At 41.4% G+C, this 72,089-nt stretch overlaps 2 protein-coding genes across 2 annotated transcripts; both read right to left on the reverse strand.

Moving 5' to 3' along the window:
• Positions 1–23,661: 23,661 nt before the first annotated feature.
• LOC101946741 (taste receptor type 2 member 7-like) lies at positions 23,662–24,537 on the reverse strand. The gene has a single exon (XM_005289710.1). The coding sequence runs from the start codon at positions 24,535–24,537 to the stop codon at positions 23,662–23,664; it is 876 nt and encodes a 291-aa protein (XP_005289767.1).
• Positions 24,538–27,467: 2,930 nt separating this feature from the next.
• Positions 27,468–51,728, reverse strand: LOC101947002 (taste receptor type 2 member 16-like). The gene is made up of 5 exons (XM_005289711.2): positions 51,627–51,728; positions 50,683–50,798; positions 44,738–45,320; positions 30,865–30,960; positions 27,468–27,599 (listed from the first exon to the last, which is right to left on the reverse strand). Exons 1-5 carry the CDS (start codon positions 51,726–51,728, stop codon positions 27,468–27,470), a joined length of 1,029 nt encoding a protein of 342 aa, XP_005289768.2.
• Between the last annotated feature and the right edge of the window lie 20,361 nt (positions 51,729–72,089).

The raw sequence follows: 72,089 nt of genomic DNA on the forward strand, positions 1-72,089 counted from the left end.
AATAAGAGCCACATGTACATTGTACATATAGAAGAACAGAGGTGAAATATTATGGGAAGGTTTGGTTTTTTTTATGTAAGTTTGATATGAACAGAAAAATTATTTTAACTGGCCAACTACTGCCCCTAGGAGCATACAATCTCAGTTTAGGACTAGATGGATGAAGAGGTAGACAAAAGAAACGGAAGAGGTGATTTCTAAAGTGTACTAATATCTGCATCTTAATTGGTCCATGGTGCACACTAAAAGTTCCCTAGTGTGCTTTAATGTAGTGCTATATTAAAGTGTACTAGGGAACATTTAGTGCTCTCCAGCAGGGTCTACATGACCCAGTTAATGCACACCACATTTGTGCACTTTAACAATTCAATCCCAATACATGCATTACACCAACATGTAGACAATGCCTGTGTCTTGCTGATTCTTTCTGCATTACATTTTTACAATATGTTCTTTCTTGTCCATCCAAACAGGTAAAACTCTCATCCAAGCTATCATCATCTCACATCTCAAATGGTGCACACCCTTTTCTCTGGCCTTGGCAAATGAAATCTTGCCCTGCTCATGTCCATTCAGAATGCTGCTGCAGGATCATTTTCCTAGCCTGCCATTTTCACTATGTAACATCTTTCTTTGTGTCTGTTTACTGGCTATCTCCTCTTCTTGACATCAGGCTGATTGTCTTCATTTTCAAGACTCTTCACACGTATCCCCACCCTACATATGATCTCATTCACTATTGAAATGTCCATTCCTGCCTACATTGGGCTAATTATGCCAGCCTCAATCACCCACTTGTTAAATTTTCAAATAGTTTTGTGTTCTCTCTTGCATATTGACCCCAATCTTGGGAGGAACTCCCAGTAAACATTCATAAAGCTATGCCATTGTCCTCCTTCAAATCCTCCTCAAAACTTTTCTTTGTTGTAATGCAATAAACTTGGCAATGGTTAGGCCACCAGTACTCTTTCACGCTGACCAGTATTTGGTCTCATTGTTTGTTTGTACTCCCCTATCCATCTGTTGCCTCTTGACTTATACTTAGATTGCCATCTGTTTATAGACTCATAGACTTTAATGCCAGGAGGGACCATTATGATTATCTAGTCTGACCTCATAAACATTGCAGGCCACAGAACTCATCAACCCTTTCGTGCAGTAGACCCAAAACCTCTAGCTGAGTTACTGAAGTCCTCAAATCATGATTTAAAGACTTCAAGTTACAGAGAATCCGTCATTTACTCTATTTTAAACCAGCAACTGAAACTGTGCCATGCTGCAGTGGAAGGTAAAAATCTGAGCTGGGGTTTCCTGAATCTAAATATGCCAGGCAGTTGGACCCTGAGCATGTCATCAAGACAGACCAGCCAGACACCTGGGAAAGAATTCTCTGTAGTAACTCACAGCCTTCTGCATCTAGTGCCCATCTGCAGCCACTGGAGATATTTCCTACTAGCACTCACAGATGGGGCACTTGCCCTTGTAGGCAATCTCATCATACCATCCCCTTCATAAATACATTGAGCTCACTCTTGAAGCCAGTTAGAATTTTTGCCCCACTAATCCCCTTGGGAGGCTGTTCCAGAATTTCACTTCTCTGATGGTTAGAAACCCTCATCTAATCTCAAGCCTTAACTTGTTGATGGCCAGTTTATATACATTTATTTTTGCATCAACATTGGTGGTTAAATTAAATAACTCTCCTCCCTGGTATTTATCACACTGATGTTTTTATAGAGAGCAATCCTATCTGCTCTCAGCCTTCATTTAGTTAGGCTAAACAAGCCAATCTCCTTGAGTCAAGGTAGGTTTTCCATTCCTCTGATCATCCTCGTAGCCCTTCTCTGCTCTTGTTCATGTCTGAATTAATCTTTCTTAAACATGGAAGACCAGAATTGCACACAGTATTCCAGATGAAGTCTCATTAGTGCCATGTGCAATAACACTTCCCTATCTTTACTGGAAATACCTTGTCCAATGCATCTTGGGATTGCATTAGCCTTTTTCACAGCTGCATCACATTGGCAGCTCAGTCATCCTATGATTCACCAATATGCCAGGTGTCTCTCCTCCTCAGTTGCTTTCAATTGATACATCCCCAACTTATAACAAAAATTCTTGTTGTTAGCTCCCAAATGCATGACCTTGCACTTTACACTATTACATTTCATCCCATTTCTATTACTCCAGTTTTCAAGGTCCTCCAGATCTTCTTGTATGATATTCTGGTCCTCCTTCATATTGGCAATACTGCCCAACTTTGTGTCATCTGCAACTTTTATTAGCACTCTCCCACTTTTTGTGCCAAGGTCATGAACGAAAATGTTAAATAAGATTGGTCCCAAGACCGATACCTAAGGAACACCTTCTCTTTCACCATTTGTTCCAAGGCCTTGCATATAATTGAGGTCAAACTAATGGGTCTGTTGTTTCCTGGATATGTTTTTCCCCCTTTTTTAAAAATAGGAACTATATTAGCAATTCTCCAGTCATAGTGTATAGTCCCCGAGTTTACGGAGTCATTAAAAGTCCTTGCTATTGGGCTTGCAATTTCATGTGCCAGTTCCTTTACTATTTTAGGATGGAGTTTATTTGAAACCCTCCCCCTCCCCCAAGTTGGTCCCATTAAGCTGTTTGAATTTGGTAATTTCTACTTCCATATCCTCATTTCTATTAGCCACCCAGCCATTACCCCAAGCTCCTCATTACTCTTATTAGAAACCAAGGCGAAGTATTTGTTTAGGTGTTGGGCCATGCCTAGTTTATCTTTAATTTCCACTCTGTCATCTGTACTTAGTGATCCCACTTCTTCTTTCCTTTTTTGTTTTTATTTTTATGGCTACAAATGTTTTACTATTGGTTATACTTTCCTTTGCAAGGTCCAAATGTGCTTGGTTTTTGGCAGTTTTCACCTTTCCCCTATACTTTCTGACCTCTAACAGGTAGATTTACTTGCTGAACCTTCCCATCCTTCCTTCCTTTTTGGCCTTCTGCTTTCTCTTAAACTATTTGAGATGTTTGTTTATCTGGTTTGGTCTGCGACCCTTACTACAATTTTTTTCCCCTTGCTTGGAATGCAGTATTCAGACAACTTCTGCAACTTTGACCTAAAGTAATACCAAGCCTACTCCACATTCAGATCCTTGAGTTCTTTGGTCCAGTTCAATTCCCTCATTCCCTTTTTATTTTTTTAAAGTTTGCCCTTTTGAAATAAAGGACCTTAGTTGCAGATCTATTTTTGTTTATCCTTCCATTTAGTTTAAATTGACCTAGCTCATGATCACTCAAACAAGTCTGTCCTCTACAACCCATTCTTCTATGTCCTCACTACTTATACTAAATCTAATATGGCATCATTTCTTGTTGGTTCAGTGACTATTTAGTGAAGAAATCTATCAGTTATCACATCCAGGATAATGTGGGCCCTACCATTATTAGTTGCACTTTTCCTCCAGTATATATCTGGGAAGTTAAAATTCCCAATAATCTCACAAATCCCTGTAGTATTTATGTCAATAAAATACTAAAGAGGTCTCTATCCATATCTAAATTGGATCATGAAGGTCTATAGGGGACCCCAAGCACTATCTCAGTGGAGTCTCTGTTACCTTTCTTCTCCAAAATGATTTTGACCAAAACAGAGCCTGTTTTTCCATTCCATCACTTCTAATTTATTTGCAATCTACCTCATCATTAATATACAATGCTACTCCATCACCATCACCTATACCTTTATGCCTGTCTTTTCCTAAATTCCTAATTTAAAGTTATTTGGTGCAGGAACTGTCTCCCCCAAATTCCTACTTTAAAATTCTTTGGTGCAGGAACTATCTTTTTGTCTACAGCAACTAGCACAATGGTGTCCTGGTCCTTGACTAGAGGCTCCCAGGGACTATGGTAATATAAATAAATAATAGTAATAATAAAGGTTCAAAAACATTCTGACAGAATATGTCTACATCAGAAAATACCATTGCATCTAAATCAACACTTTGTGGGGAAATGTAAATTTTGACAAATTTCATTTGAAAAAACGCAGAATGTTTCAATTTTTCATTTCAAAACAACTTTCACTTCATTTTTTATTTTATATTAAAGAATATAATAAAATTTAAATAGTCAAAATCAAAATGAGATTTATATTTTAGTGAAAAAAAATCAGTTGATTGAACGGAAATGTTTTTTACCTAAATTTTTCTTTTCCAGGAAATTCTGAAATTCCTTTATATTTGTTGTTTAGCTTCAAAATCACAGAATTTCCCAGGAAATGGGAATTGTGGTTCCTGCACTGCTATAATAAACAGTAAAAGATAGAATCATTAATGCAGTGAAATAATGGACAATCTCACAATGAGCTAATAATGCAGCTAGGTATGGCGAGGCTAAACTGAGAAAAGTCTTAAAGGCAAAGAGAATTGTCAAAGGCGCAGATGGCAGTTAGGCACCCAAGTCCCATAGATTTTCAATGGGAATTGAATGGCAAACCACTTGTGCCAAAGTTCTGGAACCCTTCTCCCGGGTTCCTGGACCCTTCCCCCTTGCAGGGTTCCAGAGTTCAGGCTCCATCCTGAGCCCAAACATGTACACGGCCATTTTAAAGCCCTGCAGCCCAAGCCCTGTGAACTCAAGTCAGCTGACATGGAACAGCCATGGGTGTTTTATTGCAGTGTAGACATATCCTCTATGCCTAAGTCTGGATACTAAAATTTGAATATTATGATGGGCCCAATAAAAACTAACCAATAATTAATATTTTGAAGCATGAATACAGAATATTCAGTATGAATTATTGACAAACTACAGATTGAGTCACTGAAATTATTCAGAAAATAATTCTAAATAACTGAAAAACAGAGAGGTATAATGTGCTGGCCAATGATTCATCAATCAACAATCAACATCTTGAAGTTAATCAAATAAATTTGTTATGAATTATTCACCCATGCTGTACAAATTACATGGCCTAATAAATGAAATTACATCCAATTGTGACACTGCAAGGAATGAAAATACTAGCAGCAGGAGATTAATTTTAATGTTAATTCATATTAATGCAGGAAATTTTCCTTTTAGAAGATTTATAGCATGACAAAACTGTGGGAGAAAAGGAGTAGCAAAAACAGAGCAGACAAAGACTTGGAGCCAACAGGGAAAATTACCAAGAAAAGAAGCAGTGGGGAATGCAGCATTCTTCATCCATAATGTATATTTTGTATATTGTCTAGATTCTCAAGTAGTCAAGAAACGCTAGTCTACTGGAGTGGGCTATTGCCTTGTTGGGAGAGAAATGGCTGGACAAAGACTTAGAATAAACAGTGCATTTATATATTTATAATATGAACATTGTTCCACTTACAAGGATGGGGGAGCAGGAGATGGGGGAGGGGGTCATCAAAGCTAAAATAGACATACTGTAATGCTACATTCAGAACTGCACAAAACAGGCCAGTACTCATATTCTCCAAGCAGACTACCTTCCACTGCTCTGTGTGGTTGGAGTCTGAAGGAATAATTTATTTAAAAAATTATATGAATTGTACATTTGTGGAATACCTACTAAGGGCTTGTCTATACAAGGAGATATTCCAGAATAGCTATGCCTAACTAACTATTCCTAATTAACTCCATGTGTGGATATTCTTATTTCAGAAGAAAAGTGCTGTTGTGATAATTGTACCTACAAATTTACCCTAATTGTGATCTCAATTGAAAAAGTTCATAAGATGTCACAATAACCTATAAAAAAATGTTGAAGAGAAAAGTTACATGTGATGCTGGCAGACAAAGTGCTAGCTCTTGCCAAGGCTGCAGACATTAGCTAAGAACTTACAAACTCATAGCTGAACTGGTCTGATCTGCAGCTGTATTTTAGCAGTGTTCAAAATAAGTATTAGTCTTATAAGAATGTCTTTAATTTTTAGACTCTATGAAATGCTTATAAATTGCTTCATGGATTAATCTCACTTGTCTGTATTCCATGCTATAAAGAAATATGTATGTTTTGATTTATAACTTTGAAAATGTTTGCTCTAAACTTGTGAACTCAAATGGAAAGAGTGTTTCCCCCCACCTGTCCAGAAGAACTAAAAAAATCAGATGGGCCGTCAAGGAACATTGAAAGACAAAGGATTGGTTACTTACCCTATCTCACCTTGGAAATGCTATGTTCAAGGAAGCTTGTCCTATGGACTTGGCAGCTGAATGAAGAAACTAAGACAAAGACACTGTAAAATGTTCCATCTCTTTGCTGTTTGAACTCTCACAGGGCCAGAGACACCAAATTGAAGCCTCAGATCCCTACGGGGTGCCTCTTGGTCCACCCTGAAAGATACTTTGAAGTAACAGATTACTACAACTCTGTCACTCTTAGGATTTGGATTGCAACTCATTTATGTGTGTGTTTGCTTGCTTTAACCTGTAAATAACTATGTTATTTCTCTTTCCTAGTTAATAAATCTTTCAGTAGTTTCTTAGAGGATGGGCTACGGCGTTGTCTTTGGTGTAAGATCAAGGGAAACAATTGATCTGGGGTATGTGACCGGTCTCTTGGGACTGTAAGCAACCTGAATATTGTTTGATTTTTGGTGTAAGTGACCATTTATCACTAAGTCCAGTTTGTCTGGGAGTGGCAACATAAACTGGAGAGTCTAACGGGACAGTCTGTGACTTGATGGTAATATGATTCAGGAGTTCATATTTGTTACTGACTTAGTAAAATCTAATTATAGAACATACCATCAGTTTGAAGTGTCTGTCTGTTTATGACAGTCTGCCCTGAAGTAGGCACTCACAGTCATGAGTCATTCCAGTCACTATGTATGGATACTGTTATTTCAGAAGAAGAGAGTTGTGATAATTGAGCTTACAAATTTACCCCAATTGTGAGCTCAACTGTAAAAAGAATGTGAAAGTTCATAAGATGTCACAATAATCTATAATAACAAATGCTGATGGGGGGAAAAGGTACAAAAGGAAGACACAAAGGCAGAATTAGTCCAAACAAAAAAGCCTAGTGATATGACTCAAGGACTATGTTAAAATCACGTTTGGTAACAAGACATGTGAGAAACCAGAAATCAGTGAACCAAAATGGGTGTGTTGGAAACTAGGCCTCACTGGTGGACAAAATAATGAGGGCTGAGCTATTCCACTTATCAATCCGCTTGTGGGTCCTCAAAGAGACTTCTTCATCCTGATTATCAAAGATGCCCTGACCAGACTGGGCCAGAGAAAGGGAGACAGATGGCATTGTCTCCTGCATCAGCTGAAGCCCAAAAACCACCTGGGATGCAGACATGCCAAACCCATGGAAAAAAAATACAAAAATTGGGCTTGCTTTTGGCTTAATTCACTTGTGAGTTGCTTGTTGGCTAGTTTTTGGCTTGTAGCTTGTTTGGCTTGTAGCTTGTTGCTTCTTTTTTTTGATCGGCTCCTGGCAAGCAGAGGCAAAGGGAGGCAAGCAGAGGCAAAGGGAGGCAAGCAGGGGCAAGAGGCAAGCAGGGGCAAGGTGGGGAGAGAGTTAGCAGTGCAGAGCGGGCCCACCACAGTCCCAGGATGCATGCCCGGGGGATCTAGTCACATAGAGTGTTGGGGTTCTTAGGGAATGGCTTGTTTTGGCCTTGTTTTGAAATGGGATTAGCTTGATTTTCGGTTTATTGTGAAAGTCGGGGTGCTTATTTACAACTGTGCTGGGATGTGAGACTTAGTCTCTCTCTCTCTCTCCCCTGCTCCTCCCACCCCCACCCCACCCCACCCACTATGTGTCCTTTTCTTTTCCCACCTTATATCTTCTCTTTTCTATCCCATTCCTTTTTCTTTCCATCTAATAAGATTCTGGCTTAGCTGGCCAAGACTGGATATTTTGCAACACTGCTGTAAGCCTGTGACCAGGAAGAAACAACTAAAAGCAATGCCCTAAACAGTGTGGTGCTGGTACAACAGAGCCTTGTTCTAAATTCGCTTAATCTACATTACAATATTCTTTACCGTATTCCTTATTTAATGCAATTTTTCTCTTGCCACTTACTTTTTGACATTCTATTAGATATTCATGCTGAATTGTTTACTGTGTTTGGTGATAGTAATAGTACTGGTTCTGTTCCCTTGTTGGATGGCCATCATGTATCTAAATAGTCAGGAAACAGACATAAGTAGTTGTGATCTGATGAAAAATCATATTTAGTTTATGGACAATTCACAAACACAAAAATGTACCAAATCTGAAAATTAGATTGTTTCTAAATAATACAGTACTTAACGCTGCTCTAATATACGGGACATGTCAATGAGAGAGACACATTTGGTTATTGGAAGGATAACTGTGAGTTACCACATCAATACTCTGCTATAACCCTGGCTGAGCTCCCACTTGTGGCTGGGCAGCAGGCTATTGTACAGGTTTCAACCTTTGGATCCCTCTCGTTTTTAAACTTGCTGGATCTGAGTTACGTCCAGATCATGCTCCTGGGGTACAGACCTCTGCCACATACCCTCCCTGCCCCTGCCATTCAGTTCTTCCTTCTTAGGAGGTGGGGCCCTGCGGTTCAGCTGCACTGTGCCCTAAGATCAGTGCTGACCCTCTCCCACCACAAGTCCTCCCAATAGACTAAGCACACCATCCTCAGATCTCCACCCTAATGCACAATTGTAAGAGTGACTCATTGGCAAGTGCACCCCCCTTGTAGCTGGCTGTGGTTTAGTAAGATCTCTTGGACCCCTGCTGAAAGCTACTCTGGCCCTGCAGTGATCAGTTTCTTGCATCTTGGACTTCCTGCCAGGTCAAATATAGCCCCATCCCTTGTGGGGTAAACCAAGAGTCCAATAAGCAATAGTCCACTGACATCACTGTAATGATTTTGAGGTTCATTAAACAACAGACCAGTGAATGAGAAAGGAATACAATTTTTAATAAAACAAACTAGAGAGCTTATGTGGTGAACTGCTGTGCACAGCTATCCCGTTTTGTCCACCCCAGATTCCAGGGCACATCTTGAGACTTCTATGTCCCTTAGAAGGGAACGTCTCTAAATTATAATCTTTCACAAACATTTTCCCTCTTAAGAAAAAAACAATTAGCTGTTAGCTTCTTTTTATATATGTATATAACAACTAACTAATGACACATACATTCAAATTCTCAACCCATCTAATACATTGATTTCTGGAAATGTATCAACTACCTAGAGAGGAGAGGTTACTAGCACATCACTCCTGAGTCAGACTTTACCACTCACATTCCTCAAATACCCCTTCTCCAGGCAGGTTAGCAAGTCTTTGAGTCTTTCATGATGTTTAATCTCCATCTCTGATCTTCTCAGTATCAGTCTTTCTTTAGAGTCTGAGTTGTTCTCTTGTTCCTTGGCAGTTTCTCCTTTGTCTTTTGATGATGAAGGACCAGTCAGATTGGAAATACCAGAGTCCACATCCACTGTCAGTGTTTTGGAACTTTCTGGGATTACTTTTAGATCCCTTTGATTACATCAAATGCAATCCCCCTGGTCTGTCTGGATTACATAAAACCTCGGATGCAGCTGTTCTTTAATGGTCCCAAGTATTAGAGGTGTGATTCCTTAGGCATACTCTGACACCTGGGTTAAGAGATGGGAGATCATGGGCCCTTTTGTCAAAATAATATTTCTGTTTCCACTTCTGATTTTCTATCATCTTTCATATGGTTTCATTGTTCTGAGATTTCAGCAAGTTATCAGTGATTGGAAAATTAGATCTGATCCTTCTTCCCGTTAACAGCTGAGTTAGAGAAAAGCCATTTTCCAGAGGTGTACATCGGTAAACCAATAAAGCTTTATACAAATCAACCTGTACTGTCAAAAGTCTTTTTCATAAGTGATGTTGTGATTGATCCATTGCCAATACAGCACCTCTCGTGCTCATTGATTGCATTTCTCAATTCCTAAGTGACCCTCGTGGAGCTTCTGTAGCATTTCTTTTTGGAGGATCATTGGAATTACAACCTTACTGCCCTTGAAAATTATCCCATCTAGCACAGTAAATTAATGTCTGCAGTTCCAATAGCCTTTTATACTTGGACAGCAACTACTTATTTCTTTAGGCCAAACTTTAATTATCACTTCTTAAAGGATCCCCAATGATTCATCTTTCTTTTCCCCCCTCTTATTTGTTGCAGTTTCCTGTTAGCTACTAGAATTGACTTTACAATCAGATCTACATAGCTTTCATCTCTCTCTCTAAAGTCTTCTCTGGTTTCATAGTGGGAGTCACTGCTTTGGAAAGTGCATCTGCAGTGCATATTATTTACCAGGTGTGTAGATCACAACCAAATAATACTGTTGCAGTTTTATCATCATTCTTTGAATCCTCAAGGTACTGTCATTTAGCTGTTTGCTAAATAACACTATCAGGGACTTGTGGTCCATTTCAACTTCCACTGTCTGGCTATAAAAATACTGATTGAATCTATCACAGGCAAACAATATTCCTAAAAGCTACTTCTCAATCTGAGTGTATCTGATTTCTGCCTCAGTCAGTGATTTGGATGCATACGCCAGTAATTGCCAACAATCCTCATTCTTCTATAAAATCACTGCACCTAACCTAGACTGTGAAGCATCTGCTGAAATTTTAATAGGTCTTCCTGGTCCATAGAACTTCAACACTGGCTCTTATATCAATTGTTGCTTTATGAAAACTTCCCATGATTCATCCTGTTCTGCACCCCAATACCATTCATTTGTATTCTCTAGGAGTTTTCTCAAAGCCACTGCTTTGAAAGATAGATTAGGTATGATTTTTTCAAGACAATTAAGTATCAGAGTGGTAGCTGTGTTAGTCTGGATCTATAAAAAGCAACAAAGAGTCCTGTGGCACCTTATAGACTAACAGATGTATTGGAGCATAAGCTTTCGTAGGTGAATACCCACTTCATCAGACACAAGTGGGTATTCACCAACAAGATGATTAAGAATCCCCAAGAATCACTGAACATCTTGCTTTGATGAGGAATGTAGCATCATTTCAATAACTGAAATCTTCTTCTTATCAAGTTTTGCACCTTCATTGGAAATAATGTCCCCAACAAAAGTCAGTTCTGTAACCCCTAAAGCACATTTCTCCCTATTTAGTTTGAGGTTTGCAGCTCTAGTTGCATCCAGAATTTCCCAAAGTCTACAATCATGCTCCTCTTTCTTGACTCTCAGATGATGATGTCATCCATTCATATATCATATATATGGTTTTGTGGTACACTTCTGGTGTTGAAGTTATTCTGAAGATTAAGCATAAGAATCAGTATCTCCAAATGGAGCATAATTTTGTGCTTTCGTCACTTAATTTTAGCTGCCACAAATCTGAGAATGCATCCAATTTACTGAAATATTGTGTATTTGCAAATTGAACCATAACTTCTTCTATGATTGGTAGTTTGAAATGTTCTCTTTTAATAGCCTTGTTGAGGTCTCTTGAACCTAAGTGTATGCATAACGGCTGTTACTTTTCTCCACAATGATGAGGGAGCTCACCCATTCTTTTGGCTTCTCAATATTTTGCATTACTTTGCTCTGCTTCCATTCTTGCAAGCTCAGCCTTGAGTTTATCACGGAGTGCAAATGGCACCTCTCTACATGGATGGATAACTGGAGAGACGTGCTTGTTTATCTGGATTGTGTGTTTCACCCTGCAAGCAACCCTGAAACAGATATTGATATTCCCGAAAGGGTGCCTCATAGCAAGGTTCAGTATGATCTTGTAGTGAGAGCACCCATTTTACCAGACTAAGTTTCTCACATGCAGCCAGGCCTAAAATTGGAGTCACCTCCTTTGGCACTACAATGAATGGGAGACTGTACATGGTGTTTTTATGGTTGATTGTAGCAATGCACCTCCCCTTCACTGATATATTTGTTCTAGAATAACTTTTATTTTTGTTGCTCCCTTTTTGGGGGGTTGTTTTCAATCTCTCATAATCTTGTTCAGACAAAATATTAATCTGAATATTTGGAATCTGCAGCATTTTGCAAAATGATAATTTTCCCCACATTTTATGACAGAATTTGTCAAAGACAACACACTGTTTGGGGGCATGCTATGATCCATATGCATGAATCATATGATTGTCTGTACCCAGTTTTCCTCCTAGCTGTGGTTTTCATAGTGAGTGGTTCCACTCTTTGATTTGACCTATTCTGGCTATACTCTTTTGTATTTAGTACATGGATAACCCCTTCTAGTGAATTCAGCTCTTTGGCTTGTACTTTCACAGTTTCTGCTGCCCGGCATATTTGGAGAGCTTTTTCCAAAGTTAAGTCTCCTTCACAGAGTAATCTTTCTTAACATCATGTTCAATTACTTTTTGGATATGGCTGTAAATATTTTATACAGCTCTTGGAAAACATTATTTACAAATTTCATTTTGTTAAATCCAATCAAAATTTTCACCCCCCCTCAAAAAAGTGTTTTTTTTTACCAACTATAAAATAAAATGGGACAGATCCCTAAATTGTATTTTCTGGCACTGGAAGACTGTCTTTCTATATGTGTGAACAGTACGGACTGAGTGTATTTTTAGCAGGTGCAGAGATACTCATTTACATTTCTGGAGGTTTGGGATTTTATCAAGATTTTGGTGGCTGCTTGAGGCAGCTGTTATACTTCTGAATTGTTTTTGTTATACTTAGTGGATATCTAGTGTATTCATCTGAGAAATAACTCTTGTACAACCCTGGTACTGAATTATCTTACATCATTAAACCCTTAGATCATTAACCGCTGTACTTATGTCACAGTTTAGGAACACAAACACATCCTATGGGCCAAGACCTGAGATGTGCTGAGCTTTAACTTCAAAGGGAGTTGAAAATGTTCCACAGCTCATTGGATATGGCTTTAAATATTTTATACGGCCCTCAGAAAACTTTGTTACAACTTTTATTTTGTTAAATACAATCAATATTATCACAGAAAAAAATCAAGATTTTTCACCAACTATAAAATAAAACTGAACAGCTGCCTAGATTGCATTTTCTGGCACTGGAAGACCATGTCTTTCTATATATATGGACAGTACCCAGTACGACTGAGGCCCCAAGGCACTAGCACAATACAGATAACACTTGTATGAATACATCTGACAAATCCTTTCTCTCTTGCATTCATCAGCCTTGTTAATAATCCAGGTGCTTTCTAATTAGTCTGGTACTGGTAGGGCTAACAAAATTTCTCTGGATTTTCATCTATATAAAAATAATCTCTAAACAGGACCCAAATCAGATCTCATTACAGCTACACTTACAAATTACCAAATTTGCCAGATTGATTACAGGTTGCTTCAGTGGCTTTCACCAATCTGAAAAAAATATTTAACAGGTCAGTGAGGGGGACTCAATAAAGTTTCCCCAAATGGTAGCAGGTTTGCTTAATTTTTATACTTGTGCTGGATAAAACCTAACAGATTGGCATTAGATGCTTGTGTTTTGTAGCAACTTTACCCCAAGAACATTGCAGACACATACTAAATACCTCCTCTGCTGCATTCCTTTGCCATGTCAGCTTGGGCCCCTAGCTGTCAGTAACAGAATCCCTCTGAAATTTCTAAGGCAACAACTTGTCCTCTGTGGACACAGAGGTATCTCTTCTCTTTTTCTTCCATTGTCTTCTACTTTCTGAGCCAGAAGATAATTTTAAAAATAGTCAGATTATATACTTGTTAACCCAGTAATGCTGATATAAAACCAATTTCCCACATGACAGGAATTCCAAAATAAACCCCAAATCTACTTTCATGTAGGGAAACCAAATTGAACTACTATAGGAAAGTCTTCCACATGTAAGTGTGATATCAACAGAAGAAATAGTGCAACCAGGAAAATACTAAAATGTTTATGATGTTCCTCTCATATTTTAATCCAATGTGTTTTATCCAGATTTGCTCTTCATCTGTGTTTGGTTTAGCTTTACTGAATGAGTGAACTGACAAAAATAGTAAGGAAAAATGAAAATTGGAGAATAATTGTAGAAAACAAAAGTTAAATTAATAAATGCCAGCATTTACATCCAAAACCAGAGTTTATGTTCATCCAATCAGGCATCAGAAATGTATCTTGTGTCCTATGTATAAAATTTTAAAATATGGGTGCCCAAACATAGACACCTAATCCATATTTCTTTAGGCACCTAAATATGCACCTGAGCACTCACAGCTTCCAATCATAACATGTTGTAATATGATCAGCATGAATACTAGTCCATTGCTACAAACTTTTTCATTCCTTACAGTTCTAGAGTTAACTAGCCTTTTCATTAGTGTTTAGTAGTGTTACCCAGAAGGCTCTGTGTGTGACACATTCCCCTCCATGCCTGATAATCCAGAAGGATGCGGACATCCAATGCTCAAGATGGACTCCCTCTGTCCAGAGATGCATGTAATCCAGGTGAACATGTGTTATGGGTTCCCCTCTGTGCCCTACCCACAGAGGACGCAAGTCTCTTACAGCCCATAAGAGGCTCATGTATTTAGTTCTGGAGGTCCCAGTGTGTTGGACAAGATGGCAGCGGGCATATTAGCACCTGGAAGCCCAAGTCAGGGACTTGTACCGGAAGAATTTCAAAAATGAAGTAAAAACAGTCTGTGCCCCAAATCCAATTTTAATTTATTTGTTGGACAGTGCTAGTGGGCAGAATAAGTAAATCAATGTATTCCTCCAGGGAGCTTGGCCTATGAGATGGACCAGAGGCCAGAACTACAAGTCCCACACGGCAATGTGCTACAATAGGAAAATGCAGTTTAATATTTCTTGAACTGATTTGAAATGAAATGTTACATGTCCATTCAACAAAATAAAATATTCCAGTTTGGGTGGAATTTACCCAAAACTAATCCCAAAAGAAAAAAAATGGGCTTGAGGGAGTACAACCACTATTTGTTACTAGATGTGTAACTCAGAGATAGTTTAGACCTCCAGCTGCTGTTTGACAATTATGTTATAGCAGTAACCCAGTCAGCTGGCTGGAGGTTGTGGCCTTGTCTTTCACATGTGGACATTATCACTGTTGTCCACCATGCTTCTGTTACCTCAAGATTACACTGCCACAATGTGCTTTATATGAGACTACACCTTAAAACCAATTGCAGACTGAACCTGGTGCAGAATGTAGCAGTTCACTTACTGAGTGGGGCATCTCGCTTGGAACGCACAACCTGAATGGCCAAGGTCTGGCCTACTTGAAGGTTGGCCTCTGTCCATGTGCTTAACTGACAGAGCTACAGGCAGCAGAAGTGCCCAAGCTGGGTCTCCCTCCAGTTGACTTGGCATTCTTTGTGAGAGCTCCAGGACATTGGAATTTGCTAATCTCTCCCTTTCATGTCTTGGTCTGAAATAGCCCCAGTTTGGTGATATTCTGACCATGCTGCAAAAGACATATAGTTAATAGCAATTTTGGAGAAGGCTGAGGTTATACTGCCATCAAGAAGGAAAGGTGGAAAGGATTTTTTTTTTGAGTAAGTAGGTTGGCAGACTTCCTTTATATTAATTATTTTAATGCTGCTGAGGTTTTGTTGGCCAGGCTCCTAAAGCCTTGTAGACATGGCTTTTTAGATTTAAATTGGAATAAATAAAAACACTTTTAAAAATAATTTTGAATAACCAAAACATTGAAAAAATTGTAATCTGCTGGCAGACAATTCTGGAACAGAATAAAGTGAAATTTGTTGAACAAATTCTTTGCTGCAAATTATTCACCCAGCCCTACCAATTATAAACCTAATAAATGAAATCACAGCCATCAGTATTATTAAAAGAAATGTAAATATAGCAGCAGGAGATTAGTTTTCAAGCTAATTCATAGTGATGCAACAGATTCTGGTTTGGGAACAGAGAGAGAATTGGAGAAGCAAAGCCAGAGCTGACAGAGACCTGGAGATACCAGGGGAAATGACCAAGAAGAAGAGCAATGCATTGTTGGGAATGCAGTATCCCTTATCCACAGTGTGCACACTATGTATTCTGGTCTTTCAAGCCATTAAGAAAGATTGGGGTTGTGGAGTGGGTTATTGTCTTTGTAGCCCTAAGGATTAATCTGCTTGCTTTTATAACTATATCTTTTCTTATAAAATTGAGTATTTGATGTAATAGGCTTATAGATTTATATTAAAAATAAGTTTGGCTGTAATGCAAGAGACCTACAGACCAAAACCATGTATGTTAAGCTAAGGCAAAGTTAGCACATTTTGGGACCCTTACCCAGAAAAGTAAAAATAGATAAAACACCCATGCAGATGTCTAGAGACCTTTTGCATGAACCAATAAAGAATGAAGAATGGCATAGGGGATTTTTCAAAGTTGTACCCACAGCATTAACAAGTACACCACAAGTGCGTACATACCTGTCAGCCATATGCACATATATACTAGCCTATGGGGTAAGTGTACCCTAACATTTCTGTGGGGGAAGGATGAAATTTGGACATAAGAGGAAGGATTTCCAACCAATGCCCTATAAAAAGGCTATTCATCTCGCCATTTGGGAGGCAATCTACCCACTTATCTACTCTTCATTGTCTCCACCTTCAACAACGTATCGATGCTACCTATCTACGATGGCTATTAACTATGAATAGGCCATACTTTATTTCTTTTCAAACTTTAAATTTTAAGGGGACTAGGCTAAGCTTGGTTTCTCTATGCTTTATTTCAGTTTAAGGCTTATTAAGTTAAGTTAAAGAGTAAACTGCTTTAACAGCTCTGCATTAGCTTCCTCTGCTAAGAGGTGTGAAAACGGAACCGCCAGAGGCGTGGTCCCTTATCTTCCAACACCGGATTATTAAAACAGAGTGTGAGTATTAATCAAAGTTTGCAGCAAATAATATTGTATTATCATATGTATCTCTTGAATAACAATAATACAATTGTAACTCTGTAATTCTAACTGTTTTACCATTTGCTTCATATTTCATTGATTTTAATAAAAGGTCTTTATGACTATATCTGTTTCAGTGTGAGCTTTCTGTCATACCCCCGAAGGTCCTTTTATAAACTCTGTGAAGCCTGAGTCAGGACGAACTTTATCTTCTGATCAAACAAATTGGCGAGCCTAAACCCATACTAATTAATATCCATAACAATTAAAATTAAATGAAATGGATAAATTAAATCAACATTACTAACACCCCAAATCAGGCTACATCTTGTTGGGGGAGAAATGAATCAACAATGATATAGGATATTAGGATTAAGTACATGTATATTTATTTTTACATTATGCACATTATTCCTGTAATTACCTTGAACAAGTATGAATAAGAACAGCAGAAGAGGGAACATACTGATATTATAGTGCCAGTTTAAGAATGTTACTCAAGACAGGCCAGTGTTGTTCTTCTTTAGCCAGACTACCTCTTACTGTTCTGTGTGACCAGGCCCAGAGGGAGTAACTCGTCCTAATAAATTATATGAATTACAGCTTTTTCTTTCCATGGCATACCCACGCACCGATTATACGTATTTCTTGATTGTTTCATTATTTGGTGGAATTTTTCACCTGTCGGGGATGGTCTAGGTAATACTTAGTTCTGCCACGAGTGTCGGGGACCGAACTAGATGACCTCTCAAGGTCCCGTCCAGTCCTATGATTCTATGATTCGTGTATTTGCTCAATGGCTTGCTATTAGAAATGTGGGATGTGTTGGTTTGGTATTGTTATGCCTTGGGTGAAACTTTGTGGACTGAGTTAAAGCCTGATTCAGAATAATGTGTGAACATTCCCTTCACTTAAGATAGTTGCAAGAAACACTTAAGGGGTCTCACAGGAAAAATGAAGCCTAATAGAATCTGCCCAGAAATTAGCAGCATGTTCATGTGAGAGTTCCACTGGGTATTATGACCAGGTTTGTGCTCATGGGCAAAGGGACTGGGGAGAGAAGACACAGAAACTGACAACCGACAAAAGCAGAGAAACAAACAGACAGAGGCAAAAAAGAAAGAAAGACAAGTAGTAGCCTGTGAACACCGTGTGATCCAGGAAAAAGCTAGCGAGAAAGCTTTTGGGTTGGCTAAAGAGATTTAGGGTTGAAAGCTAAGAAACTATTCTTTTTGGTTTTGGTTCCTCCTGAATTTGGAGAAGAACGTTGTTCATTCCTTGTAAATAAACAAGACTGCGTTTAAAAAAATAATAATACCAGACTCCATCAATTTCTACTGCCAACTGAAACAACCTAGGGCTCCAAAATTGGACTAGCTGCTCAAAAAGGGTTAACAGTACAATCGTTGGGACGTGTTATGCACATGAATGAAGGGGTTGGGGGAAAAGAACAGCAAAGAGAGAAAATGCAGCTTGTAGCTCTCATGCTGAATCTCACTTGCAACCTCAGTGCTGCAGGGGGGAAGGGATAGCTCAGTGGTTTGAGCATTGGCCTGCTAAACCCAGTGTTGTGAGTTCAATCCTTAAGGGGGCCACTTAAGGATCTGAGGCAAAGTCAGTGAGATAGGTAAAAACACAGTCACAGAACATGGCCTTATCACCCACTCCAAGACCTGGCAAATCTGTATTAACATTAGACTGTTTAGAGCATTGCTTTTAGCTGTCTCTTTCCAGTCACAGTTTTACATCAGTGTTGCAAAATATATAGTCTTGGCCAGCTATGCCAGACTCTTATGAAACAGAAGGCGAAAGGAGAGAGATAGGAAAGAGAAGAAATAAGATGTAGAAGGAAAAGGACACATGCTGGCGGGAGATGGAGGAAGGTATGAAGTGGCACTTCCCAGGTGATATCCAGAATTTAGCTGGAAGCTGATGGAGGTAACAATGTCATCTGTGTCCTCTCTCTGGCCCAGTCTGGTCAGGATATCTCTCAGGATTAGGATGAAGAAGGTGCAATGTCCCATGGGAAGGTAGGGGTGGAAGCCATAATGATAAAGCTCGCTGCAATGGTTGTTGTCAGACAACTGCTTCTTCTACTAATCTTTCCCAGAAGTCTTTTCTTTTTAAGAAGACAAAAGGAAGTTTGGGGCAGAATAGTCCATCCTTTCATTATTTTATCCACCAATAGAGCAAATTTCCAATAGACAAATTTTGTTTCACTGATTTCAAGTCCTCTACTACTCTTGTTTACTGCTCATAACCTTAACATAGTCCTTTCTGTTTAAATTAATTCATTCCATGTCCTCCTTATGCCTTTTTTAAAACAATTGTATATAAAAGGTCATTGTGACATTTATGAACTTTCACTCACAATTTACAGCTGAGCTTACACTTAGGGATAAATTTGTAGGACCAATTATAACAGCAGCTATATAAAAGAATTCTCACTCCTATGTTTCTGCAGTGTTTGACTCACAAGCTTGTTCTTAGCGGAAAGCATATTGATACAACAGATGGTTTGAGGTCATAGCTTAATTCTCTCTCTCTCTCTGTCTCTCTCTCTCTCAATTGTCAATGCTTCAGGCTGGCATAGTCAAATGGTCATAGTCTTTCACCTCCTCTTCCTCTGGATGGCCTATCCAAGGAAGAGTGGAGTACTTTGCTTCAGATGTCATTGATGTAACGAGACAGTGTGAACTGTTCTCTTCCACATGGTTTCAACTTTTAAAGGGGTCAGTGTTTCCTTTACTCTGCCACAGGGGCCACCTTTGTATTTTTCACAGTCTACTTACAGACCATGAACATGTTGAATGTAGTTCAACGTGGTCCAATCATTTGACAGTGGGCAATGTCTCTCTTAGATCATTGTCAAAAGTTCTAGTAAGGAATGATCATTTTCTTGACAAATCCACTGAGGTCAATAAAGACAGATATTGTCTTATAAACAGGAAACTTGAAAGACTCACATTGGATAACTTGGTGTAGCGGGGTGGTTACCCCACTCCTGCCTGGAAGGGCTTAAAACAGCTCTGGCAGAGGGCTGCAGCTCTAAAAGCTGGGCTGATTGGAGCATGGCCCAGCTGTGGCTACTTTCCCAATCAGGCCACAGCTGGCCTGTATAAAAAGGCTGGGAGCCAGGAGCTCAGCAGTCTCTCTCTCTGCACTTAGAGAGAGAAGGGCCTGGCTGCAGGGAGCAGAGGTAGAGTACCTGAATGGAGCAGGGCTGGGGAAAGGCTGAGGAGCTGGGGAGCTCCAGCCTGGATAGCTCCAGGCTGTGGCCTAGTAGGAGGCCAAGGGGTACTGGGGGTTGTAGAGGGCAGCCCATAGGTAGGCCAAGGCAGCAGGTCTAAACCCAACCTTGCCTGTGATGAGTGGCCTATACTGCAGTCTGCCCCAGGGAGTGGGGGCTAGTTGGTGCCTGGCAGTGGCCTTAGTCTGAGGCAATGTAGGGATAGTGGGTGGGGGTTCCCCAGGAAGGGGAGACCCTAGTAGTGAGGGGTACTGCCAGGGGGCAGCACCTCAGATACAAGGGCACTTGGGTCTGGGAGGGACATGGGGGCCACAGGACAAGTGGATTACTGGCCTGCAGGGGGTGCTCCAGGATGCTGGAAGAGCTAATTCCCAGAAGAGACCAGCAGGAGGTGCTGCAGGGGTGAGTCCGCTTATCTACACTTGGTAACAGACTTCTGTCTAAGGCCAATGGACATGAAGCCCACATTCGTTTTGCCAAATATAATTAAGGACTGTAACCTGTTCATTCACACTTTTGCCCAGTTACACTTATTAAACCCATGACAATTATTTAGGAAATACATTAGGGAAGTGACTCTGAGGTTCTCAGCCTAGATACAAGATTAGAACTAATCCCAGTGCCCATTTACCTGAAGATATAAAACTGCTTTATAATTTCTTCATTCAGCACTGAACAATTACATGTTTCCAGGCCTGACATGAAATATGGCCCATGTTCCTTACACCAGTCTGTGTTGTATTGTACCCAACTTTTGGATCCCATGTGCTTCCACGCAGATGGGTCTGTGAAGGGTCCAGATATGATCTCTAGTTATGGCCTCTTAGGCACAATCCTAGGTGCAGACTCTCTGTTTGGCCTCTTTTCATGGGAGGTAGACTCCACAGTCCAATTGCCCTATCCTCTGAAACCAATGCTGACACTCCTAAGACTTCCCTGCTGTTTATGTACATTCCTTCTTCTCCCCACCTACCAAGTCCCACTTGGCTGTGGTCCATAGTTCTAAGTATTCAGGGACATATGGATCTATGCAAAACTAAGTCCTGAATACAATGCCCCCTCAGAGTCCTCATTGCACCTCAGAGTCCTTTGGGTTTGGTTAGTGTCCTTCAAAAAGTACACTGCCTCCTTCTTGCCTCCATTACTTCATCTGGGACTTCCATTCCTGGTGTCTCCTCTTGGCTTACAGAAGCCCACCTTTTAAAATCCATCTCTCTCCCTCTTTAGTTAGGTTGTCCACTGGATAAACTACAGCTCTTCCAATAATGTGCTCAGTCTATGGAGAATTCCATTCTCCCCAAATAGGTTTCTGTGAAGAGACAGTCTTTTCAAAGAACCAGCTGTCAGAAAATCTATTCTTCAAGAAGTTGAGAGTTATTCAGTGCTAATGACCCCTGCATTGCTTTGCTGCACATTTCCAGTTATAACTCTTCACGGTGTGCCAGGGTCTTGCTACCATATGAAGATTCTAATCCACTGAAAGTTACAATAGTGTTATTCATTAAACAGAAAGGAATTCATAAGTTGACACAGACATATTATCCAAACTGTCACATGTGTTCCAATTTACCCTGATCCGAACCTAAGAAAAGACCATATTTAGTAGGCTGGTATCTTTGTTTATTTAAATTTTAACTAACTATTGCAAAAAGTTCTCTCAAACTGTGTCACCATTTTTCAAACATCTCTAATGTTCATTGCCTCAGATCATTCCAGGGTTAGATGCCAATGCTGGATCTCTTTCAAAAAGGGGTTCTCCTTTTCCAGTTGGACCCAGGATTACTGTCTACCCTACAAACTCCTCCAATTACAATCTTAAGTCTTAACCACAGAATTGACAATAATTCATTTTTATTTAAATCCTCTATAGAAATCATTTTTCCAGGCAATGATCATGGCCAATTCTTCCCCGCACCATAAATGTACATTCCCTTAACTATATTATATCACAGTATTATCAACCCTAACTATTCATGCTTTATGTTCAAGAGTCTTAATAAATTCCCAAGCAATCCACCAATTAGATGCAACTAACAGGCGATTCATATAACTAACTGTATGCTTATTTTAATTTGAAAAAAAATATTGATCAAGCATAGAGTTTTTAGTATGACAGAGTGAATTTCAAAGGGTCGAAACTGAGTTTCCTTCTTTGAGTGAAGTTTGCTCCTGAAAAATTGCCACCTGTATCATCGGGTAGGAAAAGATGCAAGTACTCAGATTGTGCACTCAGTTGAATTGTGTGCACAAACAGTCTCTCAAAAAAAGCAGGGTATCCTTTTGAAAATGTGGCCCCTACAACTGTTATTTCAGTGATTCAAGTAGTTTTCTCTATATCCGACACTCTAACAATTTCATGCTTGTTATTCCATTGCAGCCTTTCACTGCAGGTCAGATGATGACACAGTTACTTCTTAAAAGAAAAAAGCTATGGTCATTTTGGGCCAGATTCTAACTAAGCGTTATCACCCAGGTAACTGTTCTAGATGCTTGAGGACAGCAAGCTGTAACTGACTGTCTTTTCTCTCTCAAATCCATACACAGTCAAGCTTCTTGCCTTTCTAGCAATGGTTGGTTTATTTTTCAAACTTAGTCATTAGATCTTACCATGCCAACTTTTTGTTTCCAGATGTTTCAAAATGTTTAGGCAATTATCAGCCAATCAGAAAATCTGCTTGGAGTACCACAGGTCAGAGCAATCCTCTGCTGTTATTAATTCCAGCACAACAATTACACTCACTATAGGGCTGAAATATTCACTGTAGGGTTGGGGGTAAAGATGCCTCCTCTGTTTTCCTCCCATGCATCTGTCCAGTGCTTGCCTTGGCTACTCAGGCTCAGGCTTGGCTTAAGAATTTTCACTGAGGTGATTATGATAACATATTATTTACAATCTAATGGTCTGTGGTGAATATCAACTTTAAAATACACCACATGATTTAACTCATGACTGAATAGCCACATTTTGTAGGTCTCATTCTCACATCTGTTTATGTTGTGTTTTATGAATTAGCTCTTGCAATGTCTGTGTTTTGGTGTCTTTGTATCAGCAACATGAAAGGATCTTCCATTTGCATTTTCACTAGCTCCCCTGTGCCTTTCCTCTGTCATTAGTCTTTTGTATGGAAGATGGAGTAAGACTTAGTCAAATGCTTTCATTTTCTATTCTTTATATTCAGAAGCTTATACGCAGAAACTTCTGTCAACAGTGAAGACCAGAGTTCATTCCTGGCTGAACATATCATGTGAAAGTGAGTTTGGTGGTCTCATCCTGTTTTTTTTTTTTTTTAATGATATATCCACATCAAACATCTCATACAATGAGCAGTCTCTCCTCAAAAGGATGGCAATGCTGCTGCAGGGAAGGACTGATGTGCATTGGAAGAGCTTGATGCAGAGCGTGCACATAATCTTCATGGAAATCATCAGTGCTTTGCATACTGTAGCAGTACAGGTGAGATTTCAAATGGAGAACACATGGGAAAATAGAATAATTTCATTTTTTTCACTACCGTGCTTTACAAGGGAAGTGAACATTCTTATCTGAAGGATAGGAATAGATACTATGAATTAACCACTCTGAATCAGCAATTGGCAGAATGCAGAATCCTTGCTGAGGCCAGTTTTAATTTGGGGTTGCCCAGAATCAAGACAATGGAGTGTAGAGAAGGATAGGCAGCAATTATAATTGTACACACTGTAATTCTCAATTCATCACTGACATAGGCTAGGCTTCCAATTGACAATGTTGAAGCCATATAATAAATATTGTAGAGGATGAAAAAGAACACCACAGATTTAAGTGCACGCACATGGGCATCCATAGTTGAGTTCCTGAAACTTGGATTAAGGTCTGAATTAAGGTTCATTTTCCTGATGTGTCTCCAAAGGGATATGATTAACAAAGCAGATGAAGCAATAAATAGAATAATGGGGGAAATAGATCCTATGCCGTGTATCAGAAAAGTGAACACTGCACGGTTCTTGTTGTTGTCTGAAATCGTGACATTTCTTGATAGACAATCTGTGGAGTTGTGGGAAGAATATGTGAACACTGCAAAAGCAACTGTAGTAACCAAGCAGTACAGCACAGAGCCCAAAAGCAGCCATGGCACCAGTTTGGAGAGTTTCAGTTTTAACCAGTTGAAGAGGGCTTGGTTGAAAGAGGCAATCTTCACACAGTAGAACACAGAAAGGCAGCTTGCAAAACAGAGACTCACTTGATTTATAAACATCCAAATAACTGCATAAGGGCTTGACGTTTCAGTCATATAAAAGAAATCTGGATATAACTTATATAAGAAATTGTCTGATGACACGAAGACTTGTAGGCAAAATCTGGAGAAGGCCAGACTGGTTATTATCTTATCATAGGAAGTCAGTTTTCTGCTTTTGACCCAGTTGATACAATTTAAGGCAACAATATATCCATTTGCAACAACTCCTGCTAATAATTCCATTGCTGAGATGATCAGATAAAAAATAACAGCAGGAGCTAAAGATTTTTTCATCATTAATTCTTAGTTTGTAGCTCACTACTCCTGACTTTTCAGAAGATTTGGTTTAGAAGACATCAGTTCAGAAGACTTGGTTTAGAAGACTGTTCATGTCTGGCTCATGGATATACAAAATTAGTCCTTTTAGTTAGTACAGGTTCAAAAGCAGGATGAAAATTGAGTTTCACCTGTTGTTCATATATAGCCAGGCCATTTCATGAAGATTCAGATCTGGCATCTATCCTATTACTACATGTCTAGTTCATGGAAAAGATATTTGCATGTCCCTTCCCAGAATGCCGTGTTAGTGACTAATCAAATTATTATTTAAATTCATTTAAAACATAACCCTTTATTTGAATATGCAATATGTTTTCCAAAATAAGGATTAAGTAGAACCTTAGTGGTACATAGTGAGCTGTGGCAATGCATTAGCTAATATTATATACATATAATAGTTATAGCAATGGTCAATTGAAATCATAGATATTTTTAGATAATTTTCACAAGATATTCAGGCAAATGTGCAGAAAGGGGCCTGATTTTATTAACATCTTCAGAATTCCTGCACTGATTTTTTTTGTGAGCTTTCAAGCCCATTTGTCACCATTCTTGTAATAAAATAATGACAGATCCCTCAAAATATTTTTTTCCAGAAGTACTGATGAGATCCCACTTGGTGTGTTTGCTGTGTGCAGATTTAGTAAAAAGGAGATCAATACAACAAAAAGCATGAAAAGAACAGTGGCAAAGAGGGAGAATGCAACCTGCCTTGAAACTTGGAGTTCTAATCTCTGCCCATTTGCTGAAGTAGCAATGGGGATTGGTCTCCCTTCTGTCTTGGCATGGTTTCCTTTTCCACACATCTAGTACATTCATTGCTCCTGAGGGAAGACCTCAGAGTACAGCCACAATTCGTGACCTGTTTTTTTTTTTTTGTTTGTTTTTTTGGTTTTTTTAAGAAAGGCTAAAGCCCTTGCAAGCAAAAAAATAGATTAGGTGGATCCTCTACTTTAAAAGGAAACAAAGAACTCTCAGACAGCCTATATGAAAAAGCAAACATAACTTTTGATTCCTGTCCTGCATCAGAAGGTGGAAAAACAAAGTGCATTGATCCTTGTCTGGCTCCAGAAAGAACGTACTTAGTATCTTGGAACAGTGGTCAAAATAGACTGAGCAGATTCACTGTACTAGTCAAAGAGGAGTATCGACTTATCCAAACCAAGGGGAGCTAAACTATATCCTTCTCTCCCTTACTTTAACTCCTATTTTAAATCAGTCCTTGAGTCTCTTATGCTCCAGAAGGACAACATAATATTTAAATTCCTTTTTGTTCCATAAGCAACAACAAAACAACACAAATTATGGGCAAAGCCTTTCCACTCAGAGCAGAACTTGGCTGTTGATCTACTCCCAGCTGTTGTCTTCCTCTCTCTTAAACTGCTTCAGGTTTTATTTTAAGGAAATTAAGGAGTCCTGGCTGGTTTTGAACTATTTCTTACCCCTTGCCTTCCCAGACACCCAGATACTCCAGGCATTAGCAAACTCTCACCCTTCACCTCCAACTGATTATTGGGGAACAGTTCCTGTCAACGTGCTCACAGTCAGAAATACCTCAGCATGCATTATGGCTCTTCTTTATTTAGTGTAATTTTAAAAATTAAGATATGGCCACTTGCTGTTTTAATCCCAAATAAGTTTTGGAATTCATCTAATTGAAAGGTATCCCAGGAGAGATTAACAAATCTACTTAGTTGCAGGGCGGTGAAAGACACATAAACAAACTCTTAAAACTTACAAAGATTTGGCTTTTAGTCAAGATTTGGGTGGCTGCTTGAGCCAGTTCTCCTTCTCCTGGACTAGTTGATTTGTCCATCACTAATAATAACTAATATATTTGGTTGGAAAGAATTCTAGTATGGTATTGGCTTTAAAATAAATTGCATCAGCCAAAGAAAGACATTCAATCATCAAGCATTTCTTGTAGCTAAGTGTTAGTTAAAAATAAAAGCTATGTGTCAAGGCCTGGACTATATTGAACACTGAATTCAAGGGGAAGGCTATTCACGTCTAATGGGCAGGATTCATTTCATTATAAGACCCTGTTACCAGTTGCATATAACTTTACCAAATTCTAACTTTTCAGGATGAAATGTTCCATTGCTGGTGTCTACCCATAGAAAGGTCCAGTCATTTCCAAGAACAAGGGAATGCAAATAGAAATTGCTGTGCCCATATTAAAAAAAAATGTGGCAACCTTTTCTTTGAAAACTCTAGTACCACCTTGCTTTAAAGCAGGGACTTGAAATTTGACAGGGATCTGAACTGTCATGGAGATGGCAAGGACCATGAATTGAGATTCTATGGGAAACCATCATAGAGAACAGAAGACAGGACTGATGTGCTCCTAGCAGTTTGTGTTGCTGAGCAGACATTCTACAGTTGCAGGTATTCAACACCTTTTGGGATTTAGCTAGGATTGAACAGATCTCATAAGGAAACTTCATAGAAATGATACTCATAGATTTTAAGGCCAGAAGAGACCATCGTGATCATCTAGTTTGATATCCTGCACATTGTCACCCACAGAACCTCAACCACACACTTCTGAAAAAGACCCATAACCTCCTTGCTGAGTTACTGATGTCCTCTAACCTTGTTTTAAATACTTCAAGTTACAGAGAATCCACCATTCATTCTGTGCCTTATGATTCAGAGAAGGGAAAAAAATCCAGAAAAACAGGATCCTTGCCAATCTGACTGGGAGAAAATACCTTCCCAACCCCAAACATAGTGATCAGTTAGACCCTGATTATGTGGGTGAGAGAGAATTCTCGGTAGTAACTCAGAGCCCTCTCCATCTAATGCCTAGCACCAGCTGTTGGAGATATCTGCTAATAGCAGTTGTGGATGTCATTGTAGGAAACATCATCAATAACCATCTTCTCTATAACTTTATCAAGCTCAGTCTTGAAACAAGTTAGCTTTTTTTCACCCACTACTCTTCCTGGAACTTTGTTCCAGAACTTCAAACAACAAGACAAAAACAACAAAAATATAATTCCTCTCAAGAGGAAACTCTTGCTTGAGGGAGGGCAGGAAGTGAGTGGGTGAGGAATCTAAACCTCTCCTAACCCGTCCCCTCCCCTGCCAAAAAAAACTGTTTGCAAGTTTCCCCAAATTATTAAAATAAATTTATAGAAATAACAGATACTCCTATCTAAATATTTACAGGGAAAAATAACCTAAGATCTTAGAGGCAGATGCCACAGGAGCTCTGCCTCAGGCTATGGCACTTGAGAAGAGACTGGTGTGGCGGCTGGTCTGCACTGCCTTATATACACTAGGTACAGAGAACAAGGTTGGTGAGGGTGCATGTGCTACCAAAAATCTCTGCTCAGAGGTGTAAGGATGTCCGTAAGGACAATTTCATGAAGAAGTATACATTTGACAATCCATCCTCTCCTGCATTCAGTGTCCTTGTCATCAATCCAGGTACATTCTGATTTTAATCTTCTTAACAAAACTCTGTGATTTGCATCCATCCATATAAAGAGAACCTGTGACAGATCCATGCCAGATCTGGTTACAGCTGTACTCTTATTGCTGATCAATAGTTATATCAGAGTAGTGCCCCAGTCAGGATCAGTGTTGAACAGTGTTTGGTGATGTAGACACAAAGAGAATTTCTTCGTCCTAAGTGCTTACAGTAATATAATAGGCAAGGCAGAGAAAGAGATGGACAAAAACTAATTGTTAATGGTTTCAGTAAAGCATGATGGGTCCCTTCCAGACCTATAATTTTATTATTCTATATATGTCAAAAGTATAGAACTTGCTAGTCACAAGTCCCTGTAACCTCTGCACCCATTTTTAAGTTCCCCAAACTAATTTATCCCTCATCCAAGAATCACAGCCAGCCCAAAGTGGAGTCCTTTCATTTCTCTCTTTTAAGTTTACAAGACTGATTTTAGGCTCCTGTCATGAGTTCTGCAAATCTGATTAATATTAAATAGGTAATCAAGGAGGACCAAACAAGATGTCAAAAAAACAGCACCAAGTTTTGCATTTGTGTTGTATAAAATAATAAATGGTTGGCTGAGATAAGTATGTCTTGTAGCAACTTTACCCTCAGAACACAGCAGAATCCTACTGAATATCTTTTTTTCATTTTTTTCATATTCATTTTTCATGTCTTTCATCCAGGTGCAGCTCTGTTACTTGTTGTAACAGAATCCACGTGAAATTTGCAACTGTCCTAAAGAAACAATTTTTACTCTGTGAGCACCAAAAGTATCTCTGGGTTTTCTCCTTCTGTGTACCCTTTTATTCAAACCAGAAAACCCCACCCTAATTACAAATAGTGTAATCATTCATTTGTTAACTCAGTAATGTTGCAATAAAGTCTATTTCCTGAATGACAGGAAACAACAAAATAAAACCCAAATATCTTACATTGCCCCAGGAGAATCAAGATAGCTACAAAAGGAAATCCATTTGCATGTAAGTTGACATGTAGGAAACAAAAAGACTTGAATATGACTAGGATGTGTGAGCTAAGAAGAAAAAGTTTGGAATTCATTGCTTCCTTATGATGGGTCAGAGAAGTGGTACTGCTTCTGTTCTCTGAATGGATCAGAGTGATTCTTATAATAATATTTCCATTGAAAATTATCATAGAAAGTAAAGTTGAAATTCTGACTACCCAGAAACAGATGCCCTTTGGGATCACGTGTGAACATGAATCTTGAAGATAATGTTCTGTGTCCTTGTGGTTCACTGTCAAAAGACAAATCCCCTGAACAACAGGCAATAATATGATCCTCAGTAAAGGTAAGATTTGCATCTCCTTGCAGACTGACCAAATCAATGGTCTTTGCACAGGAACTAAGCAGTGGCTGCAACAGCAGTGATTGTCCTTCAACAATGTTTGTGGACCATTGTGCCACTTGATCCAGATTTCAATGGCCCTGTTATGAGGTGTCCATCCCACACCAACCCTATAGGGGTGAAGGTGGTCAAGAAGAGGCCAACTAAGCTTCACAGTTGCATCTGAAGGGAGGGACAGGAATTTATAAACACTAATTGCTGATAAAGCCCAGCTGGGGGAGAAGCCATGTAAGGAATATAAAGGGGGAAAGTTGGTGGTAGCAGAGGGTTGCAGGGGGAGAGAGTGTGTAGTTACTTGCTGGGAGCAGAGAAGTGGAAGGAGGAAACCCAGGAGGCAGAATGAGTTCTGGAATCCTAGATCTGGAAGAAAGGTCAACCCCAGAGGAGTTGTGAAGGAAGAAAGCCTGAGAAGGCAAGGTAGGAAGAAGCCCGGGGGGAAGCAAAGAGGGATCATAGGATCTCTGGGTTGGAACCCATTATCAAGGGATGGCCTGGGTTCCCCTACCAGCCACTGGGATATGGCACAGGTCTGTTGAAGGTGTCATCTGGACAGCTGATCTGGTAAGACTTTGACACTCTGGAAGGCGTGACCTACTGGCCCTAACCAGATGACTGAGTTGCGAAGAGGGAGCACTGTGAATTATAGGAAGAGAAACCACCACAGCAATGGAGTGACCATCGGCAAGTGGTGTCATAGGGGAAGAGAGCTGCTAGGCCATGACTGGCCAGGAGGAAATGCTCTTGAGTTGAGTGACCCCCATTACAAGCCTCCTCATCCAACCTGCATTTGGTCTGCTCTTGGTGGAGCCTTCCAAGACAGCTAATTTGAAGTTAGCAGCCTCTGCAGCCACATTGCTTTTCCTGCCTCTTCCCTGTGCAGCCTCCCTCCAGGATTTAGGTGCTGCAGAGGATCTTGCTTGGTCCCTCTGCACCTGGGAAAATGACACCCCAAAGGCAGACTTAAGTGAACTGATCACCAAAGAGGGCACCTCTAAATGTGGACACAAGTTCTGTATTCTATTAATTTATTTGCATACATTTAATAAGTAATTGACTCATAGAAAGAAAATTTCATGAGTAAAACAAAGTAACATTCTAAGTAGTACAGATGCCACATGATTTATTTACAGTTATAGATGATTTAAGCATTTCAAATGCTTACATAACACTATCCAAACTGACTTTTAAAAAACACATTTGCAAAAGAAAAAATTACATGTCATGCAAAAAATCAGCTGAAATGACTATTTTAATTAGGTCTAGTTCCAGTAGTTCTAGCTCCTCCATTTTGTTACCCAGGCTCCTTGCATTGGTGTACAGACATCTCAGTTGTTTCTGCTCCTTTTCGCCCAGATACCTCATTAGATTACGTACAGTCATTCTACTGTCAATATCACCTACCTGACTTTTACTGTCTTTCCTCTTGATGTCCAGTTTCCTGCCCTCTGTTTTTCCTTTCTCTATTGCCGTATCCTTCTTTACTTGATATTCCTCCCACTGAATGTGAACATCAGGCATGGAGATTACATGAGCCAATTCCAACTCCCCCAGATTCCTTATTTGAAGTTCTTTGGTGCAGGGACTGAGCACCTAGCACAATGGTGTCATGGTCTTTGGCTAGAGGCTCCCAGGCATGATGGTAATAGAAAGAAATCATAGTAATAATAAAGAAGATCAAAAAAATTCTAACAGAATATCTCTCTATCAGAAAATACCATTGCATCTAATTCAAAACTTTGTGGGAATATTTAAATGTTGACAAAAATTAATTTGAATAAAAATGTTTCAATTTTTCATTTCTAACAACTTTCATTTTTTAATTTTATATTACAGAATATAATAAAATTTCAAGTCAAAATCAAAATGAGATATTTATATTTTAGTGAAACAAAATGTTTTGCTTCAACCTAAATGTTTTTCAGCTTAATTTTTCTTCTCCAAGATATTCTGAAATTCCTTTATTTTTGATCTTTAGTTTCAAAATCAAAGAATTTCCCAGGAAATGGAAATTCCATTTCCTGCACTGCCATAATGAAAAGGTGGAAGCATTATTGCAGTGAAGGTAAAGGTCAATATCACAATGAGCTAATAATGAAGCTTGGTATGGTGAGCTAAACAGAAAAAAGTCATAAAAGCAAAAGGGAATGTTCAAAGGCACATATGGCAGTTAGGCACCCAAGTCCCATCGATTTTCTATGAGAATTGAATAGTAAAATACTTGTGCCAAAGTTCTGGATCCCTCCCCTTGGGCTCCTGGACCCTCCCTCTTACAGGATCAAAGAGCACAAGCTCCATCCTGAGCCCAAAAGATGTACACTGCAATTTCATAGTCCTGCAGCCCAAGACCTGTTAGCTCAAGTCAACCATGAGTATTTTATTGCCCTGTAGACATACCCTCTTTGCCAAACTTAGGTTCCAAAATTTGAATATAATGGCTTACACGGATGGGGGAGCAGGTGTTCAGGGGAAAATGAGCAAAGCTAAAATAGAGATACTGTATTGCCACATTAAGAACTCCACAAATCAGGCCAGTACTCTTATTCTCTAAGCAGACTTCCTTCCACTGCTCTCTGTTCTGGGAATCTGAAGGAACAATTTATTTTTCCTACAGGAGCTACTGGAACGAACTCCACTATCATAATTGCCATCCTCATTGTGCTTCTGGGACCCCACCCCACCCACTATGTGCCCTTTTCTTTTCCTTTCTAATATCTTCTCTTTTCTATCCCATTCCTTTTTCCTTCCATCTAATAAGATTCTGACTTAGCTGGCCAAGACTAGATATTTTGCAACACTGCTGTAAGACTGTGGCCAGAAAGAAACAACTAAAAGCAATGCCCTAAACAGCCTGATGCTAATACAAGTTTGCCAGGTCTCAGAGTGTGCTGGGCCTATGTTTTTCCAGCAGGGAGGCTGCAAGTGAAAGTCAATGCCAGAGATGGACACTGCATTTTTTATCTTTGCAGTTCTTTTCTCTCCCCTTTTGCGTGCCTGTCTTGTTTTGCCTTCTTAGAAATGGGATCAGACTTTAACAGCAGCAGTGTGGGCTCCAACCAAGTTCAACTAATTTCTTTTTTCCCAAAAGGACAGTTATTACCATTGAAGAGGTTGTCAGCCAAGGGGCCAGCAGATTCTTCTAAAAACTCTCTCCAGCTAAAGGCAACGGAAAAAAAATGTTGTTAAAATGAAAGTCGTATTTAACACTTTACATTTCAAATGTTTTAACTCTGTTTCCTTCTTTTCTGTATCTTTAATAAAAGGTTAAAAGTCTTTTTAATGATGTGTTTGCCATGGTACTAAGCAGGCTGAGGTCTCTGTACCAAACCCTGAATTTTGTTCAACACTTCTTAATGTTGGACAGTGACTGAGGTATGTTAACACCTTTGGCCCATGGATACCATCTACAGGGCTTTATTCTAAATTAGCTTAATCTACATCACAATTTTCCTTACTGTAGTCATTATTTAAGGCAATTTTTCTCTTGTCACTTACTCTATGACACTCTATTAGAAATTCAGGTTGAGTTGTCTCATTGTGGTTGGTCACAGGAACAGTACTGGTTCTGTTCCCTGGTAGGAGGTGCATAATGTATCCAAATAGTCAGGAAAGAGACAGGAGTAGTTGTGATCTGATGAAAAATCATGTTTAGTTTATGGACAATTCATAAACACAAAAATGTACCAAATCTGAAAAGTCAATTGTTTCTAATTAATACAATACTTCGTCCTGCTCTAATATACAGGGCATGTCAGTGAGAGAGACACAGTTATCCATCCAGAAACCAAATATGACTTACCACATCAATACTCTGGTTCAGCCCTGGCTGAGCTCCTGCTTATCGCTGGGCACCAGGCTATTGTACAGGATCCAACCTTTGGATCCCACTTGCTTTTAAACCCGCTGGGTCTGAGCAATGTCCAGACCCCATCTTTAAATCTGGCCTTTCTGACATGCTCCTGAGATGCAGCCCTCTGCCACGCCCACCATCTAGTTCTCCCTTCTTAGGGGGCAGGACCCCATGGTTCAGCTGCCCTCTGCCCTCTGATCAGTTCCGACCCCCTCCCTCCACAAGTCTTCCCAATAGACTAAACACAACCTCTGCAGATCTCCACTTTAATGGGCAGTTATAAGAGTGACTCATTGTTCAGTGCACTTTGTGGTGGCTGGTTGTGGTTTAGCAGGATCTCTTCCTGTGGCACCTCTGCTGACAGCTACTCCGGCTCTGCAGTTGTCTGCTTTTTGCATCTTGGCCTTACAATCAGGTTAAATATAGCCCCATCTCTATTGGGGTAAAATAAAAGTCCAATAAGCAATAGTCTGTCAATGTCATGGTGCGTCTTCAGCCCAACACAGGTCTCACCCCTTTGTGTCAGGGGTATTTCCATATCACCTTCCTGGGTGGTCCAGTAAGGGCACTCAGGCCCTCCTTCTACTCTGGTTTCTGCTCCAGGGATCCTTTATTAAGCAGCCAAGGCCTGTCAGTGCAGACGCCTTGCTGCTTCCCTGGACCTCTTCCTACCTTGACCTATGTTAGGTCTTTCCCAGAGGCAGGACCGTTCCTAGGGAGGTGCGGGGCCCACGGTGGAAGTGACAAATCTGTCACTTCTGGGACTGACCTGTCACTTCCGGGTCCAACCGCGACAGCCAGTAGCACCGGCCCATAGGGCCACCCAAAACACAGGCCTGGAGTGGTCACCCTCATCACGGTACCTAAGGGATGGTTCTGCCCACAGGCTCTTCCCAGGCTCATTGTGTACTGGCATCTCTCTCAGCCTCTTACCCAGGATCACTGCAGACCTTCTTAGCACTTTCTGTCACCCCAGTGGTTCTGCTTCAGAAGAGTTTTCTCTACTCCCTCGGCAGGACATTCCCTGGCTCACTAGGAGGCTTTCTCCTCCCTGCAGGCTTCTCTATTAGTACAGAGAATCCTGGCAGTTTCACTTCCTCCAGCTTTCGTACACAACTGCCTTGCACTCCTGGTTGTAAACAGGGAGTCTCTGTCTGCCATCCATCTAACTCTGCTTCCTGGATCCAACCAGACTTCTCTCTTCAAGTGGGGGCTAGATATCTGCTTTTCTTACCAACCAGCCCCAAACTGAGCCATGCCCAGGCCTTTTAGCTCCTCCCTCGAGGCTTGACACTACTTCAGGTATATCATAGGAGGACTGACTGAGGCCACAGAGTCTTATTAAATCCTTCTTGCCCAGTCTTGTTTGCATACGCCATTTCAGAAATCTAGTTTGCAGTACATCATCTCCTAAGTAAACGCCTGGCAATTCAAGCAAATAACACACAAACTTTGCAAAGGAAATTTTAAACTGATTGGTTAAATCCACACTCTTACCCCCATCTAAATTTTGAAAAGGGAATTCCTGGAACTGCATCCAGCCTGCTATTCTAGGGTGGACCCATCTGAATGGAGGACTATTGGGTTTGATGACTCTTGATAGCTTTCCCATTGTTTACCCTTCTTCTGGGTATAAGGATTTCTCCTGACACCTCCAGGGTATCCCAGCTCAAGATGGAGACTATAGTGCAAGATACAGTAGGGGAGGCCTTGGCTGGATATTAGGAAACACTATTTCACTAGGACGGTGGTGAAGCACTTGAATGGGTTACCTAGGGAGGTGGTAGAATCTCCATCCTTAGAGGTTTTTAAGGCCTGGCTTGATAAAGCCTTGGCTGGGATGATTTAGTTGGTGTTGGTCCTGCTTTGAGCAGGGGATTGGACTAGATGACCTCCCGAGGTCCCTTCCATCCCTAATATTCTATGATTCAAAAACAAAAAGAGTTTTCAGCCTGATATAGATAAATAAAAACCTGTGCTAATCCATTACACTCTTCATGTTGAGAATTCACGATTCTCATTTTATCAAAGGCAGACATAATATATGGAACTTTATCCATCCCCCAAATACCTGATTTCTGTTGAACTACTCCAATGGAATTCCTTGGTGAAAATGTTCTTCTAACACAGCTGCTCTGTGTAAATGCAGTTAGAAGGCACAGATCCTTATCCTGTTTTGACTGAGAACCAAATATACCTAGTCTGAAATTGTGGCTTGAATTTTGCCATTATCTTGAATGGATCCATGATTTCACCCTTGGAATTGGCATTCAAAAGACCAAGTTGTAGCTCCATCTTCTGCTTTTGTATGGCTTGTGTAGAGCAGCAACTACAATTTTACCTGAACTTGATCAAGCCAGATAGCTACATCAGGACTATCAGAATTTATAGCAGTGAAGCCTCCTTCATATTTATAAATTGGGCAGTAGGTGGTGATATGTTTGATGTTTTGTTATGGGAGTCACACTCGCAAGGTAGGGAGTCCTTGATTTTCCATTGTGCATTAGATGTCCGCATCTATCATGACTGGCTTGAATTTGGTTCAGAATTGACCAAGATGTCTGTGGAAGGCCAAACCCAAGAGCCTTCTGAGTGGGATGCATCACAAGGTGCTGATTTTTAAAGTCTCGTTTAGCCCACTCTGCTTTCCAAGTGTCCTTCTGATCATAGCCTGATTGCATGAGGCTAAGCAAATGTTCCTAGAAAGGCTTGTCTGATGTAAAAAATTGAGTGGGGGGCATTGTCAATATCTTAGTGGATAAGAAGATTCATTGAGCTTTGCAGAGTATCGCAGCAGGTTAGCGTATCATCAGGGGAGCGATGTTAGAACAGCTAGCTATGGTCTTCGAGTTAACTTAAGGGATCCAATGATGAACCTCATCACTGTATTCACCAGGGTGTCAACAAGTTGCTTATGGCTGTATCTGCTCCATGCAGGTGCACAATATTCCGTTACCGAATATACAAGTGCCATTACAGATGTTCGCAGCATTGATGCCGATGCACCCTAGGTTGTCCCTGCTATTTTCTGAATTATGTTCACTCTGATTTTTATCTTTGCAGCTACTTTCTCAACGTAATCATGGAAAGTAAGGGTGTGGTCGAATTTCATTGACAGGCATGCTGGAGTGTAATCATGTTGCACATTTTTACCACAGAAAGCTACTTTCAATGTGTTTTTGGCACTCCTATTATCAAGATGAATTGTATTTACTATTGTTTTTCCACGGGGTTTTTTGAGCCTTCATTTCCGGAAGTATTGTTCCATAATTTGGAGGCCCTCATTTAATGCTTTCTCAGTGTCATGGAGGTTTGGTGCTTTGATTGTCATGGCAAGATCTTTTGCATATCCAAATTTTTTTTAAATGGAATGTTCATCAGAGATTTTCATCACTTTCACTCAGTCACTTAGCTCAGACATATACATTTAAATGTGCCTAACGTACAGCTGTATTACATATCAAAGGTCATCTACAATGTGATATATTCACATTGCAGAGGGAAAAAAATATAATCCCATATATAAGCAGGATGCTTCAAACACACAAATGCTCTAAATTATGCAAGGAGTCCCACTGACCCATACCTCACATGTGTAAAGTTAAGAATATGTGTAAGTATTTACAGGATTGTGGTCTATTTTTGAACATACTACATACATGCAATCCCAGATATTTCTCTATATACCAAATACTGAGGAGCTCTCTTGACCCTTTATGTATGGTATTCAATAAGTCTTGGAACACGGGAAGTTCCAGAAGACTGAGAGAAAGCTAATGTTGTGCTAATATTTAAAATGGGTAAACTGGATGATCCACGTAATCATAGTCCCGTCGGCCTCACATACTTCCCGGGCAATATAATGGAATGGCTGACAAAATCAATACCTGAGTAAAAAAGAACTCCACTTTATTTGTTCTGGCCGTAGTCTCTAATGACTTCTTCCTAGTTAAAGGTCAGAACCGGTAGTCTATCCTCATCCTCCTTGACTTGTCAGCCTCCTTTGACACACTTGACTATGCTCTTCTTTTTGAAATCTTGTTCTCCCTCAGATTCCATGACTATCCTCTCCTGGTTATTCTCCTATCTCTGTAATTTCTCCTTCAGTGTGTCCTTTGGGGGATCTGCCTTATCACTCTTCCAGTTTTATGTCCTTGGGTCCCTTCTCTTCTTTGCCATATCTTATCTATGAGTAATCTCATCTCCAAATATAAATGGAACTACCATCTCTATGCTGATAATTCACAGATGTACTTTTCTACTCCAGATCTCCCGCCATCTGTTCAAACTATAATCTTCACCTGTCTCTTTGACATCTCCTTATGGATCTCTAGCTATCAGCTAAAGCTCAACATAGCTAAAACAGAGTTTCTAATCTATGAATCTACACTTCCCCTCTTCAAATGCCTCCTCAAAATGTATGTCTGCGATCATGCTACAAAACAAATCAGGTCAGCTTACCAATTAAGGGATAGGTGCAATTATTTACTTTTTGTAATTTTTTTCTGATGGTTGGGAACCACAAGAGGTAGCAGCAAACTGATATAACCTATGCATCACTGAAGTCCAATTTATGCCCTATTTTCACAGTTTAAGTGGGAGTTAAGTGATGCAGAGATCCGAGAGCCTTGTAGACATGCCTTTTTGTGATTTAAATAAAAACACTTTTAACAATAATTTTGAATAACCATAACATAGAGTAAATGGTAATCTGCTGGCAGACAATTCTAGAACAGAAAAAAGTGAAATTCGTTGAACAAATTCTTTTCTACAAATTATTCACCCAGTCCTACCCATTATACATCTAACGAATGAAATCACAGCCATCTGTATTATTACAAGAAATGTAAATGTAGCAGCAGGGGATTAATTTTCAAGCTAATTCGTAGTGATGCAGCAGATTCTGGCTTGGGAAGTAGAGGGAGAATTGGGGAAGCAAAGCCAGAGCTGACAGAGATCTGGAGATACCAGGAGAAATGACCAAGAAGAAGAGCAATGCAGTGTTGGGAATGCAGTATCCCTTATCCATAGTGTGCACACTGTATATAGACTAGTCTTTCAAACCTTTAAAACAAGATTGAGGTTGTGAAGTGGGACATTGTCTTGTTGGGGGAGAAATGAATCAAAAATGATTTAGGACCTTAGGATTAAGTACATTTATATTTACATTTACAATATGCACATTATTCCTATAATTACCTTGAACGAGTAGGAATAGGAACAGCAGAATAGCGAATATATTGATATTACAGGCAGCCTTTCTCAAATGCAGCCACCGTGGCTGAATGTGGTCACCAGGGACTTTTCTTGTGGCCATGGTCTCATGGGTGGTGATGGGGAGTGGGGGGGAAAACAGCAGACCCTCCCTCGGGCCCCCAGCCAGGGTTGGTTCCTTCCCCCTTCTGGAGTCACAAACATTTTAGGAACAGGTGACCAGTGTGTGTTCTCCTCTTTTCTGAGGGTGGTGGGGCTTGGGATTTGGGCTTCAGCCCTGGGGCAGTGGGCAGCAGCTCTGGCTGACTCTGTCCCCCAGCCACAGAGCTCTGGGCTCCGGCTCCAGGCTCCCAACCTCCCCACGTCGCCCCTGACCCCTGCTGCCTCCTCCAGCCCCCAGCCATGCAGCAGGACCCCAGGCTCCAGCCCCTGACTCATGCCCATCACCTCGACCTTACAACCAGATGACTTTTTTCGTAAAACTATTTAAGTATTTTAGGAAAAACTATCAGAGCGGCCACCAGCAAGAGTTCATGGTTGCGTCTGAGGCCACCAAAAAATTTGTTGTGAGGACCCCCATAGTGCCACTTTCAGAATGTTACTGAACACAGGCCAGTGTTTTTCTTCTTTAACTAGACTACCTCTTACTGCTCTGTGTGACTAGGCCTGGAGGGAATAACTCATCATGATAAATTATATGAATTACAGCTTTTTCTTTCCATGGCATACCCATACACCGATTACACATGTTTCTTGATTGTTTCATTATTTGGTCAAATTTTTCATGGATTTGCCCCTCCCTCGGGCCCCCAGCCAGGGTTGGTCCCTGCCCCCTCCTGGAGTTACAAACGCTATAGGAGCAGGCGACCAGTGTGAGTTCCCCTCCTTCCCGGAGGCGGTGTGGCTTAGGATTTGGGCTTCAGCCCTGGGGCAGTGGGCAGCAGGCTCTGGCCATGTGGTGGCGGGCTATATCGCCCAGCCTGAGGGTTTCGGGCTCCAGCCCCAGGCTTTCCCCCCCCCCACATCACCCCTGACCCCTGCTGCCTCCTCCAGCTGCCAGTCGTGCAGCAGGACCTTAGCTCCAGCCCATGACTCATGCCCATCACCCCTGGCCCTTCTGCCTCCTTACCGACCTTCCCATCCAGGGTTTAACTTGTCCCCCAGCTTGCCAGGGATGAGTAAATCTACTGTGAAAAGTGATATTAACAAATATACAAATATCAGTTTTCACAGTAGCAGACTTACTAGCTGGCAAATCTAAAACAAAAAATCAACTAAAAAAAGCAAAACATGCAGAGTAACTTATTTGTATTTCTATTCTGTTTAAGTTCAGTAAAGAATAGTGACATCTGTATATTATTTTTATTATTGAGTCTGCAAAAAAAACATACATAAATAAATTACAATGATTTGGACATGTATATGTGCATATTTATTTGTTTTTCATAAAACTATTTAAGTATTTTAGGAAAAATTTTAAGAGTGGCCACCAGCAAGAGTTGGTGGTTGCAGTCTGAGGCCACCAAAACTTTTGTTGTGAGGACCCCCATAGTGCTACTTTCAGAATGTTACTGAACACAAGTCAGTGTTTTTTTTTCTTGAACCAGACTACTTTTTACTGCTGTGTGTGACCAGGCCTGGAGGGAATAATTCATCATGATAAATTATATGTATTACAGCTTTTTCTTTCCATGGCATACCCACATACCGATTATACATATTTCTTGATTGTTTCATTATTTGGTCAAATTTTTCATGGATTTCCTCCATGGTTTTCTATTAGAAATTCAGGATGTGTTGATTTGGTATTGTTATGAGTTGGGTGAAACCTTGTGTTGAACTGAGCGAAAACCTGATTCAGACCCAAGTAATATTTTATAATGCATCTTAGACCACACAACTGTTTTCCATTCACTAATGTATCTCCTCAGGACTACATCAAGCATTCCACACTTCAGAAATGCTTCAAAGAGACAACATTTATTTGTAAATTAAAAATATCAACCTACCAGAATAATATGTCCTCTTCTTCCTTTGAAATGTGAAATTCTCACATACACCCCACACAAACATGTACACATTGTTATAGCCCTGGCTGAGTCCGCTCATGTGGACAGTGACGAGTGTAAGGGTAATAGGGTATTAACCTGGGAACAGTATCCAATGGCTCAGCAAAGAGAGAAAATGCAGCATCTGTCTCGGATGCTGACTCTCTCTTAGAACCTCATTGCTACAAAAACAGAGGCAGAGTACATGGTCTTATCAGTCAACCCAAGATCTGGCAAATTTGTACTAGCATTGGGCTGTTTAGGGCATTGCTTTTAGCTTCCTTTTTTCCAGTCACAGGAGAGAGATAGGAAAGAAAAGAAATAAGGTGTAGAAGGAAAAGGACACATGGGGTTGGGAGATATCCAGAATTTAGCTGGAAGTTGATGGAGGTAGCAATGTCATCTGTGTCCTCTCCCTGGCCCGGTCTGGTCAGGATATTTGTTAGGACCAGGATGAAGAAGTTCCAGTATCCCAGGGGATAGTAGGGATGGAAGCCAAGATGATAAAGCTCACTGCAATGGTTGTTGTCAGACAACTGCTTCTTTTACTAAGAACTCTTTTCTTTTTCAGAAGCCCAAAATGGAGTTTGGGGCAGAATAGATGATCCTCTCATTATTTTGTCCACCAATAGACCTAATTTCCAATACACCAATTTTGTTTAATTGATTTCTCCTCTTGTTTACCCATCATAATCTTAACATAATCGTTGAGTGGGATCAGTAAAACCTTTTCTGTTTAAATTAATTCAGTCTGTCTCTTTCTTTCATCTGTTCTTACAAAATTTAACATAACAAATCACTTGGCAATTTGTGAACTTTCACTCACAATTTACAGCTGAGTTTACACTTAGGTTAAATTTGTGGACCCAATTATCATAGCAGCCATATAAAAGAATTCTCACTATTTTCTTTCTGGAATCTTTCACTTACATGATTGTTCTTATCTGGCACAAGATTGATGGGGAAAAATTTTGAGCTCATATCTTAAAACCTGTGAGATCTCTCTCTCTCTCTCTCTCTACCAGCTTAGGATGTTTCAGGCTGTCATAGTCAATTGGTCAGAGTCTTTCACCTCTTTTTCCTCCAGATGGCCTGTCCAGACAAGAGAGGGGTACTTTGCTTCAGATGTCATTTAAACATGAGAGAGAGCATAAGGTTCTCTTCCGCTTGCTTTCAACATTTATATGGGTCAGTGTTCCCTTTACTCTGCCTCAGGGGTCACCTTTGTATTTTCACAGTCTAATTACAGACCCCCAGGATGTTGGATGTAGTTCAACGTGGTCCAGTGATTTGGCAGTGGGCAATGTCTGTATTAGGTGATTGTCAAAAGTTCTAGTAAGGAATGATCATTTTCTTGACAAATCTGCTGGGCTCAACAGAGACAGGTACTGTTTCATACATATGTTGTAGAACTCAGTAACAGACTTTTGTCTAAGGCCAATGGACACGAGGCCCGCATTTGTTTTGTGAAATATAATTAAAGACTGTAAGCTAGTTATTCACACTCTCCCCCATTTACACTCATTAAACCCATGACAGTTACTTAGGAAAGACATTAGGGAAATGACTCTGAGGGTCCCAGCCTAGATACAGGATTTTAGCTAACCCCTGTGCCCTTTAACCTGAAGACATAAAACTGCTTTAGCATTTCTTGTTAAACTGACTTCATTCAGCACTGAAAAATTCAATGTTTCCAGGCCTGACATGAATTGTGGCTCATGTTCCTTACACCAGTCTGTTGTATTGTACCCAAGTTTTGGATCCCATGTGCTTCCAGCTAGATGGGTCCAGATACTGTCTCTAGTAATGGCCTCTTAGGTACAATTACAGGTGAAGACTCACTGTTTGGCCTCTTTCTGCGGGGAGACCTCACAGTCCAATTGCCCTATCATCGGAAACCAATGCTGACACTCCAAAGACTTCCCAGCAGTTTATGCATATTCCTTCCTCTCCCCACCTGCCAAGTCCCACTTGGCTGTAGTTGCTGTGTAATTGAAGACTCAGGGACACATAGCAACTACAGTAAGGAACAGCACAGGAGATTTACACTCTTAGCACAGGAGATTTACAGAGCTATGCAAAGCGAAGTCCTGAATACAATCCCCTCCGAGTCCTCATTGCACCTCAGAATCCTTTGGGTTTGGTCAGTGTCCTTCGAGAAGTACACCACCTCCCTCTTGCCTCCATTCATTCAGTTGGGATTTCCATTCCTGGTGGCTCCTTTTGGCTTATAGAAGCCCACCTTTTAAAATCCATCTCTCTCTCTCTCTCTCTTTAATAAGGTGGGTCACTGAAGAAACTACAGCTCTTCCACTCAAGTGTTCAGTCCAAGGGGAATTCCACATCTCCCCAAACAGGTTTTTGTGAAGAGAGAATTTATTCAAAGACCTTGCTCTCAAAGAAACTATTCTTCAACTATTCAATGGCAGAGGCCAGGATTACTTTGCTGCACATTTCTAAGCATGTGTTCCAGGGTCTTGCTACCATATGGCATCTCTAATCCACTGAAAGTTACAATAATGGTATCCATAAAACAGAAAGGAATTCATAAGTTGACACAGACATATTCTCCAAACTGTCCCACATGTCCCAAATTACCCTGGTCCGAAGCCCACAAAAGACTATATTTAGTAGACTGGTCTCTTTGTTTTTTAAATTTTAACTCACTATTTCAAAAATGTTCATAACAGTGTCACCATATTTCAACCATCGCTAATGTTCATTGCCTCAGGTTATTCCAGGGCTAGATGCCAATGCTGGGTCCCTTTCAAAAGGGGATTCTCCTATTCCAGTGGGACTCCATATTACTGTCCACCCTGTAAACTCCTCTGAATACAATCTTAAATGTCTTAACCACAGTATTGATAATAATTTATGTTTTATTATTTAAATCCTCTATAAAAATCTTTTTTCCAGGCAATGGTCATGAACAATCCTTTCCCCTCTCATAAACGTACATGTACATTCCCTTAACTATATTATATCACAGTACTGAATTATCAACCTTAACTATTCATGCTTTTTGTTCAAGCTTCTTACTAAATTACCAAACAATTCACTAGTTAGATGTAGCTAATAGATGATTTGTATAATTAACTGTATGGTTATGTTACTTTGAAAAAATATATGAATCAAGCATAAACTTTTTAGTATAACAGGGTGAATTTCAAAGGGCTGAGACTAAGATTCCTTCTTTGAGTGAAGTTTAATCCTGAAAAATTGCCAGTTTTATCCTCAGGTAGGTAGAGACACAAGTACTCATATTTCTGCACTCAGTTGAATTGTGGGCACAAACAGTCTCTGAAAAAAGCAGGGTATCCTTTTGAAAAAGTGGCTCCTACAACTGTTATTTCAATGATTCAAGTTGTTTTCTCTGTATCTGACAGTCTAACAATTTCATGCTTGTTTTTCCATTGCAGCCTTTCACTGCAGGTCAGATGATGACACAGTTACTTATTAAAAGAAGAAAGTTATAGTCATCCAGCCAGATTCTAACTAAGCCTTATCACCTAGATAACTGTTCTTGATGCTTGGGGACAGTGAACTGCAATTGACTAGCCTTTTTTATTAAATTCCAATAGACAGTCCTATGACTGTCCTTTCTTTTACAAGGGATGCATGGACCAATCCAGGCAGGGTCATCTCATTTCTATCAATGGTTGGTTTATTTATTTATAAACAAAATGTCATTTAAAAGTGGAGACCAAATTTCAGTCCTGGCCGAATCCATCATATGAAAATGAATTTGGTGATCTCATCCAATGAGAAGTCTCTTCTTAAAAAGATAGCAATTCTACTGCAGGAAAGGACTCATGTCCATTGGAAGAGTTTGAATGGGAATTGGTGGGGAATGTGAAAATGATTTTCTTGGAAAGTGCCAGTGGCTTTGTGTACTATAACAAAAAGAAAGATTTCAAATGGATAATAGACTGGAGAATATGGGAACAAAGGGTAAAATCAAATATTTTTTCCACTATTCGGCTTTTTAAAGGTAATGAACATTCTTGATCCAGAAGGACAGGAATTGCTATTATGAAGTAACCTATCTGAAACAGCAATTGGCAGAATGCAGAATTTTTCCTGAGGCCAGTTTTAATTTGGGGTTGCCCAGAATCAAGATAATGGAGTGTACAGAAGGGTAAGCAGCACTGATAAATAAAAACACCCTCATTTTCCATTCAGCATTCAAATAAGATATGTTTCCTATTGAGAATGTTGAAGCCACATAATAAATATTGTAGACGATGAAAAAGGACACCACAGATTTAAGAGCACGCACATGGGCGTCCGTGCTGGGGTTTCTGAAATTTGGATTAAGGTCTGAATTAAGGTTCATTTTCCTGATGTGTCTCCAAAGGGATATGATTAACAGAACAGATGAAACAATAAATACAATAAGGGGGAAAATAGATCCTACGCTGTGTATCAGAAAAGTGAGTTCCATAAGGTTCTTTATCTTGTCTGACATCGTGCTATTTGTTGATAGACGATCTGTGGAGTTGTGAGAGGATAAGCAATAGGAATAGCTGAACAATGTAAAAGCAACTGTGGTAACCAAGCAGTAAAGCACAGATCCCAAAAGTAGCCATGGCACCAGTTTGGAGATTTTCAGTTTTAACCAGCTGAAGAGGGACTGGTTGAAAGTGGCAATCTTCACACAGTAGAACACAGAAAGGCAGCTTGCAAAACAGAGACTCATTTGGTTTATGAACAACCAGATAGCTATATAAAGCTGAGCTGTTTGAAATCTAACAAAGAGATGTGAATATAACTTAAATAAGGAATAGTCTGTCATGAAGAATTGTAGGCAAAATCTGGACAAGGCCAGGCTGGTTATGATCTTATCATAGGAAGTCAGCGTTCTGCTTTTGGCCCAGTCGATACAATTTACGGCAACAATATATCCATTTACAACAACTCCCACTGAGAATTCTATTGCTGAGATAATCATATAAAAAATAAAAGCAGTAGCTAAAGACTTTTTCATCCTTAATTCTTAGTTTGTAGCTCACTTCTCAAGACTTTCCAGAAGTCTTGGTTTAGAAGACATCAGTTCAGAAGGCTTGATTTAGAAGATTGTTCATCTCTGGCTCATGGATATACAAAGCTTAGTCCTTTTCGCATAGGTTCAAAAGCAGGATGAAAATTAAGTTTCGCCTGTTGTTCATATATAGCCAAGTCATATGATGAAGATTCAAATCTGGCATCTATCCTGTTACTAAGTATCTAGTTCATGGAAAAAGATATTTGCATGTCCCTTCCCAAAATGCCCTGTTAGTGACTAATCAAATTATTATTTTAATAAACTGAAAACATAACCATTTATTTGAATGTAGTAGGTGCTTTCTAAAATAAGTATGAGGTAGAACTTGAAAGGTACATTGGCCTTAGTTAGCCCTCAGCACAAGAAATAATATTATATACATATGGCAATGGTCAATGGAAACTGGGAGATACATTTAGATAACTGTGACAAGATGTTTGGACAAATGTGCAGAATTCCTACCCTGATTTATTTTCATTCAAACTCATTTGTTACCATTCTAGTTATAAAATAATGACAGATCCCTCAAAATAATCTCCAGCAGCACTTATGACATCCCACTTGGTGTGTTTTCTGTGTGCAGGTTTATTGTAAAATGGAGATCAATACAATAAAGAGGATGTAAAGCACAAATGCTAAGAGGAAGAATGCAATCTGCCTTGAGCCTTGAAGTGCTAATCTCTACCCATATGCTTAAGCAGCAGTATGGATTGGTATCCCAAACACTCCTTCTGTTTTCATATGGTTTCCTTTTCCTGACATCTAGTACATTTCTTGCTCTTGAGGGAAAACCCCAGACTAAAGCCACAATTTCTGACCTGTTCTTTTTAAGAGAAAGACTTAAGTGTTTGCAGGCAGAAAAACAGAGTAGGTGGACAGAGGAGAAGCCAAAAGAGGGAATTTGCCTGGGAACCGTCCGAGAGGAGCTATGGTGAGTGCTGCATTAGGGGGCTGTGTTGTGAGCTGGTACGGTGAATATCCAAGTTTCTGCTGTGACCATTTATTTGACTGCTGCTAGTTGCAGGGACTGTTTGATTGTGTGTTTGTTTGTTCAAAAAATATGAATTGGGAGTACTTTGTTCCAGGTGAGCCTTGCGTGGTTGATTGGAGGGAAGGCTTTGAGCTGGGGCAACTGCTTTGCGCCAGCAGACTTATAAAAAAGCAGCCACTTTTGAACGGAGTGAGCTGCGAACAGAGAAAAAGCAAACAGAGGGAGTTTCCTTGGGAGTTTGCCTGGGGGGAGTTCCCACAGAGGATTTGCCTTTCAGGCTTCTGAGAAGTAGTTATAACATCTGAAGAGTCTCTTGGAAGGAATACAATATAGATAGTGAGCGATCAGCTGTTGTGACCTGCACAGGATATGCTATGTTTGTCTTTCTCCCAGAGGATAGAAGCAACTTTGCCTGTACGAAGTGCAAACTGGTCTCCATATTGGAAGAGAAGGTTAAAGAACTAGAGACCCAAGTATCAACCCTGCATTGCATCAGAGAAAATGAACATTTTCTAGATAGAAGTCAGAGTTTGGTACTGCACGCACATCATGCTGAAGAATAAGAGAGGACAGTGCAGAACAGGAAAGAAAATTGGCAGCATGTGACCTCCAGAAGAAGAAAGAGGAGAACCCATATACCTCTAATGCAGACAAAGGTAAGAAACCATTTTCAGCCTCTCTGCACAGGTACTGCGGTGAAGAATGGTTTGGACGAGTCATCTGAGGGTACAGATCAGAAGAAGACCCCATTGACTGGAAGGTATCGGATGCATTGTCCTAGGGATAGTATTCCACAACCACCACTCCCAAGAGGAGGAGACAGTTGGTGGTGGCTGGGGCTTCCCTCCTAAGGGGGACGGAGTCATCTATCTGCCGCCCCGACTGGGAAAACCGAGAGGTCTGCTGCTTGCCAGGAGCTAGGATACACGATGTGATGGAGAGACTGCCAACTCATCAAGCCCTCGGATCGCTACACCTTCCTGCTTCTCCACGTGGGCAACAATGATACTGCCAAGAATGACCTTGAGTGGCTCACTGCAGACTACGTGGCTCTGAGAAGAAGGATAAAGGAGTTTGAGGCGCAAGTGGTGTTCTCGTCCATCCTTCCTGTGCAAGGAAAAGGCCCTTACATACCAGTCAGGCTCACTCAAGGCCCACCTGGAACAAAGCACTCCCAATTCACACTTTTCAAACAAACAAGCAAGCAAGCAATCAAGCAGACAGTCAAACTGACAAACTGTCCCAGCAACAGACACTCAGATACTCACCAACACATCCCCCCATGCAGCACTTAGCGTACCTCCTCTCGGACAGATCCCAGCCAAACTCCCTCTGTTAGCCTCTGCTGTTCATCGCCCCAACAAGGGAGTACTGTCATGGATGGATATAAACTGTTCAGGAAGGACAGGCAGGGCAGAAAAGGTGGGGGAGTTGCGTTGTTTATAAGAGAGGAGTATGACTGCTCAGAGCTCTGGTATGAAACTGCAGAAAAAACTGAGAGTCTCTGGATAAAGTTGAGAAGTGTGAGCAACAAGGGTGATGTCGTGGTCGGAGTCTGCTATAGACCACCAGACAAGGGGGATGAGGTGGACGAGGCTTTCTTCTGGCAACTAGCAGAAGTTGCTAGATCACAGGCCCTGGTTCTCATGGGAGACTTTAATCACCCTGATATCTGCTGGGAGAGCAATACAGCAGTGCACAGACAATCCAGGAAGTTTTTGGAAAGTGTAGGGGACAATTTCCTGGTGCAAGTGCTGGAGGAACCAACTAGGGGCAGAGCTTTTCTTGACCTGCTGCTCACAAACAGGGAAGAACTAGTAGGGGAAGCAAAAGTGGATGGGAACCTGGGAGGCAGTGACCATGAGATGGTCGAGTTTAGGATCCTGACACAAGGAAGAAAGGAGAGCAGCAGAATATGGACCCTGGACTTCAGAAAACAGACTTTGACTCCCTCAGGGAACAAATGGGCAGGATCCCTTGGAAGAATAACATGAAGGGCAAAGGGGTCCAGGAGAGCTGGCTGTATTTTAAAGAATCCTTATTGCGGTTGCAGGAACAAACCATCCCAATGTGTAGAAAGAATAGTAAATATGGCAGGCGACCAGCTTGGCTAAACAGTGAAATCCTTGCTGATCTTAAACACAAAAACGAAGCTTACAAGAAGTGGAATATTGGACAAATGACCAGGGCGTAGTATAAAAATATTGCTCAGGCATGCAGGAGTGAAATCAGGAAAGCCAAATCACACTTGGAGTTGCAGCTAGCAAGAGATGTTAAGAGTAACAAGAAGGGTTTCTTCAGGTATGTTAGCAACAAGAAGAAAGTCAAGGAAAGTGTGGGCCCCTTACTGAATGAGGGAGGCAACCTAGTGACCGAGGATGTGGAAAAAGCTAATGTACTCAATGATTTTTTTGCCTCTGTCTTCACGAACAAGGTCAGCTCCCAGACTGCTGCACTGGGCAGCACAGTATGGGGAGAAGGTGACCAGCCCTCTGTGGAGAAAGAAGTGGTTCGGGATTATTTAGAAAAACTGGATGTGCACAAGCCCATGGGGCCGGATGCACTGCATCCAAGGGTGCTAAAGGAGTTGGCGGATGAGATTGCAGAGCCATTAGCCATTATTTTTGAAAACTCATGGCGATCGGGGGAGGTCCTGGATGACTGGAAAAAGGCTAATGTAGTGCCCACCTTTAAAAAAGGGAAGAAGGAGGATCCGGGGAACTACAGGCCAGTCAGCTTCACCTCAGTCCCTGGAAAAATCATGGAGCAGGTCCTCAAGGAATCAATTATGAAACACTTAGAGGAGAGGAAAGTGATCAGGAACAGTCAGCATGGATTCACTGGGAGGTGTGGTAGATACACTAGAGGGTAGGGATCGGATACAGAGTGACCTAGACAAATTAGAGGATTGGGCCAAAAAAAACCTGATGAGGTTCAACAAGGACAAGTGCAGAGTCCTGCACTTAGGACAGAAGAATCCCATTCACAGCTACAGACTAGGGACCGAATGGCTAGGTAGCAGTTCTGCAGAAAAGGACCTAGGGGTCACAGTGGACGAAAAGCTGGATATGAGTCAACAGTGTGCTCTTGTTGCCAAGAAGGCTAACAGCATTTTGGGCTGTTTAAGTAGGGGCATTGCCAGCAGATCGAGGAATGTGATCAGTCCCCTTTATTCAACATTGGTGAGGGCTCATCTGGAGTACTGTGTCCAGTTTTGGGCCCCACACTACAAGAAGGATGTGGAAAAATTGGAACGAGTCCAGCAGAGTGCAACAAAAATGATTAGGGGTCTGGAGCACATGACTTATGAGGAGAGGCTGAGGGAACTGGGATTGTTTAGTCTGCAGAAGAGAAGAATGGGGGGGGGGATTTGATAGCTGCTTTCAACTACCTGTGGGGGGGTTCCAAAGAGGATGGAGCTCGGCTGTTCTCAGTGGTAGCAGATGACAGAATAAGGAGCAATGGTCTCAAGTTGCAGTGGGGGAGATCTAGGTTGGATATTAGGAAACATTATTTCACTAGGAGGGTGGTGAAGCACTGGAATGCGTTACCTAGGGAGGTGGTGAAATCTCCTTTCTTAGAGGTTTTTAAGGCCCGGCTTGACAAAGCCCTGGCTGGGATGATTTAGTTGGGAATTGGTCCTGCTTTGAGCAGGGGGTTGGACTGGATGACCTCCTGAGGTCCCTTCCAAACCTGATATTCTATGAATCTATGATTCTAAGGCCAGAAGAGACCATCGTGATCATCTAGTTTGATATCCTGTACATTGCCATCCATAGAACCTCAACCACACACTTCTGAAAAAGGCCTTAACCTGTTGACTGAGTTACTGATGTCCTCTAATCACATTTTAAATATTTCAAGTTACAGAGAATCCGCCATTTATTCTACTTCAAACCAGCATTTGAACTGTGCCCCCAAAAAAGGTAACCCTTCTCTGCAGTTGTTCCAGTTTGAATTCATCTTTCTTAAACATGGGAGACCAGAACTTCATACAGTATTCCAGTGAGTAGATCTCACCAGTGACTTATAAAATCATAACAGAACTTGATTATCTCAATTGGAAATACCTCACCTAATGCATTCTAGGAATGCATTAGCCTTTTTCATGGCCACATCACATTGCCCACTCATAGTCGTCCTGTAATTCACCAGTAAACTGAGATCTTTCTCCTCCTCAGTCTCTTCCAACTGGTAAATCCCCAGATTACTGGAAAAAATCCTGTTGTTAGTCCCTAAAGTCCCTTGCACTTTCACTATTAAATTTTATCCCATTTCTATTACTCCAGTTTTCAAATTTGTCCAAATCTTCTTGTATGATATTCCAGTCCTCCTCCATATTAGCAATAGCTCCCAACTTTGTCATCTACAAATTTTATTAGCACATTCCTACTTTTTGTGCCAAAGTCATTAATGAATATGTTAAATCAGATTGGTCCCAAGACCCATTCTAAAGGAATTCCACTAATAACCTCTCTCTAGACTGATAGATCATCTTTCAGCATGACCCATTATAGTGTAACCCTTCTGCCCATCTGAGTTGGCAGCAACAAGTGCCGGGTTCAGTATCTAGGGGTTCCGTTTCAATAAAGCAATGCAAAACCAGCTCGAGCTCCCACCCAGTGACCTGGGACAATTACATACCACCCCCCTGGGCGCCTCTAAGAGGCAATACTTCCCCACGGAAGTACGGAGTCTGAGTGTAGCAGAAAATGTTTAATAACATGGGGTAAACGACATCAGCATTAAATTGGGAAAACACCACAAACAGGATTCATAGCACAAACCATGAGCAAAAGACCCACCCCCAAAGTCCCTAATGTCCAACACCCCAAAAGTCTCTTGAGTCCAGCAACTCCAAAATCACCCAAAAGTCCAACAACCCAAAAGTCTCTGTCCCTGGTCAGTGCAGCCCCAGAGTTCAAAAGTTTATCTGCAGAGTCTTACTCCCTCCCCCCCCCAGCCTGGGTGGAAATGGGGGCAAAAAAGGTGCACACGGGGTATTAAGGGGCACCTTACGTGGTCCGAGACTGACTGCCCCACCTCTCCATGGGGTTCTGCTGCAGTCTTCACCACCAGCCTGTCCGCTCCTCCAGCCGTCCTGTGAGCATCTCCAGCCATCCCGCAAACTGCTCCGCTCTGCTCGCCATCCCCTGGACTGCACCAACTGTCCTGCAAACTGCTCCACTCACCGTCTCATGGGCCACACCAACTGTCCCACAAACTGCTCTCGCCACTTAGCAATAAATCTTCAGGCTCTCCTACTAGTTAACACAGCACTCAGTGATCTCAGCTCATAGTGATTTCAGCTTGTAGTAGGGAAGCCCTAGTGCTAGTGCATTATGGCCCAAAGTGAATTCAGCATAGCCACGTGTAATTAGACTCTTAATGGAATCAAAATTAGCTCTGCTATTCAACAGTGGAGAGAGGAGATAGTACAATTGGTGTTTCAGGCCCTCAAAAGGGGGCCCATACCATCAGGTACAAATACCTGTCCCCAGCCTCTCTCCATTCACTGGGTTTGGTAACCCATGCCCCTTGCCTAGCGGGTGCTACTTAGTTAATGTTGAGTCCCTCTGTTATACAACAGTTCCACTGGCCTTGATTCACAGAATCAGGGTAACAACACTTTATTCTTCCTGCCCCAATAACAGAGGAACTGGGGATCCCACACCAGTCAAAGTAACCACTTTCAGTTGCTGTTGTCCCAGGCTAGGCGGGTAGGTGTGCCTATGCAAACAAGATCAGCCCCTGGAGTTCTTTTCCACCCTCGCCATAATTCAACACCAGATGTCAGGGTAGAGCTCATCCTGACTCTGCTTACATCAGTTTCCCATTTAACCAGTTCCTTACCCACCTTTGAATGCTTGTATTAATCCCCATCTTCTCCAATTCAACTTACAATTTTCCTTATGGAACTGTATCAAATGCTTTACTGAAAAACGGGTCAATTAGATCTACTGCATTATTATAGAATTTCAGCTAGCGTTTCAAAGAAAGAGTTTGTGCCAGATCAACCTGATCTATATTTTGTAAAACCCTGTTGTAGTTTATCCCATTTACTTTTAACCTCTATGTTTTTAATTAGTCTCTCTTTCAAAATTTGTTCAAAGAGGCCTGTAGTTTCCTGGATTACTTTTTTCTCTTTTATTCTTAAATATAAATGCTATCTTTGCAATTCTCCAGTCTTAGGATATGACCCCCTCAGTTTACAGATTCATTAATAATTTTTGCTATTGGCATTGCAATTTCATGTGCCTCTTCCTTTGAAAGAATTATAGACTCATAGAAGACTAGGGTTGGAAGAGACCTCAGGAGCTCAAAGCAGGACCACCCCAACTAAGTCATCCCAGCCAGGGCTTTGTCAATCTGGGTCTTAAGAACCTCTTAGGATGGAGATTTCACCACCTCCCTAGATAACCCATTCCAGTGCTTCACCACCCTCCTAGTGAAATAGTGAAATATGCAAACTAAACCACCCTCACTGCAACATGAGACCATTGCTCCTTGATCTGTCATCTGCCACCACTGAGAACAGTCGAGCTCCATCCTCTTTGGAACCGCGCTTCAGGTAGTTGAAGGCTGTTATTAAATCCCCCCTCACTCTTCTATTCTTCAGACTAAATAAGCTCAGTTCCCTCAGCCTCTCTTCATAAATCATGTGTCCCATCCCCCTAATGATTTTCCACTGGACTCTCTCCAATTTTTCCACATCTTTTCTGCAGTGGACGGCCCAAAACAGGACACAATACTCTAGACGTGGCCTCACCAGTGACGAATAGAGGGCAGTCTCAATCTGCTGGCAATGCTCCTACTAATGCAGCCCAATATGCCGCTGGCCTTCTTGGCAACCAGATAAAACTGTTGACACATATCCAGCTTCTCATCTACTGTAATTCCTAGGTCCTATTCTGCAGAACTGTCGCATAGCCACTAGTAGTGCATGGGATTCTGCACTTTCCCTTGTTGAACCTCATCAGATTTTATTGGCCCAACTCTCCAATTTGTCCAAGTCATTCTGGACCCTATCCCTACCCTCCAGCATAACTACCTCTCCCCGCAGTTTAGTGTCATCCCTGAACTTGCTGAGGGTGCAGTCCATCCCATAATCCAGATCATTAATGAAGATGTTGAACAAAACCGATCCCAGGACAGACCCCTGGGCCACTCCGCTTGATACTAGCTAACAACTAGACATCGAGCCATTGATCACTACCCACTGAGCTCGACAATCTAGCCAGCTTTCAATCCACTTTATAGTCCATTAATCCAATCCATACTTTTTTAAATTGCTCGCAAGAATACTGTGGAAGACGGTGTCAAAAGCTTTGCTAATGTCAAGTTATATCACCTCCACCACTTTCCCCATATCCACAGAGCCAGATATGTCATCATAGAAGGCAATCAGGTTGGTCAGGCATGACTTGCCCTTGGTGAATCCATGTTGACTCTTTCTGATCACCTTCCTCTCCTCCAAGTGCTTCAAAATGGATTCTTTGAGGACATGCTCCATGATTTTTCCTGGGACTGAGGTGAGGCTGACCAGTCTGTAATTCCCCAGATTCTCCTTCTTCCCTTTTCTAAAGATGGGCACCCTATTTGCCTTTTCCCAATCATCCAGGGCCTCCCCATATCACCTCAAGTTTTGAAAGATAATGGCCAAAGGCGCTGCAATCACATCAGCCAACTCCCTCAGCACCCTCAGATCCATTAGATCCGGAAAGATGGACTTGGGCATGTCCAGCTTTTCTAAATAGTCCTTAACCTGTTCTTTCACCACTGAGGGCTGCTCACCTCTTCTCCATACTGTGCTGCCCAGTGCTGCAGTCTGAGAGCTGACTTGTCTGTGAAGACCGAGGCAAGAAAAACATTGAGTACTTCAGCTTTTTCCACATCATCTGTCACTAGGTTCTCTCCCACATTCAATAAGGGTCCCACAGTTTCCCTGACCTTCTTCTTGTTTTGCTAACATACCTGTAGAAACCCTTTTTGTTACCCTTCACATCCCTTGCTAGCTGCAACTCCAATTGTGCTTTGGCCTTCCTGATTATACCCCTGCATGCTCGAGCAATATTTTATACTCCACCATAGTCATCTGTTCAAGTTTCCACTTCTTGTAAGCTTCCTTTTTGTGTTTAAAAACACTGAAGTTTTCTCTGTTAAACTAAGGTGGTTGCCTGCCATATTTATTATTCTTTCTCTAAATCACAATGGTTTGTTCCTGCACTCTCAATAAGGCTTCTTTAAAATACAGCCAGCTCCCCTGGACTCCTTTCCTCCTCATGTTAACTTACCAAAGGACCAAATGTGCTCGGCTTTGGCAGTTCTCATTTTTCCTCTATACTTTCTGGACTCCTAGAGGTCGTTTTTCTTGATGATCCAATCCTTTCTTCTCTTCCTGTCTGTGATCTACTTTTTTTTTTTTTTTTTTTTTTAAATTTGCAGCAGTGTAAATCCTGAGTGAATGAAGCATTACCATGGAATCTTTTAAAGAATATAGGGATTCATCTGTGATGTCATTAAACAGTTTTTTCCCCATGAAACAGGAGATCTTTGACAGTATTCTGAAATTCTAGGATTCCAGAATTCCAATCCATTGAAGAATTCCACCTGGATTTCAACAATTTCCACCCCTCATCAACCTCGGCCTGGACCAGTCCACACAAGATATCCACTTCCTGGACACTACAGTGCAAATAAGTGATGGTCACATAAACACCACCCTATACCGGAAAACTACTGACCACTATACTTACCTACATGCCTCCAGCTTCCATCCAGGACACATCACATGGTCCATTGCCTACAGCCAAGATATAACCAAATTTGCTGCAATCTACAAGATCTTTATCAAACATTCTTAAAACTACAATACTGATACCAGACACCTCTGTGTTCTTGGGGAACCAGGGTGAAGTATCCAGCCGGACTCATGAAAGACTCCCCCCGCCCAGCCTTTGCTTAAACCAAAACCCATCAGAAGAAGAAAACTTGCAGAGAGCAATGAAGGGCGTTGGGAGACACACCTAGACCCCTCCTGACAAGGGTGACAAGATTAAGACATCTCCATTAGCATACAGAATGGAGAGCAGAGACAACTCCCCTAGCCTAATCTGCATGAAAGATGGGACAGGAAGACATCTCAATTTACATACAGAATGGAGAACAGAGAACCACACTGAATTCTGGGACCAGAAAAAGCAGGGAAGCACTGCATCATGGGAATCTCTGCTCCAGATGCTAATGAACCTATGTCTGCACACACCCAGCTCAGCAATTATCAGACCAATTCTAATAATGAATCCTTAATTGATATCCAAATACTGAAGCAGCCCAATTGCATTGTGAGCTTCCTGGAAGAAAACACCATCCATAGCCAAGAGTGATCAGCTTCTATTGTCTAGTCTAAAGAAAACCCTTGAGTCATCAGCTTACCTATAAACAAATCTAGTGTTCTTCCTTGAACAATTGTAATTTCTCTACAAAAATCCCTACTCACTCTCTAGCCAGGGTTCTGATGCTTAGATCCAAACTAGGCATCAGTTCCACTGGAACTCTATCATCTCCTCACTGATCGTGCTGGGGACTCTGCCTGCCTCTTGCCCTCCGGACCCTCAGCTACCACCATCATCTGGGAACCCCGACCAGTTCAAGCTTCAGGGAGCGGTGAGACCCTCTTCTTTCTTTCTCTCCTTCTCTCTCTCTCTCCCTCTGTTTTCCTGTCTACCTTAGGTATTAGCCTTTAATCATGTATGTTATGTTGGTTTAGTCCTCCTTCTGTAGTTATCACTATTATTCAATAAATAACTTCTATGGTTAAGTTGGTTGCTTCTCTCTCTCTTGCTGAACTTTACTCGTTTGTGTTTTTAGCTTCCCCAATTCACTCTACAGCAACGCTTCTTTTACCTAAGCTAAAGATTCCTGCAGCGCCCAGAATACTGTAGGGTTTGCTCATCGAGTAGGTTACTGCCAGTACAATTGTGTTGGGGGAGTGGGGATAGGGATGTGCTGAATTTGGGACGCATAAGGGTAACAGCTTGAAATCATAGAATCATAGAATCATAGAATATCAGAGTTGGAAGGGACCTCAAGAGGTCATCTAGTCCAACCCCCTGCTCAAAGCAGGACCAATTCCCAGCTATATCATCCCAGCCAGGGCTTTGTCAAGCCGGGCCTTAAAAACCTCCAAGGAAGGAGACTCCACCACCTCCCTAGGTAACGCATTCCAGTGTTTCACCACCCTCCTAGTGAAATAGTTTTTCCTGATATCCAACCTGGACCTCCCCCTCTGCAACTTGAGACCATTGCTCCTTGTTCTGTCATCTGCCACCACTGAGAACAGCCGAGCTCCATCCTCTTTGGAACCCCCCTTCAGGTAGTTGAAGGCTGCTATCAAATCCCCCCTCATTCTTCTCTTCTGGAGACTAAACAATCCCAGTTCTCTCAGCCTCTCCTCATAAGTCATGTGCTCCAGACCCCTAATCATTTTTGTTGCCCTCCGCTGGACTCTTTCCAATTTTTCCACATCCTTCTTGTAGTGTGGGGACCAAAACTGGACACAGTATTCCAGATGAGGCCTCACCAATGTCGAATAAAGGGGAACGATCACGTTCCTCGATCTGCTGGCAATGCCCCTACTTATACAGCCCAAAATGCCGTTAGCCTTCTTGGCAACAAGAGCACACTGTTGACTCATATCCAGCTTCTCGTCCACTGTGACCCCTAGGTCCTTTTCAGCAGAACTGCTACCTAGCCATTCGGTCCCTAGTCTGTATCAGTGCATGGGATTCTTCCGTCCTAAGTGCAGGACTCTGCACTTGTCCTTGTTGAACCTCATCAGGTTTTTTTCTGCCCAATCCTCTAATTTGTCTAGGTCCCTCTGTATCCGATCCCTACCCTCTAGTGTATCTACCACGCCTCCTAGTTTAGTGTCATCTGCAAACTTGCTGAGAGTGCAGTCCACACCATCCTCCAGATCATTAATAAAGATATTAAACAAAACCGGCCCCAGGACCGACCCTTGGGGCACTCCACTTGAAACCGGCTGCCAACTAGACATGGAGCCATTGATCCCTACCCGTTGAGCCCGACGATCTAGCCAGCTTTCTATCCACCTTACAGTCCATTCATCCAGCCCATACTTCTTTAACTTGGTGGCAAGAATACTGTGGGAGACAGTATCAAAAGCTTTGCTAAAGTCAAGAAATAACACATCCACTGCTTTCCCCTCATCCACAGAGCCAGTTATCTCATCATAGAAGGCAATTAGGTTAGTCAGGCACGACTTCCCCTTCGTGAATCCATGCTGACTGTTCCTGATCACTTTCCTCTCCTCTAAATGTTTCATAATTGATTCCTTGAGGACCTGCTCCATGATTTTTCCAGGGACTGAGGTGAGGCTGACTGGCCTGTAGTTCCCCGGATCCTCCTTCTTCCCTTTTTTAAAGATGGGCACTACATTAGCCTTTTTCCAGTCATCTGGGACCTCCCCCGATCGCCATGAGTTTTCAAAAATAATGGCTAATGGCTCTGCAATCTCATCCGCCAACTCCTTTAGCACCCTCGGATGCAGCGCATCCGGCCCCATGGACTTGTGCACGTCCAGTTTTTCTAAATAGTCCCGAACCACTTCTTTCTCCACAGAGGGTTGGTCACCTTCTCCCCATGCTGTACTGCCCAGTGCAGCAATCTGGGAGCTGACCTTGTGCGTGAAGACAGAGGCAAAAAAATCATTGAGTACATTAGCTTTTTCCACATCCTCGGTCACTAGGTTGCCTCCCTCATTCAGTAAGGGGCCCACACTTTCCTTGATTTTCTTCTTGTTGCTAACATACCTGAAGAAACCCTTCTTGTTACTCTTAACATCTCTTGCTAACTGCAACTCCAAGTGTGATTTGGCCTTCCTGATTTCACTCCTGCACGCCTGAGCAATATTTTTATACTCCTCCCTGGTCATTTGTCCAATCTTCCACTTCTTATAAGCCTCTTTTTTGCGTTTAAGATCAGCAAGGATTTCACTGTTTAGCCAAGCTGGTCGCCTGCCATATTTACTATTCTTTCTACACATCGGGATGGTTTGTTCCTGCAACCTCAATAAGGATTCTTTAAAATACAGCCAGCTCTCCTGGACCCCTTTGCCCTTCATGTTATTCTCCCAGGGGATCCTGCCCATCTGTTCCCTGAGGGAGTCAAAGTCTGCTTTTCTGAAGTCCAGGGTCCGTATTCTGCTGCGCTCCTTTCTTCCTTGTGTCAGGATCCTGAACTCGACCATCTCATGGTCACTGCCTCCCAGGTTCCCATCCACTTTTGCTTCCCCTACTAGTTCTTCCCTGTTTGTGAGCAGCAGGTCAAGAAAAGCTTTGCCCCTAGTTGGTTCCTCCAGCACTTGCACCAGGAAATTGTCCCCTACACTTTCCAAAAATTTCCTGGATTGCCTGTGCACCGCTGTATTGCTCTCCCAGCAGATATCAGGGTGATTAAAGTCTCCCATGAGAACCAGGGCCTGCGATCTAGCAACTTCTGCTAGTTGCCAGAAGAAAGCCTCGTCCACCTCATCCCCCTGGTCTGGTGGTCTATAGCAGACTCCAACCACGACATCACCCTTGTCGCTCCCACTTCTCAACTTTATCCAGAGACTCTCAGGTTTTTCTGCAGTATCATACCGGAGCTCTGAGCAGTCATACTCCTCTCTTACATACAACGCAACTCCCCCACCTTTTCTGCCCTGCCTGTCCTTCCTGAACAGTTTATATCCATCCATGACAGTACTCCAGTCATGTGAGTTATCCCACCAAGTCTCTGTTATTCCAATCACATCATAGTTCCCTGACTGTGCCAGGACTTCCAGTTCTCCCTGCTTGTTTCCCAGGCTTCTTGCATTTGTGTATAGGCACTTAAGATAACTCAACGATCGTCCCTCTTTCTCAGCATGAGACAGGAGTCCTCCCTGGTTGCGCTCTCCTGCTTGTGCTTCCTCCCAGGATCCCATTTCCCCACTTACCTCAGGGCTTTGGTCTCCTTCCCCCGGTGAACCTAGTTTAAAGCCCTCCTCACTAGGTTAGCCAGCCTGCTGGCGAAGATGCTCTTCCCTCTCTTCGTTAGGTGGAGCCCGTCTCTGCCTAGCACTCCTTCTTCTTGGAACACCATCCCATGGTCGAAGAATCCAAAGCCTTCTCTCCGACACCACCTGCGTAGCCATTCGTTGACTTCCACGATTCGACGGTCTCTACCCCGGCCTTTTCCTTGCACAGGGAGGATGGACGAGAACACCACTTGCGCCTCAAACTCCTTTATCCTTCTTCCCAGAGCCACGTAGTCTGCAGTGATCCGCTCAAGGTCATTCTTGGCAGTATCATTGGTGCCCACGTGGAGAAGCAGGAAGGGGTAGCGATCCGAGGGCTTGATGAGTCTCGGCAGTCTCTCCGTCACATCGTGTATCCTAGCTCCTGGCAAGCAGCAGACCTCTCGGTTATCTCGGTTAAAGTGCTGCTTTGGCCCAGTCCATGGAGCCTAGGGGCATATAAGGAGAGACAGCTTGAAAGTGCTGCTTCCTCCAGCCCAGTGAGTCCAGAGACATATAAGGGGTCAGTTTGACAGTGCTGATTGACCCGGTCCGCTCAGACTTGCTCTGTTAATGTACGTGTGGGTGTTCATCCAGTTCTGGGGTGGGAGTAACCCAGCCCTAGGGACCCTAGGTCCTGCAAGATAGCTCCATTGGGAGAGGACTTGCAGAAGGGAAAAGTAGAGCTCCATATGTAAACACAAGTGACATAAGCAGTACGTTGACAGGATTACAGAACCCCGTTCCCCAGAGAAGTAACCCGAATAAATGAACATACCCCAAAGTAATGGGCACATCTGGTAACAATACCCACCTGGGGAAGTGAGGAAACAGATTGACAGAGCAAGATGGGTACTCAGAAGTCACCTACTACAGGACAGGCCCAACAAGGAAAATAACAGAATGCCACTGGCCATCACGTACAGCCCCCAGCTAAAACCTCTCCAGCACATCATCAGTGATCCACAACCTAGCCTGGAAAATGATCCCTCACTCTCACAAACCTTGTGAGCCAGGCCTCACTTACAGAAAGCCCCCCAACCTGAAGCAAATACCAGCAACTACACACCACATCACAGAAACACTAGCCCAGGATCCTATCCCTGTAACAAACCCCGTTGCCTACCAAGTCCCCATATCTACTCTAGCAACACCATTAGAGGACCCAATTATATGAGCTTCACCATCAGTGCTCATTCACCTGCACATATGCCATCATGTGCAAGCAATGCCTCTCTGCCATGTACATTGGCCAAACCTGACAGTCTCTATGTAAAAGAATAAATGGACACAAATCAGACCTCAGGAATGGTAACATACAAAAGCCAGTAGAAGAACATTTCAATTTCCCTGGACATTCTATAGTAGATTTAAAAGTAGCCATACTTCAACAAAAAAAACTTCAGAAACAGACTTCAAGGAGAAACTGCAGAGCTACAATTCATTTGCAAACTTAACAAGGTGCCACCGGACTCCTCATTGTTTTTGTGGATACAGACTAATACGGCTACCCCTCTGATAGGATTCCAGAGTTTTGCATCCAGGTTACATGGCACACTCTATTGCTGTTGTCATTGAATGGGATTGTGTATCCACTGTATCCAACAAGGCTTGTAATCAAGCCTTATCAGTAACATGACCCTTGTACAAATGGCCTGGAATTACTCTGTTTGCTCCTGACGCCATTGTTCAACAGAAGATATGAACTTATTATAGTTGATTTAATTGTATTTGGCAATGAGAGCTTCATAATTCACCACTCTAAAATGTTATGAGGCTGAGGAATAATTCTTTTGCCCAAATAAGGCCAGATGTTTATAGTCCTTTTCATGAGGTTTCTATGTGGAATGATGTTGTTTACTGTGCTCAATTACAGCATCCATTACCTGTGAATTCTGTGTCAGGTGTGTAAATAAATATTCTGACCCTTTCAGAGGCACATAATATTTATTGTTTTCCCTTTTTACATATCGATAGTATTGATGATGGGCTTTGCCATATTTTTTTAGCTTATTCAAGCAAGGCTTTTTTTTTACTGCTAAAGCTATTCTCCCTGAAGAAGTTTCATGGAGTATGTCTATCAGTTTATGCTGCATTTCCTGTACTTCCGCTAATGGAATTTGCAAATGTCCGCCACTGATTTTAAGTTTAGAAACTGCCTGAAGTCATTTTTGTAGGAAGATGTAGGAAGTATTATCACCTCATCAGGCAAGAAGGAAGATATATTCATTGGTATTGCTTCCTCATCTACTCTCCTTTCTCAAACGACTCCTCATATTGAGGAGATGAAGGGAAGGGACCTGTGGTGCAGTGGTTTTGCATATCTTCCTCAACCTACTCACAAACTCCACAGAGTTTACACCTGGAAAGGACGTTAGGCTCTTCTAGACAATAAAGACAGCTACAATGGCTCTCGTTGATAGTAATGGGCCCCCTCAAGGGAAAAAAAGTTTTAAAACTGAGGGAACTGGGCATACCCCTAGGCAAAAACAACACAAATATAATTACTCTTCAGAGGAATCCCTTGCTTGAGGGAGGGCAGGAAGTGAGTGGGTGAGGAATCTAAACCTCTTCTACTCCATCTCCCCAAAATAACTGTCTGCAAGTTTCCCCAAACTATTAAAATAAAATAAAAAGAATAGAGCTCCCATAAGGACAATTTAATGAAGAAGGAGAATATGTTTGACAAATCCATCCTCTCCTACATTCAGGGTCCTTGTCATCAATCCAGGTGCATTCAGATTTTAATCTTGTTAACAAAATTCTTTTTGTGATTTGCATTCATCCATATAAAGAGAACCTGTGACAGACCCATGCCAGATCCTGTTACAGCTGTACTCTTATTGCTGATCAATAGTTATATCACAGTAGTGTCCCAGTTAGGATCAGTGTTGCACAGGGTTTGTGGTTGTCGATACAAAGACATTCTTTGTCCTAAGTGCTTACAGTACTATAATAGGTAAGGCAGAGAAAGAGATGGACAAAAAGTAATTCTTAATTGTCTCAGTAAAGCATGATGGGTCCCTTCCAGTCCTATATTTTCATTATTCTGTACATGTCAAAGGTATAGAACTTGTTAGTCACAAGTCCCTGTAACCCCTGCACCCATTTTAAGTTCCCCAAACCAACTTATTCCCTCATCCAAATGTCACAGCCAGCCCAAAGTGCAGTCCTCTCATTTCTCTCTTTTAAGTTTACAAGACTGATTTTAGGTTCCTGTCATGAGTTTTACAAACCTGACAAATATTAAATACATAATCAAAAAGGACCAAACAAGACGTCAAAAAACAGCACCAAGTTTTGTGTTTGTGTTGTATAAAATATAAATGGTTGGCTGACATAAGTGTGTCTTGTAGCAACTTTACCCTCAGAAAACAGCAGAATCCTACTGAATAGCTTTTATCTTGTATTCATTTTTCATGTCTTTCATCCAGGTGCAACTCTTGTTACTTGTTGTAACAGTATCCATGTGAAATTCGCATCTGTCCTAAAGAAACAATTTTTACCCTGTGAGCACCCAAAGTATCTCTGGGCTTTTTCCTTCTGTGTATCCTTTTATTCAAGCCAAAATAATCCCACCCTAATTACAAATAGTGTAATCATTTCTTTGTTAAACCAGTATTGTTGCAATAAAGTCTATTTTCTGAATGACAGGAAACTACAAAAAAAGACCCAAATATCTTACATTACCCTAGGAGAATCAAGATAGCTACAAAAGGAAATCCTTTTGCATGTAAGTTGCCATGTAGGAAACAACAAGACTTGGATATGGTTAGGACGTGTGAGCTAAGAAGAAAAAGAAGCAAAAGATGGCACTCAGATTGTAGGGTTGAGTGGCATGTACAAAGGTGTTGCCTTCATGGAAAGAAAAAAAGGAGTAGCAGTGAAGGTTTGGGTAAGAGGTTTTTACGTTCAGTTTTGGCTGTATTAAGTCTTAACTGACTGTGAGACATCTAGGGGCAGATGTCTGAGAGATAGGCCAAGAAGTGTGACGGGATGACTGGAGAGAGTTCATATTAATTATACAATCTGCACAATTTTTTCCTTTTGGGAATGCCCATGAACAGATTATGATTTTTTAAACAGTTATTTATTATTAGGGCTGTCAAGTGAATTAATTAAATTAATTGTGATTAATCACGCAATTAAAAAAATAATTGCAATTAATCACACTGTTAAACAATAATAGAATAACATGTATTTTAAATATTTTTGAATGTTTTCTACATTTTCAAATATATTGATTTCAAGTACAACACAGAATACAAAGTATACAGTATTCATTTTATATTTATTTTTTGATACAAGTATGTGCACTGTAAAAAACAAAAGAAATAGTATTTTTCAATTCACTTAATACACGTACTATAGTAAATTTCTCTTTTTAATGAAAGTTGAACTGTGTGAATTATGTAAAAAAAAAAACCTGCCTTCAAAAATAAAACAATGTAAAATTTAGAGCCGGGAAGTCCACTCAGTCCTATTTCCTGTTTAGCCAATCACTCAAACAAACAAGTTTGTTTATATTTGCAGGAGATAATGCTACCCACTTCTTGTTTAGAATGTCAACTGAAAGTGAGAACAACCTAAAGATACATATATTTCAACTTTCATGCTTCAACCACCATTCCAGGCAACATGCGTCCATTCTAATGACGGATTCTGCGTGATAACAATCCAAAGCAGGGCTGACTGACGCATGTTCATTTTCATCATCTGAGTCAGATGCCACCAGCAAAAGGTTGGTTTTCTTTTTTTGGTGGTTCGGGTTCTGTAGTTTCCGCATCAGAGTGTTGCTCTTTTTAGAGTTCCGAAAGCATGTTCCACACATCATCCATCTCAGATTTTGGATGGCACTGCAGATTCTTATACCTTGGATCAAGTGCTGTAGCTATCTACAGAAATCTCACATTGATACCTTCCTTGCATTTTGTCAAATCTGCAGTGAAAGTGTTCTTAAAATGCACAACATGTACTGGGTCATCATCTGAAAATGCTATAACATGAAATATATGGCAGAAGTGTGTAAAACAGAAAAGGGGACATACAGTTCTCCCCCAAGGAGTTCAGTCACAAATTTAATTAACATGTTATTTTCTTAATGAGCATCATCAGCATGGAAGTATGTCCTCTGGCATGGTGGTGGCCAAAGCATGAAGGAGTATATGAATGTTTAGCATATCTCGCACGTAAATATCTTGCAATGCCGGCTACAAAAGTGCCATGCAAATGCCTCTTCTCACTTTCTGGTGACATTATAAATAAGAAGAGGGCAGCATTATCTCCTGCAAATGTAAACCAACTTGTTTGTCTTAGCAACTGGTTGAACAAAAGTAGAACTGTGTGGACTTGTAGGCTCTGAAGCTTTACATTGTTTTGGTTTTGAGTGCAGTTATGTAACAAAAAAAAAATCTACATTTCTAATTTGCACTTTCACGATAAAGAGATTGCACTTCAGTACTTGCATGAGGTGAATTGAAAAACACCATTCCGTTTGTTTATCATTTTTATAGTGCAAATATTTGTCATCAAAAATAATATACACTTTGATTTCAGAACACAGAATACAATATATATGAAAATGTAGAAAAACATCCAAAATATTTAATAAATTTCAATTGGACTTCTATTGTTTAACAATGCAATTAAAACTGTGACTAATCGCGATTATTTTCTTTGAGATAATCACATGAGTTAATTGCGATTAATCGACAGCCCTACTTATTATTTAATAGAATTACTTAATGACATTCTTAATGCTACACTCACTTTATGATCTTTTATTCAAAGTTTGGAAGGCATTGCTTCGTTATGATGGTTCAGAGAAGTGGTATTGTCTGTCTTCTCTGAATGGATGACAATAATTCTTATAGTAACATTTCTGTTGCGAATTATCATAGAAAGTAAAGTTGAAATTCTGACTACTCAGAAACAGATGCCCTCTGGGACTATGTGTGAACAGGAATCTTGAAGATAATGTTGTTCTGTGTTCCTGTTCTGTGTTCACTGTCAAAAGACAAATGCCTTGAACAATAGGCAATAATATGATCCTCAGTAAAGGTAAGATTCCCATCTCCTCGCAGACTGACCAAATCAATGGTCTTTGCACAGGAACTAAGCAGTGGCTGGAATAGAGGTCATTATCCTTCAACAACCTGTATTTGGACCTTTGTGCCACTTGATCCAGATTTCAATGGCCCAGTTATGCGGCGTCCACCCCACACCAGCCCAATAGAGGTGAAGGTGATCAAGAAGAGGCCAACTAAGCTTCACCATTGCATCTGAAGGGAAGGACAGGAATTTATAAACACTAATTGCTGATAAAGCCCAACTAGGGGAGAAGCCATGTAAGGAATATAAAGGGAGAAAGTTGGTAGTAGCAGTGGGTTTGCAGTGGGAGAGAGTATGTAGTCGCTTGCTGGGAGCAGAGAAGTGGAAGGAGGAAACTCAGGAGGCAGAATGAGCCCTGGAATCCTAGACCTGGAAGAAAGGCCAACCCCAGAGGAATTGTGAAGAAAGAAAGCCTGAGAAGGCAAGGTAGGAAGAAGCCCAGGGAGGGAGCAAGGAGGGAGATAGCTGGTCATAGGATCTCTGGGTTGGAATCCATTATAGAGGGATGGCCTGGGCTCCCCTACCAGCCACTGGGATATGGCACAGGTCTGTTGAAGGTGTCATCTGGACAGCTGGTCTATTGAGACTTTGATACTCTGGAAGGGGAGACCATATAGTGACCTAGCCAGAGGGCTAAGTTGCAAAGAGGGAACACTGTGAATTACAGGAAGAGAGACCAATATAGCAATGGAGTGACCATGGGCCAGGGGAATCATATGGGAAGAGAACTGCTAGGCCATGCCTGGCCAGGAGGAAATGCTCTTGAGTTGAGTGACCCCCATTACAAGCCTCCTCATCCAACCTGCATTGGTCCACTCCTGGGGGAGCCTTACAAGATAGCTAATTTGAAGTTAGCAGACTCTGCAGCCACATTGCTTTTCCTTGCCTCTTCCCTGTGCAGCCTCCCTCCAGCACTTAGGTGCTGCAGTGGATCTTGCTTGGTCCCTCTGCACCTGGGAAAATGACACCCCAAAGGCAGACTTAAGTGAACTGATCACCAGAGAGGACACCTCTAAATATGGAGACACAAGTTCTTTATTCTATTAATTTGTTTGCCTACATTCAATAAGTAATTGGCCTATAGAAAGAAATTTTAATGAATAAAACAAAGTAACATTCTAAGTAGTACAGATGCCACATCATTTATTTACAGTTACAGATGATTTAATCATTTCAAATGTCATGCAAAAACTCAGCCTAAATGACTATTTTAATTAGGTCTAGTTCCAGTAGTTCTAGCTCCTCCATTTTGTTACCCAGGATTCTTGGATTGGTGTACAGACATCTCACTTGTTTCTGCTGCTCTTCACCCAGATTCCTCGTTAGATTAGTTACAGTCATTCTACTGTCAGTATCACCTACCTGACTTTTACTGTCTTTCCTCTTGATGTTCAGTTTCCTGCCCTCTGTTGTTCCTTTCTCCATTGCCGTATCCTTTCTTACTTGATTTTTCTCCCACTGAATGTTAAAATCAGGCATGGAGATTACATGAGCTGCTCCCGTCTCCCCCAGATTCCTTATTTAAAGTTCTTTTGTGCATGGACTGAACACCTAGCACAATGGTGTCCAGTTCCTTGGCTAGAGGCTCCAAGTCACTATGGTAATAGAATGAAATAGTAGTAATAATAAAGAAGATCAAAACATTCTAACAGAATATCTCTCAATTTGAAAATATAATTGCACCTAAAAATTTACCCTAATTGTGATATCAACTGTAAAAAGTGTGACAGTTCCTAAGATGTCACAATAACCCACAACAACAAATGTTGATGGGAAAAGGTACAAAAGGGAGACAAAGTGAATTGGGCCAACTAAAAAGGCCTATTGATATAACTCAAGGACGATGTTCGGATCATGCTTGGTAGGTAAGAAAGTAAGTGAACCAAAATTAGTGTGTCAGAAATTAGGCCTAACTAATAGACAGAATAATGAGGGATGAGCTATTCCATCCACTAATCCCTTTGTGGGTCTTCAAAGAAAGAGACTTTGTGAGAAAAAATTGGCTACTGGAGCAAACTCCATTATCATTATTGTCATCCTCACTGTCTTCTGTGACTCTACCCCATCCCACCCCATTATACCATTCCTTTTTCCTTCCATCTAATAAGATTCTGGCTTAGCTGGCCAAGACTAGACATTTTGCAACACTGCTGTAAGCCTGTGACCAGAACGAAACAACCAAAAGCCATGCTCTAAACAGCCTGATGCTAATACAAGTTTGCCAGGTCTTAGAGTGGCAAATAATTCTGTTTCCTTCTTTTCTGTATCTTTAATTAAAGGTTAAAAGGCTTTTTTATGATGTGTTTGCCATGGTACTAAGCAGGCTGAGGTCTCTGTGTACCAACCCCGAATTTTGTTCAACCCTTTTTAATGTTGGACAGTAACTGGGGTGGCCAACCTGTGGCTCCGGAGCCACATGAGGCTCTTTAGAAGTTAATATGCGGCTCCTTTTATAGGCACTGACTCTGGGGCTGGAGTTACAGGGCCAACTTTCCAATGTGCCGGGGGGTGCTCACTACTCAACCCTTGACTCTGCCACAGGCCCTGACCCCACTGCAGCCCTTCCCATCCCCTCAGTTGACCTTGTTATGCCCTCTCTCCTCCCCAGATCCTCCTGCATGCCACAAAACCGGTGATCGGGAGGTGTGGGAAGGGAGCGGGACGTACTGATCGGCAGGGCTGCGGGTGGGCGGGACATGCTGGGAACTGCGGGGGGGAGCAGATGGTGGGCTGCAGACATACTACTGTGGCTCTTTGGCAATGTACACTGGTAAATTCTAGCTCCTTCTCAGGCTCAGGTTGGCCACCCCTGCCTTTGGCCCATGTGTAGCTTAACCTATATCACATTTTTTTTACTGTATTCATTATTTAATGCAATTTTTCTCTTGTCACTTACTCTATGACACTCTATTAGAAATTCAGGTTGAGTTGTCTCATTGTGGTTGGTCACAGGAACAGTACTGGTTCTGTTCCCTGGTAGGAGGTGCATAATGTATCCAAATAGTCAGGAAAGAGACAGGAGTAGTTGTGATCTGATGAAAAATCATGTTTAGTTTATGGACAATTCATAAACACAAAAATGTACCAAATCTGAAAAGTCAATTGTTTCTAATTAATACAATACTTCGTCCTGCTCTAATATTCAGGGCATGTCAGTGAGAGAGACACAAGTTATCCATCCAGAAACCAAATATGACTTACCACATCAATACTCTGGTTCAGCCCTGGCTGAGCTCCTGCTTATCGCTGGGCACCAGGCTATTGTACAGGATCCAACCTTTGGATCCCACTTGCTTTTAAACCCACTGGGTCTGAGCAGTGTCCAGACCCCATCTTTAAATCTGGCCTTTCTGACATGCTCCTGAGATGCAGACCTCTGCCACGCCCACCATCTAGTTCTCCCTTCTTAGCAGGCGGGACCCTGTGGTTCAGCTGCCCTCTGCCCTCTGATCAGTTCCGACCCCCTCTCTCCACAAGTCTTCCCTAAGGACTAAGCACAACCTCCGGACATCTCCGCTTTAATGGGCAGTTATAAGAGTGGCTCATTGTTTATTGCTCTTCCTGTGGCTGGCTGTCGTTTAGCAGGACCCCTGCTGACAGCTACTCTGGCCCTGCAGTTCTGCTTCTTGCATCTTGGCCTTACAACCAGATCAAATATAGACCCATCTCTTTTGGGGTAAAATAAGAGTGCAATAATCAATAGACCGCCAACGTCACGGTTGGTCTTCAGCCCAACACAGGACTCTCCCCTTGTGTCAGGGGTATTTCCATATCACCTTCTTGGGTACTTCTACTCTGGTTTCTGCTCCAGGGATCCTTTCATAACCAGCCAAGACCTGTCAATGCAGACCCCTTGCTGCTTCCCTGGATCTCTTCCTAACCTGATCTTTCTTAGGCCTTTCCCACAGGCTCTTCCCAGGCTCATTGTGTATTGGCATCTTTCTCTCTCAGCCTCTTACGCAGGCTCACTGCAGAGCTGCTTAGCACTTTCTGTCACCCTGCTGGTTCTGCTTCAGGAGAGTTGTCTCTACTCCCCTGGCAGGACAGTCCCTGGCTCATCAGGAGTCTTCCTGCTCCCTGCAGGCTTCTCTGTCAGTACAGAAAATCTTGGCAGATTCACTTCCTCCAGCTTTTGTACATAACTGTCTTGCACTTGTGGTTGCAAACAGGTAGGCTCCGTCTGCATCCATCCAACTCTGCTTCCTGGCTCCAACCAGACTTCTCTCTTCAAATGGGGGCCAGCAATCTGCCTTTTTTCCCAACCAGCCCCCAACTGAGCCAAGCCCAGGCCTTTAAGCTCCGTCCTCCAGGCTTGACACTACGTCAGGTATATCATAGGAGGACTGAGTGAAGCCACAGGCTCTCATTAAACCCTTCTTGCCTAGTGTGATTTGCATACCCGATCACAGAAACCTAGTTTGCAGTACATCATCTCCTAAATAAACGCCTGGCAGTTAAAACAAATAACACACAAACTTTGCAAAGGAACTTTTAAACTAGACACACTTTACTTATAGACAAAGCATTAAGATTTACAGATTGAGGCAAAAATAACAAAACACCCGCATATAAAACTCATTCCCCTCCAGTGTCCTCACCACTATGAGTACCTTTTGAGTGTCCTTTTAAGGTGTCACGTCACTCCTGCATCCCACTCCTCCTCAGTCTTCCAGTTGATGGCCAATGAGAGAGTCCTTCTGCTCAAGAAGATCTGAATTTAAATAGAACAATCTTACCCTCTTCTGTGAGTACAACCGATTGGTTAAGTCCACACTCTTGCCCACCTACCCCCATCTAACCTTTGAAAAGAGAATTCCTGGAACTGCATCCAGCCTGCTGTTCTAGGGAGGACCCATCTGAATGGAGGACTATTGGGTTTGTTGACTCTTGATGGCTTTCCCATTGTTTACTCTTCTTCTAGGTATAATGATTTCTCCTGACAGCTCCAGGGTATCCCAGCTTAAGATGAAGACTATAGGGCAAAAGCAAAGGACATAGAGAATTTTTTTTTAAAAATGGCATACACAAAACAAAATAAGACTTTGCAGCCTGATACAGATATATACAAACCTATACGAATCCATTACACTCTCCATGCTGAGAATTCACGATTCATAAGCTCTCATTTTAACAAGGGCCGACTAATAGATGGAACTTTATCCATCCTCCAACTACCTGGTTTCTGTTAAACTACTCCAATGGAATTTCTTGCTAAAAATGTTCTTCTAGCACAGATGCTCTGTGTAAATGCAGTCAGAAGTCACAGCGCCTTATCCTATTTTGACTGAGAATACCAAATATGCCTAGGATGAAACTGTGGCCTGTATTTTGCCATTATCTTGAATGGATCCAGGATTTCACCCTTGGAATCAGACATCAAAAATACCAACTTGTAGCTCCATCTTCTTCTTTTGTATGGCTGGCGTAGAGCAGCAACTACAATTTTACCTGAAGTTGATCAAGCCAGATAGCTACATCTGGACTGTCAGAATTTATAGCAGTGATGACTCCTTCATATTTATAAATTGGGCAGGAAGTGGTGATATGTTTGATGGTTTGTTGTGGGAGCCACACTTTTGCGGTGGGGAGTCCTTGATTTTCCATTCGTGCATTAGATGTCTGCATCTACCACGGTTGTTTTGAATTTGGTTCAGAATTGACCAAGATGTCTGTGAAGGTCAAACCCAGTAACGTTCTGAGTGGGAACCAGCACAAAGTGCTTATTTTTAAAGTCTTGTTTAGCCCAATCTGCTTTCCAATCTCTTTCTGATCATATCCTGATTGCATGAGGCTAAGTGAATGTTCCCAGAAAGGCTTGTGTGACTTAAAACATTGGGTGGGGGGCATTTTCGAGGTCTTGGTGGATAGGAAGACATTTGTTTTCCTTGATTCACTGAGCTTTGCAGAGTATCGCAGCAGTTGGGCGTATCATCGGGGGTATGATGATAGAACAGCTAGCCATGGTGTTTGAGTTGACTTAAGGGTTTCAGTGATATACCTCATCACTGTATTCACCTGGGAGTCAACAAGTTGCATATCTGTATCTGTTACATACCGGTGAACAATATTCAGTTACTTTATATACAAGTGCCATTAGAGATGTTCGCGGCATTGATGCCAATGCACCCTACGTTGTCCCTGCTATTTTCCGAAGTATGTTGCCTCTGTTTTTTATCTTTGCAGCTACCTTCTCAACCTAATCGTGGAAAGTGAGGGTTTGATCGAGTTTCATTGCTGGGCATGCTGGAGTGTAATCATGTCACACATGTTTTTACCACCAAAAGCTACTTTCAATGTGTTTTTGGCACTCC

The sequence above is a fragment of the Chrysemys picta genome, chromosome 3 (assembly GCF_011386835.1).
Source record: "Chrysemys picta bellii isolate R12L10 chromosome 3, ASM1138683v2, whole genome shotgun sequence".
In the NCBI taxonomy this organism is placed as follows: Eukaryota; Metazoa; Chordata; order Testudines; family Emydidae; genus Chrysemys; species Chrysemys picta.

Coding starts and splice junctions, on each gene's coding strand:
- LOC101947002 (XM_005289711.2), bottom strand. CDS start 51,728: ATGGCTGGAGATGCTCACAGGACGGCTGGAGGAGCGGACAGGCTGGTG. Junction 45,321..50,682: donor GCATTCCTAGAATGCATTAG/GTGAGGTATTTC, acceptor TCTCTTTGTTAG/ATTTCAAACAGCTCAGCTTT. Junction 30,961..44,737: donor ATGCTGAATGGAAAATGAGG/GTGTTTTTATTT, acceptor GTTCACATTCAG/TGGGAGGAATATCAAGTAAA.
- LOC101946741 (XM_005289710.1), bottom strand. CDS start 24,537: ATGGAATTATTAGCAGGAGTTGTTGCAAATGGATATATTGTTGCCTTA.